At 37.6% G+C, this 72,089-nt stretch overlaps 2 protein-coding genes across 2 annotated transcripts; both read right to left on the minus strand.

The window, feature by feature from the left end:
* Window positions 1-9,624: 9,624 nt before the first annotated feature.
* On the minus strand, window positions 9,625-10,647 carry LOC114649474 (trace amine-associated receptor 4-like). Its single transcript, XM_028798963.1, has one exon. The coding sequence runs from the start codon at window positions 10,645-10,647 to the stop codon at window positions 9,625-9,627; it is 1,023 nt and encodes a 340-aa protein (XP_028654796.1).
* A 17,730-nt stretch (window positions 10,648-28,377) lies between these two features.
* Window positions 28,378-29,457, minus strand: LOC114647562 (trace amine-associated receptor 8a-like). Its single transcript, XM_028796182.2, has one exon. It carries the CDS (start codon window positions 29,410-29,412, stop codon window positions 28,378-28,380), a length of 1,035 nt encoding a protein of 344 aa, XP_028652015.1. The 5' UTR covers window positions 29,413-29,457.
* Window positions 29,458-72,089: the final 42,632 nt, after the last annotated feature.

Below are 72,089 nucleotides of genomic sequence, written 5' to 3' on the forward strand. Positions count from 1 at the left end.
TGCTCTGCTTAAATGCTAAGAAAAGAAAGAGTGAATACAATAGACTGGGAGATGAATCTTAGTCAAAAGTCAGAAATGGGTAAGTAATCAAAAAACACTACATTTTTTGCCAAAGCCAAAACAAAACCAAAAGAAGTATTTGAAGGGAAAAATGCAATATTTAAACATCAGAATTCAAAAAGAAACTTGCACAAAGCTCTTTGTTTTTACTCTTTCTCATGGATGATAAACAACCTGATGTGTGTGTATTTAATGCATCACATTTACGATTGCAGATGAAGCCATGTTCAAAATCAAACACCCCCAGTAATCGAGAACAGTGCCCTGACAACAAGATACACAAAATAGTGTTGCCTGAAAACAAAAGTATATTTCTTCATGACATTGAAAAATAATGTTCCTTGATATCAAAACCCAATGAATACACATGTAAATTTCAATTCCAAAATTTTTTGAAGTCAAAATATTTTTTTAAAGTTTAAGACTTGTACATGAAGAGTAATAGACACAAACAGATTTTCTCAGTTAATAAGGCAAAGGGTCGGTTTACATCCCTAACCTCACTTTTGGTCAAAAACTGTGTGTAGTAATAGAAAGAACTAGATCACGAGTACAAGTTGGCAGAAATGAGTTTTATTTTGCAGGTTGTCTGGGTTCAGCCTTAGAGATAGGGTGAGTAGCTTAAAGTAGAGCTACTGCTTCTCTGCATTGAAAGGAGTCAGTTGATGTGGTTCAGGCATTTGATTATTAGGATGATTCCTGGACACCGCTTGAGGGAGTAGTTTTCGGGCATGTCCAACTAGGGGAGGCCTTGGGGCAGACACAGGACATGCTGGAGAGATTATATCACTTGGCTGACTTGGGTGCACCTTAATATTCCCCAGGTGGAGTTGGAGGAAGTGGCAGAGAAAAGTATTTTTGCTTAGACTGCTGAACCCACAACCTGGAACCCAAATAAGCGGCAGAAAATGGATGGCAACTTAAGGACAATAAAATCTTAAAGAAAAAAGAATGTCAAAATGTTTCCAAAACAACCACTTAAAAATATATTTTATTTGCTTAGATGCACAATTTTATATTAACTATTAAGTAGAATTAAACATACCATTTTTTATCATGTGATGTTCTTACTACTATATAGTAAAAAAGAGTATTCAGACCATTACCCAACATATTGCAAGTCATTGGGTTAAAGATGTTGATGCATAAAATATTGATGAAGAGTGTGGAATTCAGTTGTATATACTGTATTTTCATAGAATATTTATCTACAGTATTGCTGCCATATCTACAGCCACATATTTTATAGTTTTATCCTGTAATAATCCTTGAATGGCTTGAAAGGCACACATGCATTATTATTACTAGCTTTATTTTATACAAAAGAAATTTACTTTGAAATGTTTCTGTGAAGATGTAAGCCTGAAGAATGAACATGACATTAACACACTACAGAATAATAGTAGTTTAAGACCAAGAAAAGTATAAACAGTGTTGTGCTTTAATTTCTTAATTGAAGAAAAAGATATCACTGAGTATTGGCTGGGGTTTGAACAACAAAAGTAATACTCATGAAATAAGATGCCCTGAATTACATTTATTAACCTTATCTTCTTGTGTAGATAGTCAAATAATTGCCTGGGATTGGTAAAAATGAATACAAGGATTAATTAAAAGACCCTAGACCATAACTTGATGGGAAACTTAATGATACATTTTAACATTGGCCATGCCTGTTAAATACATTTATATAAAGGAATAATGTGCAATTTAAATTATTTTTTTTATTTACTTTTCATGTATCCATTCATTTTCTAATCTCATTTATCAAGTAATTGGCTATATTCAGGCACTAGCCAGAAGTGGGCAAGTAGCACATCAGTTGTGCTTTTTACATAATGTAGATTAAGAAATTATTAGGCGAGTCAGAAATAATATGACAAAAGTGATAATAAAATAAACAGCCCTGTTTATTTATTATAGAAATGATTGTTACATATTTTTAATAATCATGCTTAATTCATATACAGATTAAGTTTTTAATAAAATCAAGGAGAACAAGCCCATAATAAAATAACTAGAAAAGAAGATATGTATAGCATTAAAAATTGCTTAGTACTGATAATTAAAATACCAATACATAATTAATTAAACAAACAAACAAACAAAAAAGCCTCATCACTGAATATTACTGTACACAGAGGACACATGTTAGAATTCACAATAAACTAATCACTGAAGAAGCAGGACTAAATATTTTAAAACTCAGTATTATTTTAAGTGCTTTTCTGAACCAGGGGTAAAAAAAAGCATAAATAATTGGATTAACTCCAAAGTTCACTTCACTTATCAATATGAATACATTCCTTATGTGAATAATGGCAAAAGAATTAAAATTAACACAAAGATTAAATAAAGTAATAGGTAACCAGCACATCATAAAGATGGCCACTACTAGTCCAAGGGTTTTTGCAGCTTTTGTTTCTGAGGGTTTAGGTGTGTTTGAATCATTGCTCTCTACCGATTGCATTTTTTCAATCATACATTTAATAGCTCTAGAATGCCTTTTGGCAACTATAAATATTCTTGTATAAGAACATATCATTACTGAATATGGCATTATAAAAGTAAGTATTAAAAGTGCTATATTTGTAAAGTCATTTGTATAAAGTATACATGTTTGCTCACATATCCCAGTTTCAATATAATTAAAATAAAAAATCATCACTGTAAGTATAAATGAATAAAACCATATCACTAGAATACTGAACTTTATGGGTGTTAAAGTTATTTTAGAACTGTAAAAGAACGGATTGCAAACAGCAATATAACGATCAATTGATATAAACACCAAATTCCAAATAATGACTAAACTGAAAAAATTGGCAAGTGCCTGATAGACATAACAGTAAATAACACCAAAATACCAGCATGTTTCAATCTGTATTATCAAAGAAATTGGCATTACAAACAACCCTACCAAGAAATAAGCTGCTGCAAGTGAAAGGATAAGAAAATTAGTTGGTGTATGAAGCTGCAAGAAATGAGAGATCGAAATGATCACACAGAGATTGCTGCAGATAGTGACTGAAATCAGTATAGTAGAGAAAATATAAAAAAATACGTAGATTTCTGTCTCATAAAATAATTTAAGGCAAGATGCATTATTATTAGGATAGCAATAACCAATGTATTGTTTTCTAACTTCCATTTTTCCTTTTTCTTCAATAATTGCACATTTACCCTCTTGCATGACAAGACGTTTTCAACCTGACTGAAGGAAATATGAGGTGCTATTTATATAGTCTGCAGAAGCAGTCAGAGCAGCCTTTCTCAATATCACATTAGCATGACGCATCAGTTTTCGGTCTTTCAAAACCTCAGCTGTGCGGTGTAATTATTTGTATTAAAACAAATAACAGGTTATCAATGACAAGCAGGGACAATGCTGCAATATGATCCAAACTATTCTAAAAAAAAGTTTTTTTTCTCAAGGATTTAAGCATAAATCAAAAGTAATAATGGAAACCACCAATTTGCTTTATATATTCCCGAGAGTACTCTATTACCTCTTCCACTTTTTCTTTGCTTTAGTGATAATTCACTTTGATCTCCACCTTTGATATTGCTTCTTGCAGTTTGACTGTCAAATACTTGAAGATATTTAATACATTTGGGGTCAGTGGTTATTATATAAAATTTTAAAGCCATTCATTTCCTTTCCTATTTATTTTCTACAGACAACAGCTAATTTTAAAGCTTATATCCATCTCTGGGACCAGGAAATTGAACTGAAGTTTCTTGGTACATATCGACTGAGTTTGATTGTTTCAGTAACTATGGAACTTGAAAGTGTCAATAAAGTCTTTTAAGATATATCAATTTATTTTAAGATACCTTTAAATAATTTTATATACCTTTAATTTCTTTTGCAGACATGAATGAATTATATAAACCTTTCACCCACTTTCGTATATTTAGATACCAGAAATCTTTTATATAAATTACACATAGTTTTATATTACTTTCGCTTTTTTAGGATGAATTATTGATGGTCAGAAATCTACTTAGTAACTTAACACAAGAATTCCTAAAGCCTACAAAAAAACTCGTAATCCCGGCCGACCTTAAATCCGTTCGCACCTCTCCATTGTACATCTTTTGTGAATGTGTCGATAAGCACCAGCAGCAAGCAGCCTGCTATCCCATCCCCACCCCGCTGCAGTAAAGGCAAAAAGTTCTCTCAGCTCAAGCTTTGATTATCTTGGAGTGAGGTAGCTGGAGCTGTACAGGGTAAATAATATATCGTTATTTGGACAGCAAAGTACACTAACCCAACTTCTTTTTCTTCAGTTATAGTCTTGAATAAAAGCACACTTCTTTTGTTATATTTGTACACACATCATATACTTCATGTCAAAATATTGTTAGTACTAAAACATGAAAATTTTGTCTTTTAGGTATGTGTTCATGTGATATCCCGTGTAGTGGGAAGTGGCTCCAGCCTACACTCTGGACATCTGATAGTTTATGAACCGAACAGGATCAGTGGAGAGATGAGACACAGACAAAAATTGAAGGGTGAATGGTGCAAGTTTATTTACAAAAGTGCTGTACAACCAAAAATGCAGTAGTGTCAGATGGGCTTTGAGACACAGTCATTCAGCACTGACACTTCTTCAGAAATAAATAAAAACAAAAAAAAAGGAAAAATATGGTGTATTTACAAAAACAGTGCACTCTTACAAAAACTACACACTCATTCCAATAATGAAGGTTGTCTTCTTTTATCTCTGGCTCAAGAAGCTCCTCCAGTAGGAAAGAAAAAATGCACAAAAACAAGTGTGTGAATATACAAAAAGAACTGCACCAAAATCAAAATTATCCCAGCACCAAATAAGTATATATACCTCCACCAAAATGATCACTAGGAGATATATAACTCTATATACAAAAGAATATTTACAAAGTCGCCAAAATCACAACTGGTACTCCTATAGCTCAGCAGTGCTTACTCCTACCTCACCTTTAGGTCCATTGACGACCCCTGTTGTCCGGTAACTCCTTAAATATAACCGGCAAGACTGTCCAGCCAATCTACCACCCTGTCTACCTCACGCACATATCCAGGTAGACGCTAGCGCGTTCATGGAATGCGCTGCGACACGCCCCGAGCAACTATGTATTTAAAATTGAATCCCTGTCGGTCGCGCTCGTAAGCCCCCCTGGATGGCCAACGGTTATGTTGAGCTCAATCACACCAGCTGCTGACTCACCAGTAAGCAAACTTATTCCCAATCTTGGACTCAATCCCGTTTATACAAACAAATGCCGGCTTTTTCTTTCAGGCACGCCGCACCTTAAACCGCCTGTGCTGGGCAGGCTGCAAGGACACCGGCATGTAAAAATGAACACATGCGGAGGAGCCTGTACTGGCCATTGTACCGGCTCCATTTGTGTCCAGACACACAACGCCTCACAGCACTCACCCGCTAGACAGCCCCGCGTTCCAGCAGTAGCGCCTTCAACACACAAATGGTAAGCTCACTTCTTTACAAGTTTAAGGCTTCTTCAACTTAAATTTGGTAATACGCAGGGTCGCACATTACCACAGTGCAACATTTCTTGCATTTCCTGTCATCCTACACTTACATAGATCTTTGTAGACACAGTTGTGGAGCCCGGGAGATCGACACTTCCACCACACCTGGGAAGGTGGAGGAAGGGCCTTCCAGGGACACCCGGAGTGCTTCCGGGTGCAAGGGCAGCACTTCCGCCACACCAGAAAGTGCTGCCGGAAGGTCATCAGCAAGCACCTGGAGTACATCCGGGTGGAAATAAAAGGGGCTGCCTCATTCCAATCAGGGAGCTAGAGTCGGGAGCGGGAACAGGACGAAGCTCGCGTGAGGAGAGGAAAGGCGGCCCACGGACACTGAGAGAGAAGCCCGTATGGAGGGTGATTGGTGCTGAAAGCACTGTGTGTTGAGCGGACTTTATTTTGAAAATAAACGTGTGTATTTGTAAAGTGCTGGTGTTAGTCTGATGGTGTTCGGACCCATGCTTACAGTATGCTTTCAGGAATTCTAGTGTTAAATGTTGTTATTCAAGTAATAAAAATAGAATTTGGATAATGAATGTACTCTAGTTGTTTCCTAAACAAGCTGACCATGTTTAAATTTGTAGGTCGTAACAGCCACTGACACCGCTGGAAAAAAATACATAATTTTCTGTAGTGAGAAACTGCTGCTTATATTTTTCAATAAAAAGCTGGCAATTTGCTTCAGACTCTCTGCAATAATACAGTTTGTGCAGTGAGACTTTTACCCAGTGAGGACCAGGTGAAACAATGCCTGATTTTATTACTTTAAAAAGACCTTAATTCAAAGATTAGGGCCACACTTCAGTTTTCCGTATTGCCAAGACTCTCACCAGAAGCAAGAGAGGGGGCTATTGTCATGCAGCAGGAAGAATTAATGACACTATGGATTAAGCTACTCCACTGTATCCTGATTGCAGGCAAAGCTTCAGCAGATTGGCAAAACAAACAACCACCCAAGATGTGTTTACCCTAGAGTGACCACTCCATGTCAGCTTCCTCTTAAACCCCAAACATTTAGTAGCAAACAAGCACATACTGTTGTAAAATGCCAATATTGAAAACATAATATTTTACTTCCTAAAGAGTAAGGGAAGCTAAAATTGAGTCAAAGGTTTAAGGAAACAAGGGGCCACTGGTAGAACTGCCCCTTACCCTGAAAGTAATTTCAGAGCTTGGCTGGAAGTGATGCAGTATAAGTACTTAAGGGCCTGGTTACAGAGAGAGGGAAAATGGACAAGTCACCCTACCAGAGGAACACAATACCTGTTTAAATAACCTCTACAGGATGCAAGATTTCATTTTTATTTAAACCTCCCTTTTATTTAGTAAATTGTCTATTGTGTTTATCTTGGCCTATTTGGCATTATTCCTGGTATGACAGCAGCTGCCATGCCAAGGCCTGACACTTTTACTTTAGGATTACCTTAGTGAATTCTTGCCAGGATCTGGACAATTTTCATTCTCAAAAAATATAGATTTTTTTTTATTTGAGATAATACAGAACAACAATTTTTGTTTGGACTGGGATTATTCCAGTGTATCTCTTGTATATTAGACAAGGCGTGATAACTGATTTTTCAGAACTGTTTAAATACCCCTGAAAAATTAATATAAAGATCACTTTAAACACCACTTTGATACAAAACATCAAATATAATGTAACAGGACGGTCCTTCCTCCATCTGACTTTAGCTTGAAAAATCATTTTGTCAAAGTGAAGATTTCCTTCACCTCTTTAGATCAATTTCAGACTCAGCTGTAACATCATTTATCTATAAGCTAAAATGGTGCTGCTTTACAAAGGCATCTCTACAGAGATATAAAGTAGGCGGTTGCATGACACTACTAAAATAATTCTGAGTTCTATTACTGGGCTGAAAATATGCATATAATAAAATATTGGAAATTAGCAGGTGCCCACAAATATATACCTGCATTTCTAGCAATGGAAAGCAAATCCTTTTCAAAATCTTCTTTTTTTACTGTTTTGTGTGTGCCTGCCAACAACAATTATCATTGACTTACCAGCATCCCAATAGTTCACAACTTATTAAGGCAGAAAATCTCATATATGTTGTTGATACTTACATGATAATAACCTATTTCAGCCTTCTTTATCCTGTGCAGTATATAAAATGAAAGACTCTAGATTGTGAGATTTAAAAATTCCTGTATTGATGATGTATTTGTACTTTTTTAACTATTAGCTTCCAAATTTTATTTTCCAGGCCGTCCATATTCAAACTTTGTTAAATACAATCTGTCCAAATTCATCTTTCATTTATATCTTCCCCTGAGGTGATGGCTCCTTTTTCTAACCACTGAAATAGTATAAAGTTTTTTGAAGAGATATAACTAAACATAATATTTAATACACTCTTTCTTTTTTTCCTTTTACTTAGTAATAACAATAAGGAGTAGGATCAAGTTGGAAGAAGGAAAGTTTTGATTTTGAACTTAATTTAACGGTGCACAAATTATCAGTAGTGGCAAAATCAGTCCACAAAGGCTCACAAACTCTAGGAAAGTTGTCATGGAAAAGTGAAAGCACCAGATTGAAGAGAAGCGCAGAAAGATGTTGATAACTCTGTCCCCAAAAAAGTATGGAGACCTTGACATTGTTCTGCAGAACTAGGACATTTTCTTATAATGGCGTTTAAGCTAATGACTAGTTGTTTTCAAAACCCTAAGCTCTGGTGTACACTGTGGACCCGAATAAGCAGTGTGTACTGTACCTGTATGGTTTTTAAGGGGGTAAAATAATTAAGTGTATTAGAACAGATTATATTGAGAAACCATGTCATCTGGCTGGAACAGATCAAAAAAGTCTAAGAAGAGGTTTGTATTGACAGGCAAATTGCAAACAGATACCTAATATTATGAAAGGATATAGTAGTTTTCTCCCAGGTTTTAGGAAAGAACAAACAAAAGTCACATTATGCATGTTCATGATCAATTTAATCTTTGACAAGACTTAAGGTTGATGTGCACATCAGTAAAGAGCATGAAATGTTGTCAAGCTAACAGTGAAATGTTAGGTACAACTATGCATAGAAGTGGAACAGTAAAGTAGAAGACTGGCATGGATTTATTCAGAAAAAAAGAAACCCATATGACTTGAGAGTCATTCAAAATGATAGTGTGAGTAGATGGAGATCACAAAAAGATGGTAAGTCCTTTCAAAGTGAAGTGTTCACAAGAGGTGCTTAAAAATATGACCAGAAAATCATTGGAGAGTGATAGAACCATAAATTAAATTCCCAAGTCTTAGCTGGTGGTGGAAAAAGTGTCCCCTGTGGAACAGGTGAGATTCCATTATGTAATATGGAGAGAAGGTATTCTAAATGTTTCAATGGGTGGCTGACAATTTAGTTGTGTTTAGGAAGTTAGATTTATATGGATACCTGAAGCAGGATCCAAAGACTTTACTGAAATTTCAGGTATACAGCATATTGCACATTGGTTATACGTATATTTTCAGTAAACTTTAAAGTAACAAGGTTAGATGAAAAGGACAAAACAAAGAAAATAATACAAAATAAAATAAGTAACACTTTACTTTTAGTACTGTCAAAATGCATCTATTCCTCATATACTGTTATAACAAGACATTAACAAAGGCTTCTTTTGGTCTTAATAAAAATTTCTAAGCATCATTAAAGTGCTTTTTATCTCTGTACTGTGCTTTACTAAAATAACTTCACTTTGGAATAATCAGAGGAGGGTTAAACGAGGCAAATTTCTTTATATATTGCATACTTCAGTGTAAGATGTGCGACCCCTTGATAGTCACAAGAAATTTTACCAGCGTATCAAACTCTCTTCACATGCCACATTGTGTATAGATGAAACAACTTTGTAGTTGAATAAAGACCAAAGGAAGCCTTTGTTAAGGTTTTGTTCATAATAGTATTTGAGTAATACAGTAGATGTACTATCATAAAATATTTCCCATTTGTTTTCTTCATTTCTTAAATTTAACATACAAATCTAAAATATACATTCACTGAAGACAATTTCACATTTCAGTCACTATACAATTGAATATTAGATGAATTAGAACAAAATATTTTGCATGTAATTATAAGTTTTAGTGCCTTTCGAAACCAAGGGTAGAAGAAAGCATATATTAACGGATTAAATGCAGAATTAATATACCCTAACCAGATTAGACTATCAAATACAGTAGACGGAGTTGAAAAATTGACATAAGCATCCACAGCTGTGTCAGTAAAGTAAGGTAACCAACATAATAAAAAAACTCCCATAACTATTCCAAGTGTTTTAGCAGCTTTTTGTTCTCTGTTTCTTTTAGATTCTTTGCTTTTATGTTCTTCCAAAGAGTTTATTTTCTCCTCCATAAGCTGTATTTTACTGGCCTGTTTTTTAGCAACTTTGAAAATGTGAACATATATTGCTATCATTACAAAACAAGGCCCAAAAAATACTATTGCATCAAGCAAAGCCCATAATTTGTTAAACAGAAGTAAGCAACCACCTTCACATGACAAAATGTCCACCAAATCTTTAAGACCTTCATCATTAGATTTGGTGTAAATTAAACTTAAACTATAGATAGCTGGTATGATCCATGCTGATGCAATGAACAGAGAAATTACATTATTGCTGATTTTGCTGGCATAATGAAGTGGATCACAGACTGCATAGTAACGATCAATTGAAATAAAACATAAATGAAAAATTGAAGTTGTACTAAGAAGCATGTCTATACAGGTATGTAATCTACACAAGAAGGGGCCCAAATACCAACAGGTTTCCACCATTCGTACCATACTAATGGGAAGTACAATTAATCCAAGCAGAAGGTCAGCAGTTGCTAAAGAAAGAACAAGAAAATTATTTGGTGAATGCAGCTGTTTAAAGTGAGAGATAGAAATAATTACAATGAGGTTTCCACAAATTGTGATCAGTACAGTTGAAACAAAAACAAAATATAAAACTACTCTAAGGCCAAGAGATCTGGAGACCTTAATGCAAGACTTGTTCACATTTTCAAAGCAATATTCCAGAGCTTCCATGATCACCATGGTTGAGTTCATTCTTTCATACAGCTTCCAGATGTTTTAGGGTATTATTCCCACTCTAATTCTATAAAAAAAAATGCACATTAATAATATATTTCTTATTTACTGATCCACTGATATTTCTTTTCTGTTAAGAAGGAAAACCATCCATTGCAATACTTAAGACATTTTATAATAAAAGTAAATTGTTATTTAATTTGCATTCTCCTGCTGTTAGTTACAACATAATAAAACTCCTATAGTTTTGGGTACTTTTTCCAAAATGTGTTTAAAAAAACTGTATTATCTATGTACTGTATGCACCGTATATATTGTTAATGGATATGTTATCCATCTTCTCCATTGTCATTGCTCCTTAGTCAGACAGTGTCTAAAGGAATTAAGCTGTCAACAAGAACATCACAAGTCATTGCCAGTTGTTCTCTTTGTCATATTTAAGAGATTTTTTTACACAACTATAAAGCACCATGAGATTGTTTTCACCGATAAAGGGTGCTGTAAAAAATAAAGTTAGTTTGATTTTTATTATAATTTTAAGGAATATTTAGCTATTGCTAAAAGAAAATTATAATTCTTTTGCAATTCATAATGTAATAATAATTCAAATGTAAAACATTACATTGAACATTATATGCTGTTTTAAACCATTTAATCCTTGAAGTTTAATTGGTTTTAATGATAATGTGCAGGGGTTAGTTCTATTTTGTCATGAATTCAGCATTCTACTTTCAAATTTCATGATTGGTCTTCCTCTGTGTGACTCTCCTCCATGTCAGTGTGGAGCTTTTATTTATGTACTTCGCTTTTTCTCCTGCATCCCTAATGGCTTTTGTATTAAACTATTCCCAGTATGGAAGCACATGTGTGAGTGAACCCTGGGTTGGACTCGCACCCTGCTTTGCACTCAGTGCTGCTGGAATAGGCATTGGTTGCTCACAACTTTGCATTAGTTTAAGTAAATTTGAGAATATTATGTCATTTATATGATAAATACACTTAAGTAAATAAGTCACAGTTAACAGCTGCTATTAAACAGAAGCCTTTTTAAAGTTGCCTTTATGCCCTATGCTCATTCCTAGCCTCAAATTACATTTAAGTGGGCTGAGTGTGCGGGTGAGTATATATTATTTTCCCCATGTTATTCTTCCTGCAATAATTTGTCCCTCAGTATAAAGGGCAAACCAATTCCTTTGAAAAATCAGCTAAGGTAATTTTCGGTACTTCCAGCTTGAAATAAAAATTAAAGTGGACTCAAAGACAAAGCTTAAATAAACCAGTTTTAAATTTCACCATAAGCAATTTGAACAGTGAACAGTTTGGATAAAATTCTTGTCACAATTCCATAATGGAAGAGAAAATGAAATATTTAAATAACAATGATAATAATACCCTTTAGTTATGCAGTATGGCACATTTACACATTTGAAAGACTCAAAGCACTTAAATGTTTGGTCAGTAATGTAAAGCAGAGTCACACATGCATATAGTAGCCTAAAACCAGAACATTTTTCCAGTTATCATTATGTTTCGTCAAGTTTTTTTTCCATAGAACTGAAGTCCATATATTCATTATTCGCCATATTTAATCCCATTGAGACTGTCAGAAGCTGCAACCTTTCTCAGTGACATGGAGCGTGAGGTAAAATCACAATGGATGGGGCAGCAGCCCATTAGAAGTATCACTTGTATGGCATCAATATAATATTTCACATTAACCTAATATTTGTGCCTGTTGTTCAGAAAGTATAGTTATTCATAATTATTACTGATCTATTATTATCCAATAACATGTTAACATATACAGAAAGTATTTTTCTTTGATGTTTGACCAGCTGTGCTGTGCTCAGTCCCCAGTGACTCCCTGATTTCTGCCTTTATCAAGAAATAAATAAATAAGTCTATTTCCTAACATGAATAAAAGTTGTGGTTAGAAAGTGTTAATTATAACTATTCATCAAATTATAGAAATCTGTAAAACAGATTAAAGATTGTGCTACATTTTTTGGTAAATAAACACACAGTACTGTTAATTTCACTATTGTTTCAGGCCATATACAATGTATTTTAAAAAATAATGAAGCATGCTTTCTTTTATTCTTGAAGTCCTAACCAATATGTATTTATCAACTAGATTTGTAACAATAGCTACATCTGGATTTGGTGATACTTCAGTTTAGGTACTGCAAAAACGCATCTGTTACTCACACACCTATTTGTTATTATCTTTTTAAGTTTTAAACTATAGGATAGTTTCTTTGCAGCAAAATACATAATGTTTGTAAATAAAGTTGTATTAATAAAAAATGTGAATACCTACTAAAATAAAACTAATGTATTTTTGAGCTTAGATGTAACATTTGTTAAAAATGACATAAATCTGATGTAACTGCTATGTTATGAAATGCATTAAATATTCTGTTTAGTACAAGTAAGTTAGTGCTAAACGGTTTCCTATTCAAAAACATGTCTTGGAGTAGTAGAGGTCATCTGAGGTTTTGTTCCCATGTCATGGCTTTTATTAATTTTTGCATTTTGACCATTCTCTGTAAACTTGCTCATAATTTGAGACCTCAGTGTAACACAAATTAATAGGTGTAGCAGCATTCCACTCCTTTATCCCAAAATTTAAGGTTTATATTTGAACTTACTTTTACACAAACATTAATTTTAGATAAAAGCATGTGTCTTTTAATGCATTAGCATTCCCAATTGTTTTAATAAAAAAAACTTGCAAGTGAGATTCTGAAAATTTGTGTTAACCAACTAAACTATGCCATGTTTACAGCTGTAATTCTGAGCAACAATATCTTTAGAAACAGAAGGGTAAAATCTGGGACTTAGCACAGAATTAACACAAAATTATATTTGAAGATGACCCTACACTCATATTACTAACTTATTAGGAACATTAATAAATATACTGTATTCATTTTGAAACTATTATTGCAACTTTCATTTACTGTTTGCTAATACAATGAATAAGTAATTTTCAACCAAAATACTTTATCACATTGTAGTAAATTTTGAGTCTTTCCTTTTACTGTTGCTTTACTGATTATTGTGCTACTTTGGCTAGGAGAGGCAAATTTACCAAATCATAATCAGAAACATATATGTTATGACGTTATTATTTAAAAGTATCACCAAAAACAGAACACAATTAAATAATTAGAATAAAAAAATGGGTTTCCTTTACTTTGAAATTTTTTAAATTTAGAACAAAAACATGAAAAATAACCTTAAATATTTAACTTTAGGTTTTGCTTTCTGCTTTAAATACAAAGTTCTCACCTGTTTTCCTTGTTGGTTTTGTACAAATCTCTGTATGTAAGCAAGGATGTATCTGAAAGTACATTAATACATTAAACTAACAGCAGTCTATTATATGAATAACACCTGAGCAATAAGGGAATTCTTTAAAAATGATTGGTCAGATACATATGTGGGAAATTTTAATGAAGTACCTTGAGATTTTTTTGGCAAGACATAGTAAATTCTAATATATCTTTCCAATAGAGTTTATAAACAATTTTTATTCATATGCATTTTAATCTAATATCAGTGAAGCATTTTTCATTTTACTTGAAAAGAAAGACTTTGAGACACTATGCCTACAGACAATTATAATTTCCATTTTTTAAACTTTCACTGCATCTCTGTCTTTTTGAAAGAATATACTGTACAGTACACCCCCAAAATTCATGGGAGTTACGTTCCCAGAGCACCCGCGAATTGTGAAAAGCCGAGAATTTTGGATGTGGTTAAAAAAATGCCTATTTTTACAGTTTAAACCCTAAATATGCCCCAAAACACTTTGATTTAATTTCAAACTCAGCTTAATACATTACCTAAAAAAAAGAATGTAAAGGTAAACCTGTATACTGTACTGCTATGTCTCCCGCAGTGCTAGAATGTAAAATACCGATGTTATTGCTATATGTACTGTAGTTCATGCAAGCACGTTTTCATTGCCAGAAGCCTTAGAAGGTGCAGGGCGTTTCAACGGCATCTTGGGGCTTTAACCCTTAAACTGCCACATACTTGGGGGGTAATGCATCCCTGGATGCCAAATACGTTTTTGCTGCACTTTAAGTAAACGTAACAATTCACAAAGAAAAAGTGAAATTTTGATATTTTTCCATTCAAAGACCATCACAATTACTGCAACACTGATTATTTTTCACACTGCTAATGAACTGTAAAAGCTATTTAAAAAACTACTGGAACACTATGTACAAAGTGCAACTGACGCCATGGTTAAGTAAATCATCGAGCCAACTGCACTTGAAATGGCAGCACGCAAACACACAGAGGTAAACAATGATGCTGTCTCAATCCCAGAGACAGTGAAGCTGCAGTGTGTCACGCTTGGGTCAAAGAATTGCACAGAAACACAGGAGATTGTAGAGACGGGAACTTTATTAAAACAAACAAACGTCTCTTTCAGAAGTAAAACGTGCTCTGTATGCAGTTAGTTATCGATTAAACAATAGACAAACATCATAGGGGAGCACAACCCCCAACAGGACCAGAGGATGTCTGGGGCAGGAGAGAGAAACAAAGCAATCACCCAAAAAGGACAGGTGCTGTTCAGGCTTTTAAGTCAGCTCCTGCGTGCTCGCAAATGGCACTGGGAAACGACTATAGCTGGTTGTGGCAGTTTAAGGGTTCACAGGAACAAAACGGAAAACACAAGAACACTCAGCTGGAGATGCATCACAGTCAATCAGCAGCAAGGAGAAATGAATAACGCTGTAGCAGTCCGGTGCTGATAAGATTCACACCGTCGAGAAGACGGCGATTTATTTATTTTTATGGTGGGGATTCCAGGGACGCACCCAGCCTTGACCCGATCCGCACGCACTCACAAACAGAGACAAAAACAAAGCAATCTGGTAATAAATGAAAACAATGATACCACCCCTGTTCCCCTTACAGCGATTACACATTAAATACAACAAAGCACCAACAAAACACACACAGTAAATCATGAAAAACAGCAATGGATGAAATGTAATGATGAAAATAGATAGTCCACAGATCCGCACGTTGAATGGGGATGTAAAGATAGTCCTACCACTAGTTCCTGAAAAAGCGAAGACGGGTTCAGGAGCGCTTCTTTCTTTGCAGGATGGCCATGAATCCACTTATAGTCCTCATGTACACAAGCAGACAGCTGACAATGCAGACACCAAACACGAAACAATCCAGGACAAAATGAATAAGTACAGGTAACCCAACAGAAGGCAGGCAGAGAGACAGGAACTTTAAACACAAATTACAAAAACATTTTTTTTTGCTTTTGGTCACCGGCCCCCTTTGTAAAAGCCACGCTGACATCCTTTGACCCCAATAGCCCCAGCACCCTCAGCAGAAGACCAGTCAGAGCCAAATTCTATTGGCTACTTTCACCATCCCAAGCCGCGTTCCCACTACAGTTGCTTCCTGTTCTCTCTACATTACAGTATTGCCAAGAAAATAGCCATAAAAATTGCAGAGGATATTTGCGGTTTCCGCAAATAATTATTAGATGGGTTCTAAGGAAAAATCCGTGAATGACTGAGGCCTCGAAGTCCGAACCGCGACTTTGTGGGGGTCTACTGTAGTAGCATTTGGTTTATTATTAGCACTTAATTATATATTAAAAACAATCCTAAATCACAAATCAAACCTGTGCTCCTCCAAGAATATTTATTGCTTAGAAGGGCTTTCCTTCTCCAGCCACTCTGGAGTGGAAAAAGACAAACGTACAAAATCAATGAATAGGCACTGAAGATGAAATGATTTCTCCCTGCTGATTATCAAAAATTTAGGTTAAAACAGCTCAATGTTGTTCAGTGAAAAGGATGTTTAGAGTCAACAGCTTTCAATCTTTAATGAAATTGCTAAAAATAGTATAACCGAAGTAAACAAGAATCCAAGGAATCACACATTGCAATATCTTCAGTGAACAGAAATATTATTATGCTTTCATTTTAATCGTACTTTAAAAGCATTTTACAACCTACAAAATCCATCCATCCATCCATTTTCTAACCTGCTGAATCCGAACACAGGGTCACGGGGGTCTGCTGGAGCCAATCCCAGCCAACACAGGGCACAAGGCAGGAAACAATCCTGGGCAGGGTGCCAACCCACCGCAGGACACACACAAACACACCCACACACCAAGCACACACTAGGGCCAATTTAGAATTGCCAATCCACCTAACCTGCATGTCTTTGGACTGTGGGAGGAAACCGGAGTGCCCGGAGGAAACCCACACAGACACGGGGATAACATGCAAACTCCATGCAGGGAGGACCTGGGAAGCGAACCCAGGTCTCCTAACTGCGAGGCAGCAGCGCTACCACTGCGCCACCGTGCCACCACCTACAAAAGTAAAATCATAAAAATGTGTTAACAGAATGAATACACTGACATATATTTCTGTAAACTTTACTTGATGTCCTTCGTGGCTTAAAACATCAGCAACCACAAACATTGGGCCAATTCAGCCTATATATAGATAAGAAATTTGGCAGATAAGTTATGCATTCCATCCTAACTCTAGCTAAGACTGTATATGGGAAGTATTAATTAATTTACAATAAAATACATTTCCAAGGACCTACAGAATGAGTATGCTGGAGATTTCATCTATGTCCTTAAATCTCTGATTTATTTTAAATGCAAAAATTCCTACACTTCTATAACCTGTTCAAGTTTCTTTTTACAAATGGGTGATGAAAAACAGTTTGAATAGCACTTGCTTTATTGTCTCAGGCATCTTTACAGTGAAGACTACATATTTAGGTGCGAGTCTGGATGATCTTTGACTTTAGTAAGGCAACCCAGCCGGGACACCCTGAAGGACCGGAGGAGGGCTTACACCTCCCTCAGACCATGTGGGGGCAACCATCCTGGTGGCTATGGGGACCACGGGTACAGAGCTTTGAAGCTCAACCCTGTAGGGGCCAATGGTCACCACCAGGGGGTGCCCCAATGCCTTGGGAGCCCTGGACCTCAGCACTTCCGCCACACCCGGAAGTGCTGGGGAGAAGAGGATCAGGGACACCCGGAGTACTTCCGGGTGCAGAGCCGGTACTTCCGCAACACTGGGGAGTGCCGGCGGAAGCTCATCGGAAGACACCTGGAGCACATCCGGGTGTGGATAAAAGGGGCTGCCTCCCTCCATTCAGGGGCTGAAGTTGGGAGTGAAGAGAGGACAAGGTCTGGGAGGAGAGACGAGGAGGCAGCCTGAAGAAAGTAGGGCAATGTTGTTGGCCAGGACTTTGGGGTTGTGTGGCACTTGTTAAATAATAGTATGAAGAATAAACGTGTGTTGGGTGACTTAGACATGTCTGCCTGTCTGTGTTCGGGTCATCTTCCACAATATATATATATATATATATATATATATATATATATATATTGTCACAAAGTCGACACATAGTCATATAAATGTTTGGGGCAGTCATCCGTGTCATTGTTTTCCTGGCTGCAAAAGTTGCTTTCAAATGAAATAGTGCATTGATGTACATACAACCAAGTCCAAGACGGAACTGAGGGAATAGGGAAAAGGTGCAGGCTTTTAAAGGGGAAGACAGGAATTAAGGTCTTAGGGATCGGGCTCATGTTCTTCAGCCACTGGTTCAAGCCCGGACGTGACAATCATAGGGACCGGAGCTGGCAAGGTTTCCTTCCATAGGCTCGGTCCCGGAAGTGACGTCAAGAGAGCCAGGTGGAATCTCCCGTAAATGGTCTACAGCAGTGCTCCGCAACCGGTGTGCCACGGCACACTGGTGTGCCTTGAGCCGATACAGGTGTGCCGCGGTCAAATAAGACAATTTTCTAACTAAATAATATTTCAACGGTCCTCCTTAGAAACACAATAACGAGAATACGTGCAATGAAATATTTGCGTAAATAGCCTTTTAAAGGTTTCATAATTTTATGTGTCATTTCTCTGAAATAATAAATCCCATCGCCTGGCGCCTACGACGTACGCCCAACGTAGTCGCCAGACAACTGCGTAGTATGCTTTGATAGGCAGAGCGCTCCGTGCCCTCACCTAGATTCAATTCAAGCCAACGTATTAGTCGTGCTACGTCGCATTCACTCGTCTTGCGACAGTAGTTATCATTCATTACTATTAGTTGTATTGCTGAATTGTGTATGGTTAACGTTCTTCATGTGATTCATATTTAGTTTTATACCCCTTTAAATATGGATAAATTTTTACATGGAAAAGATTCGTCTTCACGTACAGATGATGAAGAACCCAGCACAAGTGTTGCAAAAAAAACAAAGAAGATTGTGAAAAGGAAGTACAACGAAGACTACATTCGATATGGATTCTAGTGGTGTGGTGACGAAACGGCTCCAAAGCCACAATGCATCATTTGCGGCGATCAGCTATCAAACGAGGCAATGGCACCCAGCAAACTAAATCGCCATCTAAATTCAAACCATCCCAGTTACGCCAAAAAAGACAAACAATATTTTCAGGGGCGCTTAGAACAAAATCAAAAACAGAAGCAATTTATGAAATCGGCCGTTACGGTTTCTGAATAGGCCTTAGAAGCTAGCTACCATGTTGCAAAATTAATTGCACGTCAGAAAAGACCACATACTATCGGCGAAACACTTATTAAACCAGCATGCATGGAAATTGTTCGACTTATGCTTGGGCCCAATGAAGTTAAGGAAGTGAATAAAGTTTCGTTGTCTGCCGATACTGTTAAAAGACGTATTTACGACATGTCAAGCGATATTTTAGGAACACTGATTAGAAAACTGATATTGGCTGAAAAATTTGCGCTTCAAATCGACGAATCAACCGATATTAAAAATAAAGCACAACTGATAGCTATTGTACGTTTCGTTGACGAGGACTTTATTAAAGAACATTATTTATTTTGTAAGGAGGTTCCAGAGCGAACTACCGGTGAAGAAATTTTCCGAGTAACCGATGATTTCTTCAAAATATATAATATTCAATGGAGCAATTGCATTGCTATTTGCACGGATGGCGCTGTGGCAATGACGGGTAGTAAAAAAGGTTTTGTCTCTTGTGTACAACAAAAAAATCCGATAATACAAATTACACTGCTGCATACATCGAGAAGCATTGATGGTCAAGAATTTGCCAGAGGAACTTTTGAACACGATGAATGAATGCATTAAAATCATAAACATAATTAAATCGAGAGCCCTAAATTCGCGAATCTTTGGAATACTCTGTGCAGAAATGGGAGCCGAATATGAATCCTTATTGTTTTATACTGAAGTTCGTTGGCTATCCCGAGGCAAAGTTTTGGCTAGATTGTTTGAGCTTCGCTACGAGGTGCATGAGTTTCTTTTAGATCAAAATATGCCCGAACTATACCAGCGCCTCCATGATGATTACTGGATAGCCAAACTTGCATACATGGCTGATATATTCGAGCATCTGAATGAACTTAATAAAAAAATGCAAGGACGGAATGAGAATATATTGACGTGCTCCGATAAATTACAGGGGTTCAAAAAAAAACTTGAACTTTGGCAGGAAGCGTTGCAAAAAGGATGTTTAGAAATGTACCAAAGGACCAACCATAGTACGACTGAAAACAAGCAATTAATTGTGGATTTGGCCCAACAACATTTAAGTATGCTTCAGCAGAAATTTGATCACTATTTTTATTCTATTAATACGGAACAATACGATTGGATTCGAAATCCTTTTGCAACCAATGCAATAAATTCTACGGAAGCTCTGTCACTGCAAATTCGAGAGGAATTTATAGAATTAAGTAATGACGGGACGTTAAAACTTCATTTCACCGAAGTTCCATTAGATGTTTTCTGGATTTCCGTTAAGAAAGAATATCCTCGTATTTCCGACAAGGCCATCCTAACACTACTTCCATTTTCGACGACATATTCATGTGAGCAAAGTTTTTCAACTCTTGTGTTAATTAAAAATGATAAGCGGTCATGCTTAAAAGATCTTGACCAAGAACTTCGGGTTGCGCTGTCAAATATTGAGCCGAATATAAAACTTTTGTGTTCGTTGAAACAAGCGCAGGTATCACATTAATCAGTCATTATGTTATAATAATTATTAAGATTGCATAAAAGTAAATATAGTATAGTTTTTATGTATGTATACTTATAATAAAAAATGAAAATTTATTGTAAAATTTGTGTATTAAATTAATATCTATATATCAGTGGCGTAGCTGGAGATCATGTTGCCCTAAAGCTGAAAAACAAATTGGAGTTCATGCTGTTGCCCCTAAATAGCTGGCGCTCGGAGAGAGAGAGAGAGAGGGGGGGGGGGGGGTTTGGGGGGGGTGTTGAAAAGAGATGTTTGGGGCACCTCAGTTTTTTTTCATCAGTTATATGACTACTATCCTAATAAACCTGATGCATGCGTTTGGAGCTCACACATTTTAAATGAGGACTCTATAATGAATTAGAACTTTTCTGAATATAATCTAATTGCTTTAATATTTTTAATATGGTACAAGAAGACCTTCTCTAATCTGGCATCAATGAAGCCTAACATTAGTGAAAATGGTAGATCACAGAAGGTTCACCTCTAAACAGTAGCTAAACACCTCATCACACCTTGAAAATATTATGTAAATCAGAACAAGTTGAATAATAAATGAAATAGAAACATTAAATGAAAGAGCAAGTGACTTTAAGTAATGTGCTATACTGTACAGGCATAGATAATATATGTATGATGCATACAGTTAAACAATAGCTAACCACCTCATCTCAACTTTAAAGTATCAGATAAATAAGTACAAGTTTAATATACCTGCTATTTATAGAAACAAAACATGAAAGGTAAGTGAAATTTTAATGAAGTAGCTAATCCACCATACATGCACAGGTAAGATTACAATGGGAGGATTATCTTACTCAGTAATAATGACAACTATCGAATAGCCATATCTTGTATTGGGTGTGTTGTGTAGTAGCAGCATCATGTAGTGCTGCGAAACGCAGTCTGGCTCTTCTTTGTCATTCCGCTGTGTAAATCGTGTTACACAAACATATAACTAGGGAATCCATTCCCGGGAATTCGGGAATACCGCATTTCATTCCCAGGAATCCCGGGGATGACACAGTGCATGGGCATCTCACATGTGAATGGTTTTAGAACGACCTACACTTACTTTTAATAAAACTACTGCAATATATTGACACAAATAAAAGACTAACCTTATCTACAAGCAGTTCATGCTGTCATATAAGTACATGTATCGTAGTTGCGGTAATAAGAGCGTAGAAAGCACAACGTCCTCTAAGGTGGCGCAGTGGTAGCGCTGCTGCTTTGCAGTAAGTAGACTGTGGAAGATTGTGGATTGTGGGTTGTGGACAGTTCCTCCCTGTGTGGATAGCGCTTTGAGTACTGAGAAAAGTGCTATATAAATGTAATGAATTATTATTATTATTAATATGTCTAGCGTGCGGTCATCCAGGGAAGAGCGCACCTTTGTGCAGAAATATGCCAGTCGCTGAGAAAGCACACTCTGCCTCCACTGAAGTAGGTGGCACAATCATCAGATACTGATACACTTGTTCTAAACAACGCCCGCGCTTGCCGTTGCTCTGAAACACCGCCAATTCAGCTTTTACTGATGAATCCAGTTTCTTGTCATCATTCTGTGATGGCAAGTTTCTTGGCACAGATAATGCGGGTGCAACAGACTGACGCATTGCAATTTCAAGTTGCTATTCAAAGCTGTTGTCTGATGAAGTGCAAGCTGCAGCAGTGGCACCACCTTAATTATTTTCAACTATACCTGTGTTATTTCTTGATCGATTTTTACACTTTTACACGCTATATATATGCGAGCTAAACACTAATTCCTGTTTTCCCGGGAATTACAGCAGTTTCAAAAATGTCCAGGAATCCCGGGCTCCAGGAATGGATTCCCTACATATAACTAGATTAAAGAAGAGAAACTTGGGACCCATATTGGATATAGAAAACTTACTTATGAACAGGATAAAATGCTAGGCCTATAAATGAATCCCCTTCAGCACTAAGGCTACTGCGGCAAAGGCACTTTGCCTATTTGAAATGTTAAAAGAAAAAGCTGCACCTAAATACAGTATGATGTGCACATTGCTGATAGCTCAAGATAGTTTAAGCACTTTAGGAAGCATTTGGAATTGCATAGTGTGAAAATGAGTAGTGTGACTGAAAGTGCGGATGCTAAGGCACCTGAAGAATTTGTTGAAAAACTGGACAAACTCACTAGTGATGAAGGATATTTGCCTGAATTAAATAGGCCTGCTTAATGATGTGAATTGCTTTAAAACTGTGTGCTCTGAGCCACATGTGGTCATTAAATGGTGCATACCTTTAAATGTATGAAAAAAAGAAGGTGGCACTTGCCTGTGTTTACAGGAGTGTGCCCACCAAAACATGTAGCGCAAACAAAGCAGAGTGTAATACGTGTGTGTGGTAGCCCATGAGTTTTGAAATTACTGTGGCCTGGGAAATTTTAAATCTATATTGGATTAGCGAAAGACCTGGATTATTGGGATGTGGATTAGTGAAGGTCTACCTGTATTAATAGTATTTCCTAACACTTCGCAGAAGCCACCCAAAGTTTCTGGATATCATAAATGGCCTGTACACTCTTATTGTGAGTGCTGTGCATAATGGAGGCACAACCTCTGCATTTTTCCCAGTTGATTCTGGGGTTCGTCAGGGATGTGTACTTGCTCTTTCTCTGTTCAATGCTTCCATGGACTGGGTATGGGTCAGGGTTGCAGGATCCAGAGGTAAAGAAAGTTCACTGATTTTAACTTTGCTGACGATGCTGAAATATTCGCAGAGTCAATGGAGGCTCTTATTGGGGCTATTGACAGACTGAGTGAGGAGTCTGAGTGTCTGGACTTGCGAATGTCCTGGATAAAAACCAAGATCTGGGCCTTTAATGACCTCTTGGACACAACCATCAGCAGTGTGTCTGTCTGCAAAGAGAATATCAACCTCGTTGAGGGGTTTATTTACCTCGGTAGCGTCATTCATGTCTCTGGTGAGTCTTCCTATGAAGTCAGTGGATACATTAGGAGAACAATGGGGTCATGAGATCGCTGGAAAGGTGTGTGTAGTGCTGCCAATATCTTTGAAAAGGATGAAGGTCCAAGTCTTTGGAGTCATGGTGCTTCCTGTTTTGCTATATGATTGCGAGACATGGACGCTATCCAGTGAGCCGAAACAAAGGCCTGACTCCTTTTGGTATTGTGTCTCTTCGGAGAATCCTTGGTTATCACTAGTCTGACTTTGTGCCAAATGTGCGGTTGATCATGGAGTCCCGAATGAAGCACATTACCTGCATTGTGAGGCAGCGTCAGTTATGACACTATGGCCATGTGGTGTGATCCCCTGAGGATGATCACAGGATCCTCATTGTTGAGGACCCGAGTGGATGGACCAGGCCAAGGGGACGCCTATGGAACACTTGTCTGCGGCAGATAGGTGGTCATTTCCTGGGGCCCGTGTGTATACCTGGGGGGATACCAACCAGGATCCCAAGCTATTTGTGGTGGGTGCAGCAAAGTGCCGTACCAGTGCTTCCCAACATGACCTGATATTTTGTGTCTTTTTTCCTCTTTTTTATGCTTGTGGCTCTATTTTGAAGAACAGCTTTGCTGTTACACACATGACTAGCATTGTGTTGCATTGTAATTGTATTGAAGACGGTGGCTTACATACCTCTGTTTTTAGACACACAACAACAACAACAAAAACATCTATTTATATAGCATATTTTCATGCAAACAATGTAGTGCTTTGCAAAATCAAATGTTTGATCTTTTCCTCTGTCCCTCTCTTGTTTTGTGGACTGTTTTTTCACCAAGCTCTTTTAAACCCTAATCTCTTGTCAAAATATTTTATTTTTATTTAGTTTTTGACCTTACCTTTCCCATCCAAGGTCACTATTTCGTACTTGGAAAAGCACATAAAAGTTTCAGTGGTATTTTTAAAATATTTTTCTGAAAATAAAGGATGCTTTCACCTCTTTATCAATATTAAAACACTCTTGAATTAGAAGTAGATTTCTCCATTATTGGGTTTAGAGCAATGCACTAATAACCTTCACCACTACTTTAAAAAAAAAATTTCCTTGAACAAAACTATGATGTAGATGTAGGAGATTGAAAAATATTCACCAATTTGCTTTAGAAACACTGAGAAATTAGCTTGAGGGTAATAAGTATCCATTTATCATTTATACTATTGCCATGGATTTATTTTAAATAAAGATAAGAAACAACTTTGAAAGAGTATTTAATCATCCTATAGACTCTGAAAAAGTAGGGAAACATAAGGTAAACAACTTAATGCATGGTCAGATATTCGTCATGTTTTAGGCAAGGCTGGCAGTGGTCCTTTGTTATGTATTAGCAATATATATATATATAGATAAACATATTTAAAATGTATCAAAAACTATATAAAAATTAATTTTAAAAATCCTTCACAAAGATTATTCAAATTTACTTTGTTCTAAAACAGCCAGGCACATACAGTACATTTCTAAATACTGCTAAAGGGATGTTTCTTTTTAAATGTTTTTGTGGTTTTAAAACAAGAGTTTTTGAATTTGAACTTTCATTATCATTGGTACCAAGCCTTTCTACATGTTAAACAATGGTAGTAGAATAACAGAACCTGTTTACTGCTGTAGCTTTTACCAAAATGTTGGTGGATCATAAATGCAAAGTTGCTTTTGACCGTAAGTAAGGGAATAAGGTGTGGCTGTCAATGAGAAATCTGTCTAAATGTTACTTTTCATCAAGCAGAGCAAACTGTATGGGTTATATTTAAACCTAATAAGCTGATTAATGTCAGGTGAAATGCCTTATCCCAGGGGTGGGCAAAGTCATTCCTGGAGGGCTGCAGTGGCCGCGGGTTTTTGTTCCAACCCAGTTGCTTAATTAGAAAACAATCCTTGCCAATAATTACATTTCATGGCTTGTTAGTGCTTTAACTCTGCTATGTCAAGTCATTCTCATATCCTAGTTTTTTTTTCCATTCTAAGGATATCATCCAAATACTTTGAAGTGTAAAATGGATGAGTAATTCTCAATCCTTCACTTTTTTCTCTTCTCTTTCCTTCCAAGTATTTAATTAAACCAAATAATGCACGATAAATACACACAGGTGTAAAGGGTAACAAGCAAAATGGATAACTGCTGGTTTCTTTTGTCATTTGCGTCTTATTGCTAATAAGTAGCAATTAAAAAATGAGAATGCAGCTGTTTCAGACTTAAATAAGCAATAAGGGTTCAAAATCTTAATGAGGGAGACAACTAAAATGAAGCAGAAGTGTTTCTAGAGCAATAAGTGCTTCTTATTAAGCAATTGGTTTGGAACAAAAACCTGCAGCCACTGCGGCCCTCCAGGAATGACTTTGCCCACCCTTGCCTTACCCTAAAGTCCTGTCAAGCACAGCAGGAATGTCATGTATTTATTTAAAGCTGAAAGGTGAAGCCAGGTTGAGTGTTTTGCATAGTTAAGAATATGGTCTGAAAAAAGGTAAAAGGGCATTGATTTGACACCACTTGATAAAACTTAAAAAGCAATTGATTAGCACTCCGTAAAATTTACATATAGAATTGTTATAAGAAATCTGTTTCAGTTTATGTATAAAGTGCATTATGGCATTTTTTTAATATATTTATTTGGAAATTACAATAGAACACAACCTAAAAAAGTGAAAATAACATAGCAAGTACTTCAAAGTATTCTTCACAAGTATCAGAATGTTATGATTGAGAAGAGTATTTGTTTTATTTCTCTTCTGATTCTGTATGGTACCAAATCTCCTAGTTTTTTTTTCCTTTTGATTTGGTTTTGACTTCCATTTTTATGCATGCCATTTTGTGAATTTTTTCAATAGTTAGAGTACTGCTATACATACATTTCACTGAGTGCTAATCAATTTCCTTTATTAACTAATTATTATAAGGAAATATAAAGAATTCTTTAAAGACAACTCATAATTGAAAACATCAAACAAGACTTTTGCAGATAATCTGTCCTCTATCTTACTTTAACTGGAAAAATAATATTGAGAACATGAACAATCTATAACGATCCTATACCCCTTTTTAGAGCAATTAGATGTAACTATAACTTGATTTACAAGAAGGTCAAAAATGAACACCCTTTTAAAAATTGACTCTTCAGAGACTAAAGCAGAAGGTGGCATTACAGTACATAAATTTTAGTTCTGTTACTGTGCTGTACAATAAAATGTTGCAAATCAACAGAAGTACACAAATTTAACTGCTGTTAGTTAAAGATAGGAAAAACTGATCTTAATTTTGTGTTCACTCTTTTTTTAATTTAACAGAAACCCAAAAATTGAAATAATAATAATAAAGATCTTGAACCATCGTAGGACGCTTAAGGCAGAGAAACTCAAATCTCTTGTCCCTATCCATGAAGAAGACTGATTTCAACCTTCTCTAACTATGTAGTATTTAATCTATAGAAGAACGGACTGTAGAAATCTCTATATTGATAAAGCACTTTCACACTTTAATTCCAAATGTTATCTTCCAATGACTTCTTTTTTCTTCTTTATTCTTAAAGGCATCCTCTCCTACTTCCCTTGTCTTTGACTTATATCTATCCCTGATGTGATGACTCACTTTACTTATCATTGAACTAGCACAGAGTTACATAAATAAATGCAGTATATTTTACAGCTCTTCTCACAAGAGCTTATCAGCAGAGATACTTCAGAAAAAATAGGCATAACAGCATCCCTATTTGATGACACTCTTTTTCTTTTGTTTTGTTTTCTTTTACTTAGAAGAAACGGAGGTCCTGGGTTGCCATCTAGGCAAAACCTATGCTTATTTGAGTCAGACACAATCACAGCAATGTTCTAAATGGATTAAAAAGGGAAAGTTTGGTGACTTGTACAAAGCACTAAATTCTGAAAGAGAACCAAACACAACATTTTGTAATGCACAATACAAAATTAGTTTATCTAAGAATCACAACATTACAGAATTATATTTTTTATTAGTTTAATATTAGTAGTGACTTGCTACTTGAACTTTCCAAATACAACTGAAAAAGATTCTGTCAAGCTTTTACAAACCCCATTTCTTGAATATTAGCTTTGACAGGACAAAGGGTGTGGTATGTTGCTCAGCTAGAAATGTAGAATGTTGGACGCAAAAATGCATTGAAGTGGAACTGGCACTGGTTATTCTGAAAAACATTTTAACAAATTTGAGAATCATTCATATTGACAGATTGGGTACATGGAGTCCCCAAGAAGAAGATAAGTTATTTAAATGAGAAGTGTGAACAAGAAAGGGTTACAAATGCATGTGGAAACTATCAGGAATTTTAAGTGAAATTCTCCAAGCTAGCCAGTGGTGGCAAAGTGTTACAATGGCACATGTGACATTCTGCTACTGTATGTGACATTGAGAGAGGTGAATGGATGGCCCATCATTTAGTTGTCTTTAGGAAGGTATATGTATATTAATACCTAAGGCCAGACTTGAGGGATAGAAATAATTTAATAAAATATTGGGTAAGCAGCATATTGTGTACTTCTGGCAAATATATTTTTAATAAACTTTAAAGTGACATGCTAGAAATAAAACACACAAATATTACAACATGAAGTGTTCCCATTTCTTATTTTCATTTTTTTATTTATATAAACATCTTAAATATATATTAAATGGAATCACAAATTTCAATCACTATACAACTGAATATTAGATGAATTGGAAGAAAATATTTTGCATGTAACTATAAGTTTTAGTGCCTTTCGAAACCAAGGATAGAAGAAAGCATATATTAACGGATTAAATGCAGAATTAATATAACCTAACCAGATTAGACCATCAAATACAACTGATGGAGTTGAAAAACTGACATAGGCATCCACAGCGGTGTCAGTAAAGTAAGGTACCCAACATATTAAAAAAACTCCCATAACTATTCCAAGTGTTTTAGCAGCTTTTTGTTCTCTGTTTCTTTTAGATTCTTTGCTTTTACATTCTTCCAAAGAGTTTATTTTCTCCTCCATACGCTGTATTTTACAGGCCTGTTTTTTAGCAACTTTGAAAATGTATGCATATATTGCTATCATTACAAAACAAGGTCCAAAAAATGTCACTGCATCAAGCAAAGCCCATAATTTATTAAACAGGAGTAGGCAACCACCTTCACATGACAAAATGTTCACCAAATCTTCGAGACCTTGGTCATTAGATTTGGTGTAAATTAAACTTAAACTATAAATAGCTGGTAAGATCCACGCTAATGCAATGAACAGACAAATGACATTAGTGTTGATTTTGTTGGCATAATGAAGTGGATCACAGACTGCATAGTAACGATCAATTGAAATAAAACATAAATGAAATATTGAAGCTGTACAAAGAAGCATATCTATACAAGTGTGTAATCTACAAAAGAAGGGACCCAGATACCAACAGGTTTCCACCATTCGTACCATACTAAAGGGAAGTACAATTAATCCAAGCAGAAGGTCAGCAGTTGCTAAAGAAAGAACAAGAAAATTATTTGGTGAATGTAGCTGTTTAAAGTGAGAGATGGAAATAATTACAATGAGGTTTCCACAAATTGTGATCAGTACAGTTGAAACAAAAACAAAATATAAAATTACTCTAAGGCCAAGAGATCTGGAGGCTTTAATGCAAGACTTGTTCACATTTTCGAAGCAATATTCCAGAGCTTCCATGATTATCATGGTTGAGTTCATTCTTTCATACAGCTTCCAGATGTTTTAGGGTATTAATCCCACTCTAATTCTATAAGAAAAAAATGATATATTTCTTATTTAATGATCCACTGATCGTTCTTCTCTGTTAAGAATGGTAACCAGCCAGTCTTGTCTTTGCCATTTTGCAATAAAAGTACATTTTTATTTCTTTCTTTATAATTTGGCTTCTCCTCCTGCAAGTCACAACATACTAAAATGCCAATACTTTATGAAATTTTTTCAACAAAAAATGCATTATATATATGTATGTACTGTATATATTATGAATAGATGTTTTATCTATCTTCTCTCATAAGATCTAAAACCTAATCCCTCTAGGCACTACCAACAAGAAAGATAATTTAGTATAACCATTTGAGCAGGTGGTGCAATGGTAGTGCTGCTGCCTCACATTAAGGAGATCATGGGTTTGTGTACCGGCTCCTCCCTGCACAGTGCACAAAGCGCATCGAGTAGTGAGAAAAGCACTCTATAAATGTAAAGAATTATTATTATGTTTAATTGTGAAAGAAATTTGATGTATCGACTAAACTGACAGTTTGCAAATGTAAGTCTTTAACCTCAGTCTTTACCAGTCATTCACCGACTCACACTAACTTTGGAGTTGCGTTTACCGTTGAAGGCTGCTATTAGTTTTTTATTATGATGTTAAGGAATATTTCCCTATTACTTCCAGAAAGTTATATTTTTCTTTATTTGTAATTACTTGTTTTCTTGTTCTAACTTGGTTTGAACATAAAAGGTTTTAGTCATAATGTATGTAGTGAGAAGTGAAGCACAATTATACCTTTAATTGGCTAACTGAACAGTTTACGATATTTAAGCTTTTGAGGCAGCTCAGGCCCTTTCTTACTTCACCTTGCCTACTAATACAATCATAATACAGTAATGATTCAAATATCACACATTACATTAACAGTTGTATATTGTTTGAAATATATTTTTCAGTATTGAGGTTTAATTTATTATTTTGACAGTTTAGGGGTTAGTGCTGTTTTTTCATGAATTCTGCATTCTGGGCTTGATTATGATGCCTGGTCATCCTCTACGACTGTTCTCTCCATGTCTTTATGGGGATTTTGTTCACATACTCTCATTTTTCTCAAACATAGCTAAGGGTACATGTGTTAGGTTAACTCTATACATTTTTCCCAGTGTAGTATCGTTTGTTGTGTATCACAAATACAAATTGTAGATGAAACCTAATTTTTTTCCTATTATCATTACTTATTGTCAGATTTTACTTATAGAACCTAAATCTACATATCCATTTGACCCTGTTTAATTCAATTAGGCATGTTTGAGGCTGCAGCCTTCCTCAGCAATACTGAGCACAGAGTTAAAATAACCTGGATGTGGTAATAGCCCTTCACAAGGGCCACTTTTATGGCATCAGTTTAAAGTTCAACAATAACCTACAATTCATGTCTATTCTTCAGAATGGATATTTATTAACACTTATTTTTGATTTCCTCATATTGTTTAATGATATGGCACCATGTATAGAAATCTGATACTGGTTTGAGAAAATAAGTGACTTTTGGTGTTTCTTTTGTTTGACCAGCTCTACATATACTGTTCAATTCATTGTGACAATTTATTTCTGTTGATTCAACAAAACAAAAATAGTAATATATTTTCCACTCCACTGGTTTGATAGTGTTAATTACAAGTAATTTATCAAATAAAAGAAATTAATAGAAATGATGTTTGGAAGAAAAATTGTGCCAGTAAATGCACAGTATCTTAATTTTACATATGTTTCACCCTGTACATTTAAAAAAATAATGTAATTAATTATGATTTTATTCAAATATAGAACTCTTCATTCAATATGTATCTATCAGTGTCATGGGTAACAAGGCTAAATATGGATTTTTTACACATTAGTATTGTTAGTTTTCAAATTAAGTAGCAAATTGTGATGCACATAACATGGTTCAGTATTTTGTCCAACTTTTGATTTTATGAAAAACAGATTTGAGGTATTGTGGTGGGCTGGCGCCCTGCCCAGGGTTTGTTTCCTGCCTTGCGCCCTGTGTTGGCTGGGATTGGCTCCAGCAGAACCCTGTGACCCTGTAATTAGGATATAGCGGGTAGGACAATGGATGGATGGATGGATTTGAGGTATCTATACTTATACATCATCTTATTTTCTAAATATATTTCCTATTTCTTTTAAAAAGAAAACGCTTTAAACTATATAATAATTATTTGTAGTTTGTTTTTGCTTTTACTTTCATAGTAATTGGTACAGTATGTATATCTTGTTTGGCTAATGTAAAATACACAATATTGTAATGGTATAATAATTTATTATGTCATATCTATTCAAAGAGTTGGATTTTTTGTTAACAATGTTAATACCTACCAGTTTAACACAAATTTAATTATTTTTCACTATTCATTTTATATTTGCTGTAGATGAGAAAATTAAAATACTACAGATCTGTTTCACATACTACATAATCAAATGCAGTAAATAACATTTTTTGTACAAACAAATCAGTGATAAACTGTTTCTCATTCAAATAATAATATTAGAATAGTAAAGGTTATTTGAGGTTTTGTTCAAATGTCATAATTATTGTTAATTTTTGACCATTTTTCATAAACTTGCAACAATTTAAGATGCTTTCAGTTCTCGGTGCAACACACTTCAGCCCCAGCTACACTGCCCTTTATTACAAAAAGTAAGGTTTCATGTTTGCATTTACTTAAACATACTATAGATAAAATCAGCTGTCTATTATTAAATTTGAATTCCCTATTACTGCAAATAAAAGTGGAATGCTGAGGACTTGTTACAACAAACTAAAAAGTGCCATGTTTACAGAGATAATTTGGACTAAACTTTTTTTAGAAACAGAAAGGTAAGAATTTAAGACTTATCAGCTGAGTGCTACTTTCCACTTTTAAATCATTTTTCAATATGTATCTTCATCCATAACATCAGAACCTGCAGTCCTACTAGTAGCTCATTTTAAACAGTAATGCATACGTTTTAAAACTGTTATTGCAAGTTATTTATTTTGTGCTAACAAAATGAGCAATTGTCAACCAAAACACTTTAAGTTGTCACATTGTAATGTATTTTAGGATATTCTTTTCTGTTGCTTTACTCATGATTGAGCTGTTTTGGCTACTTCATGCACATTGACCAAATCATGATCAGAAACATATGCATTATGATTCTACATAAAGCTAATTGTATATAGCATATACTTAGATTATTTTTTGTTAAAAAACAGAACACATAAAATTAGTTGGAATTAAAAATACTTTTTGTTTGATTTTGAAAGAAGCATAATTTGATACAAAAACACAAAACATATCTTAAATATATAACTTTAGACTCTAATTTACATTTTAAATTCTCACCTGTTTTCTTTGCTGGTTTTGTTCAAATCTCTTTATGTGGCAGGGATGTATCTACAAGTACTGTACTTTAAACTAACAGCAGTCTATTATATAAATAACACCTACGTAGCAAGGGAATTATGCTAAAGCCATTGATTGCATCCATGCACAAGACATTTTAATCAACTACCAGGAGATTTTTTTGACAGAAACATTAAAGGCTAATATATTTTATACCAGTGAATCATTTTTGTTTATTTCTTTGAAAAATATGTAACAGAAATACGATTTTAAAGAGAAATTTTAAAATACTTTTTTGCATGCACTAAGCACTCTCCCAGTTTTCTGTCAACTCTCTCCTCTCTCTGGTCACAATTCATTCTTGTCGTGTTGACTCCTTTCCCAAACTAATATACTGACTTGAAGCTCATCAAGTCAATGAAAACGAGGTAGCTTTACTTCATAATTCAGAGGCTAGTTCTGGATAAATTCCTACATCCCCTTCCAGCTTCAGGGAAAGCCCCAGAATGTCATTAGCTCCCTTTGACAGCCTTATTTATTTCTGCATCACTGCGCCCCAATAAAACTGCAGTATGCTTGGAGGCTTAATAGCTACCAGACATTCAGCTGAATCCCACACTACCATGTGACGGGTTCCTGGTTTAAACAAGTGGTCTGAGAAATCTATCAAGTGCTAGATGGGCAATAAATGAGGGTGGTGTAACAAAGGACTACTGTATCTGTAGTGTGTTCAGGGCTTATAGTGTTCACTCCGGAGTGTCGATCAGGACACTGGCAAATGATACAGAGAATTCCACACAGCAGCTTAGAATGAAATTGAATTAATTTATTTTGAAGATATACACCTGTATTTGAATAGGTATATAGGTGTATGTGTGTGGTCTACAATAAAAAAAGAATACATAAAACTTATTGGTAAATTACACAAAGTCCACTAGATGGCAGTATTACTCAAATTAGGCACTAGCTTACCGGCAGTATAGAATCCAAATCAATAATGTAATCAGTACATAGTATTAACAAACTTATAGTAAAGTACATTGATGTAATACCAGAACTATTATTAATTATATTGCTGCATGTAACTAACATTAAGGCACATTCCCAACATATAAATACTAAACAGTACACTTAAACAATAAGGCATCCGGTCGCTGCTCTGTAGCAGACCTCTCAGTGCATCTCTCCGTGTTTTGTACCTGTTTTTTTGTTCTTAAATTGTGTAAAATTGTTTTCTTTTTATTTTCTTTTTCTTTTTACTAGTCTGCAAGTAGTTATTTCTTTAAAATGCTTAACAACATTTGCGAAAGTTTCTTATTTTTGATCGTTGTCACCTTTGGAATCCAACGAGACACTAACGCACTACCTGTGCAGGAAATCCCAGGTGTGTGGCCGGCGCTGTTCATTTACAGCCGGGATGCGTTGCTATCTATGAGACCAGCTACCAGTTACTCCCCGTGTATTACTAATATACCGGACGAATTAAAATCTTTGAAACCCAGAAAGCAAGGAAAAAGAGGTGGACTACGAGTACGTCTGAGACGGAGAAGTTTTAAAACACCTTTGCCAACCATTATCATGAGCAACGCACAGTCCTTGCGAAATAAACTGGACGAGCTGAGAGCATCTGCGCGATACCTCCACGAGTACCGTGAAAGCTGTCTGATGTGCTTTACGGAGACCTGGTTTAAGAATACAGACTCGGATACAGCAGTCGAAGTAGATGGATTTGTTTGCGTACGGCAAGACAGAAATCCAGCTTCTGGTAAGCAGACAGGTGGTGGGGTCTGCCTTTACATTAACAAAAGGTGGTGCAGGAATATCACTGAAAAAGAGCGCATCTGCACGCCAAATATTGAATTACTCACCGTCGGACTTCGTCCATACTATCTACCACGGGAGTTTAATCAGTTATTTGTGACAGTCGTTTACATTCCGCCGCATGCTGATGTGGGAGCTGCAGCTGAATCAATTCTTGAAACTGCTCATAAACTAGAAACCAAATCACCTGGTTCTTTTAAGATTGTGATGGGTGATTTTAATTTATGCAGTCTGGAGTCAGTATTACCAAATTATCATCAATATGTGAATATTAACACTAGAGGGGACAAAACTCTAGACAAGTGCTATGGAAATGTCTCTAACGCCTACATATCGCATCACAGAGCAGCCCTGGGTGCGTCTGACCACGTCGTTGTTCATCTTCTCCCGAAGTACAAACAGAAACTGAAACAAGAAAAACCAGCCATACGAACAACGCAAAACTGGTGCAAGGAAAGTGTAGAGGAACTGCAGGAATGCTTCTCCAGTACAAATTGGGATCTGCTGACATCCTCACAGTCACTGAATGAGGCCACCTATACTGTCAGCGAATATATTCAATTCTGTGAGTCTATGATCATTAAGGAAAAATCTGTCAAGGTGTACCCAAACAGTAAGCCATGGATCACTAAAGAGGTTAAAGCATTACTATTGCAAAAGCAACATGCACATCAAGAAAATAAGTTAGAAGATAAGCGAATTTTACAGCAAAGGATTAACAGGTTAATTAAACAAAATAAAAAGATGTATGGGGAAAAAATCAAGAGGTGGTTCAATGATAACAATCCAAAGCAGGTCTGGAAGGGACTAAAAACAATTACAGGACTGGGCCCTAAAAAGAATGTGGATTTTCCAGCTGACAAAGACCACAAGCTTTTAGCTGATGAACTGATTAACTTTTATGCCAGATTTGAAACAAGTGATTTCAGCACCCAAAATACAGAAATAAAGGAAACGCTTTATAAAAACACCAGGTATTCTGCTATGATTGGGTTCAGTTTAACTGAAGTGGAAAAAGGCTTGCGGCAGGCCAAAACAAACAGTGCAGTGGGACCAGACAGCATATCAGGTCGGCTCTTAAAGTCTTGCTCTAAGCAGCTCTCCCCAGTTTTTCACTTGCTTTTTAACTGGTCTCTGACCTGTGGTATTGTACCTAATCTGTGGAAACAATCAATCATTACCCCTGTATCTAAGGTTTCTAGGCCAAGCTGTTTAAGTGATTACAGACCAGTGGCACTTACATCTACTCCAATGAAATGCTTTGAACACTTGGTGAAAAACATTTTAATGACAGAGACAAAGTCTTTTCAAGACAACAATCAATTTGCTTATTGTGCAAACAGAAGTGTGGAAGATGCTCTGCTTGTTATCTTACATCAAATCTATACCTTTCTTGATCAGCCTGGTTCATATGTCAGAGCACTATTTTTGGATTTTTCTTCAGCGTTCAATACTATACAGCCTCATATACTGATTGGGAAATTAAACAGTATGAATGTAAACCCATTTATCATACTATGGATTCAGAACTTTCTCTTAAATCGTTCACAGACAGTTAAAGTTCAGGACACTTTTTCAAAAGCTCTTCATTCCAACACAGGAAGTCCACAGGGGTGTGTCTTATCACCATTACTGTTTACTCTGTACACACGTGACCTGAGACAGAACAATGACCACTGCTCCATTATTAAGTATGCGGATGACACCATGATCATAGGACGCATATCTGGGGAGGATGAAAGTCACTATCTAAATCAAGTGGACTGTATGGTAAAATGGTGCAATAAAAACTCTCTCACTCTGAATGTAAAAAAGACCAAAGAAATGATATTTGATTTTAAGAGACAGAAATCTGTATGTTCACCTATTGTAGTTCTGGGAGAGGAGGTAGAAATAGTGAATGAATATAAATACTTAGGAACTTACCTAGATAACAATCTTAACAGGAATACAAATACAAAAAAAATATTTTCTAAATGCAACCAGCGCTTATTTCTCCTCCATAAACTCAAATTATTTAAAGTAGACAAGGACCTCATGTTGTCCTTCTATCGTAGTATGATCCAGTCCGTGATCACTTTCAGTTTCATTGCCTGGTTTAATTGTCTGACAAACCAAAACTCAAAAAAGCTCCAGCAGATTACGAAGTATGCAGCTAAAGTTATTGGGGCTGATGTAGATGATTTGACTAGTGTGTGTCAGAGGGCAATGCTAAAGAAACTGGAAATCATCTCAACTGATGACAGACATCCATTACATGTTGAACTTAACTTCAGTAAATCAGGAAGGATAGTTGCTTTGAAAACCCACACAAATCGCTCCAGAAACTCCTTTCTTCCTAGTGCCATACGACTTTTCAATAAGAAATATCGGAGATAAGGTTTTTATATATATCCTGTAACCTTTTTTTTTTTTTTTTTGGTATAAATATGTTTTATCTAACTGCCTTACCTAAACCTTTCTTATTTCTATTTGTCTGTTTTATTTCATTCCGTCTGTTACCTGTTATTAGATGCAACTGAGAAGGCAAATTTCATGTTTTCCTGTGTAAACATGACTAAATAAAGAAACCTAACCTAAACCTAACCTAACCTAACCTATTGCATCTTAACATATAAAAACATACAATACAAGTAAAATGCAAACGAATCCACCTCTAGTCATTAACGCACACTTCTTATTAATTCAGGACACTACTGACTCTTACTCTTACAAACAAATGTTTCTCTACGCAGAAATGACTACTGCAGCACACGTGCATCTCCTTCACTTTTTTAACATCCCATAATATGCGCTCTCGTGCATGCTGGGAGGTGCACCTTGAAATGTGAGCCGTGTCTCTTTATTATTGATATCTCTCTAACAGGTGGATATAACATTTTTTTAAGAAAGGTAAAAAAATGAGAAGGGTGAAATACTACCTTTAGACATATTCAGGAATGGAGGAGAAATAAATGAAATGTCACATTTCCAGATGGAGTGTAATGGCTAAGTTCTTTTGACTGCTTATAACAAGACATTATACAGACCTTTGGTCAACATTGTATGGAAAGATGAGTAACAAGAAATACCAAAAACTTGATGGAAGGAAAGGGAGGAAATACTACAACTTCACATTTATGGGTCGACTTCAGCAAGATGAAAAGTGGAGGTTTTGTAGGGAGGAGTTGGACTAAATTAGAGTTTTGCACAGGTGTGGTCTTGAATGCACTATGTATGTATTTTGTGAGGTTCCCATGAGCAAAAAAAAAAAGATGTCCACAGACTGTGGGTACATGTCAAAGGATATTGCATAACTTGCTGGCAATACGTGGCTTTAGAGAAAAGTACTGTGGTTGTTGATATAAATATAAAAAGATGGATATTTCAAAGAAATTTGTACCAAGTATCCCTAAATGACATAAGTGGGACATCCAAATGCATATAATCAAGTCTGGATTTGGAATGATGTTTTAGAGTGGTTGCAACGATCACCTTCTTCACTTTAACTAAAGTCATAATTATGAAATGAGATGAATATAGTAAAATTTTTTAGCCGTATATGAATAGAATCTGGACCAAATAATTGAAGCAGTGTCTGGGATTGGTATAAACACCCATAAATGTATTAACCATAACTTCATAGATAAAGTCAATTTTGATGATAAAATCTATATTGGCCTTAGCTGCTAAATTATTTTATGTTAATAAATACCATTTCAGTATTGAATAGCTGAATCCACTCTTCAACTAAATTGTTGTGTGGAGTCAAACTCCCTTCTGGCAATACTGGGCACCAGGCAGACCATCAATAACCGGTTTGTGCAAGTAGCACATTCTCAGTGATTGTCACCTTAAAGATCTCATTCCTAATTTGATAACTCATAAAATTATAATGGCTGGGGACTTTAATTGTGTTTTAAATACAGACCTAGATAGGTCTCCTGTCACAGGTGTGAGGACATCTAACACAGCAAAGACAATTACACAGTTTGTAACTGATCAAAACTTAGCAGACCCTTGCAGATTTCTAAACCCAAACTCAAGAGCATATTCCTTCTACTCACCAGTACATCATTGCTAATCAAGAATTGATTATTTCTTTGTAGATAACAATTTCTTGCCTACGATTAAATCTTGCAAGTACAACGCTATTGTTATTTCTGACCCTTTGATCTTGGAGCTAAAATCATTATGCCCCACATACTCATCTCACAGATGGCGTCTTAACCCACTTTTATTAGCAGACGAAAACTGTACAGAATTTTCCAAACAAATCAGTTTTTTTCTAGAGACTAATACATCCTCAGAGTTCTCTGCAGTTATACTTTGGGAAACCCTGAAGGCCTTCTTAAGAGGTCAGATTATTTCATATCTTTTCCACAGAAATTATTTGGAAACCAACAAGGTATCAGAGCTAATCAACGAAATTACTAGAATAGACCAGAAACATGCCATTTGTCCAAGTGAGGCTCTTCATAGGAAAAGGCAGGCTCTGCATTCAGACCTTAACCTCTTGACAACTAAAGAAACTGAACAACTCATTTCTAAATCAAGACATCATTACTATGAACATGGAGAGAAAGCTAATAAGATCTTAGCTCAACAAATCCACAAGCAAGCAGTTCGCAATGCAATCCCAGCAATCACCAACACAAACGGAGGCAAAATCATTGACCATAAAAATATAATGCACACATTTAGAGACTACTATAAATCCTTATATTCTACTAAGTTTACAGAAGACAAGACACAATCTAATGCATTTCTGGATGCATTACAGATACCACAAATAAATACTCTTAGTGCAGAGAAATTGGATAAACCTCTGGTGCTATCAGAATTACTAGATGCTATAAAGTCACTTCAGAGTGGGAAAGCAGCTGGCCCCAATGGCTACCCTGCTGAATTTTATAAGAAATTCTCCACTCAGCTAGCTCCCCTCTTATTAGCAACATTTACAGAAGCTAGAGACAATAAAATTCTACCTCACACTTTTCGCCAAGCATTAATCACCATTTTTCCTAAACAAAATAAGGACTTATTACAATGTGCATCATACAGACCAATTTCATTTCTGAATAGATAGATAGATAGATAGATAGATAGATAGATAGATAGATACTTTATTAATGATGTTAAGATACTCTCCAAAGTCCTAGCTAGAAGGATGTAGAAAGTGCTGCCTTCGATAATATCACAAGATCAAACAGGATTTATTAAAGGCCAACACTTAGCTTCCAATCTTTGACGCCTGTTTGCAAAGTCAAACACCCCAGAGATATTATTATCGTTGGATGCAGAAAAAGCATTTGATATGATTGAATGGAACTACCTTTTCACTACATTGGAAAATTTCGGTTTGGCGCAAACATTTGTGCATGGATCAAACTACTGTATACCAATCCAGTAGCTTCAGTTTGTATTAACAACATTAATTCAGACTACTTTAAACTAGAACGTGGTACCAGACAAGGATGTCCCTTGTCACCACTGATTTTTGCAATCAACATTGAGCCACTGGCAGTTCACTGTAGAAATGCTTATGAGATAAAGGGAATTATTAGAGAAGAACTTAAAAGAAAATTTCTCTATACGCATATGATATGACTGTGCCTGCAGTCCTAACAGCACTTACAGAATTTCAAAAGATTTCTAGTCTCAGAATTAATTGGAATAAAAGTGTGCTCTTTCCAGTGAATTCTCAAGCACACAATATTAGATTGGACACCTTCCCTTTTATCATCACAGATCAGTTTAAATACCTAGGGGTAAACATTACAAGTAGGCATAAAGCTCTCTATCAACAAAATTTTGCTGTCTGTATGGAAAAAATTAAGCAAGACTTGCATAGATGGTCAACCCTTCATCACAATTTAGCTGGAAGAATTAACATTGTTAAGATGAATATCCTTCCTAAGCTTCTCTTTTTATTTCAAAACATTCCAATATACATCAATATATAATTTTTTAAGGAATTAGATTCAACCATAACCTCATTTATTTGGAATTCAAAACATCCACATATCCAAAGAGCGACCCTACAAAGACCTAAGGCAGAAGGTGGCATGGCTCTACCTAACTTTCAATTTTATTACCTGGCAGAAAATATACAAGCTATAAAAACATGGACATGGACACAAATAGATGAACATACAAAAGTTTGGTCAGCAATAGAAATAAAATCCTGCAGTACTTCTTTATATTCCCTGCTTTGTACCCCAATAAATGCAAGTTATTACCAATATACTAACAACCCAATTGTGCTTCACTCACTCAAAATATAGAACCAATGTAGAAAGCATTTTAAGATAAAGAAGCTTTTAACTGTGGCATCTCTGCACGAGAATCACCTTTTTCCACCCTCTCAAACATATGCAGTTTTTAATGTCTGGAAAACATTTGGGATTAAATCACTTAGAGATCTGTACATAAACAACATCTTTGCATTCTATGAACAATTACATTCCAAATTTAACTTCCCAGCAACACACTTCTTTCACTACCTTCGAATCAGAAACTTTGTTAAACAGAACCTGCCCAATTTTCCTCACCTCCAACCGACCTCTATGCCAGAAAAAATATTGATCAGTCTTGAGGACTCAGACAGCATTTCTGTAATATATGAGGGGAAGTCAAAAAGTAAAGGGATTTTTTTAATTTCTCTTTTCAGAGTTTGGTAACACTGTTCGTATCCAGCGCTGAATGAGTGTAGTCGGCAACACTTCTATACAACGTGTAACTATTATTCCCGCGTTATTCGTTGGAGTGTAGCAGACCGTTAAACATGACAGCTCCATTGTCGATCTGCACCAAGGAGGAAATGAGGGCAGTGATTCGCTTTTTGTTTGCGGAAGGTGTTAAACCTGCGGACATTATTCGTCGAATGCAAGCACAGTATGGTGACAACTGTTTATCACGAAGTAAGATCTATGAATGGATAGAGCGCTTCAAACAGGGAAGAACTTCTTTATGTGACGAAGAAAGATCGGGCAGGCCATCAACGTCAACCACTGAGGACAATGTGATAGTCGTTGAGGCTATGGTGAAGGAAAACAGAAGAATCACAGTGGACGAAATCGCCAATACTTTACATATCAGTCATGGTTCAGCGTATTCCATCGTACACGACAGGCTAAATTTTCGTAAAGTGTGTGCAAGGTGGGTCCCGAAAGAATTGTCAGCACAGCATAAGGCGCAAAGGTTGGACATCGCTCGTAAACATTTGACCCGTTAACGTGGCGAGGGAGATGGATTTTTACAGCAAATCGTTACTGTAGATGAAAAGTGCATTGAAGTCCAGGGAGGTTATGTAGAAAAATAAGGTAAGTTTCACATTTCTATCATTAGAATAAATGCCCCTTTTCTCAAATGTCCCTTTACTTTTTGACTTCCCCCCTCCCTTTCAAAGTTCCATGAGGACAGTGGGAAAAGGATCTCTCACTCAATATTTCAGAAAAGGAGTGGAAAGTAGCAATGCAGAGAATCCACTCACGCTCCATATGCGCAAAGCATACAATTATTCAACTCAAAATTATATATCAAAAACATTTGCCTTGTTAAAAACTGTCCAAAATGTTTCCAGGGCAAGATCCAACCTGCAAACGTTGCAATCAAGTTCCAGCCTCACTGGGCCACTTGTTCTGGACCTGCACCAAATTTACATTATTCTGGACCAAAATCTTTAAATGCCTGTCAGACAGCCTTGGTGTCTCACTCCCTCCTAACCCATTAACAGCTGTGTTCGATGTACTCCCAGATGGGCTTAAAGTGGAGAAGGACAAACAAACTGTAATTGTCTTTACTACACTATTGGCATGTAGACTTATCTTGCTCAACTGGAACAATCCTAACTCTCCTATTATAAGTCAGTGGGTAACTGATGTTATATATTATTTGAAACTGGACAAAATCAAATTCTCACTTAGAGGATCTGTGCAGAACTTTTTCAAAACCTGGCAGGATCTAATCAATAACATTTTAGAATAAGGTTTTAAAGTAATGAGGAAGCAGATTCTCTCCCCTTTTTTCCTTTTTTTGCTCCATTTATCATTATTCGCTTATTAATTCATCTACTTACTTACTTTTTTTAACTTGCTTTAAGTTTTACTCTGCTGGCTTAGCCCTCTTTCTCAGGGGTGGGGGTTGATTTCTTTTCAATCTTATGTTTGTAAAAACTGATTTATTTGTATGGAATGATGTGTGATTTTAATAAAATTAACAAACTAAATGAAATATTGAACAAGACACAGAGGTAAAAAGATACATCCTACAGATGCGCTGGGACGCATCATCAGTGATGTTTCCTGCATTCATAGGGTGTTTCGGGTCTCACAACATGATACACCCTCACCCAGGTGACTCAGCCATGGTTGATCAAGCCCCGACACCTGTCCTAGCAGCATTAAGCCATGGTTCACCCCTCTTAGTCCACAGCCAGCTGGAAGGTCTTTCTGCTGCCTCTGTTGTAGTCCTGATGGCTGTCCTTCTTTGTGGTCCACTCTGTAGAGAAAACGGATGGTGAAGCCTCTGTATCCTAATTCCCCTGGATAGCAGTGTGCTCCTCACCCGTCTCCAGCAATACTCCAGAAGCCCCTGGCTAGTTTCCTCTCAAAAGCCTCTTCTATATGATCTTCCTAGAGCACACATTTGTAATAATATGACAAAAATGCTAATAATTAAATTAAATATTTTGACAATCAAACTAAGTATTTTTAACACTAGAATTCCAAAGCCTATGAAAAAACTCATAAACTCTGCCCACTTTAAAACTGCTTGCACCTCTCCGTCAGTGTCTTTTGTGTTGTAAATGTGTTGATAAGCACAAACTGCAAGCAGCCTGCTATCCCATCCCCCACCAACCACTGCAGGAAAGGCAAAAAGCTCTCCCAGCTCAATCCTTGTTTATCTGGGAGTGAGGTACCAGGAGCTGCATAGGATAAATAATACATCGTGTAAATGAAAAGAATTCGACTTCCAGTCATTTCAAGAGTTGGGGAATTTCCCCGTATATTGTCCAGTGGACAGGTCAAAATGAAATGAATGAAAGGAAATAAGAGGAAATAACGTCATCATAGCGGGACTGTCAGTGACATTGTTGGGAGGGAGACGGAAGTGATGGTGGGAGTCGGCTATGATGAGCCCTGGAAATAGGGTAGGGTGTGTTTATTTTCTGTCTTTGCTTCTGAAGAAAAAGAGAGAGACGTTAGTATTCCTTCATAACCCCTTATCTCATGAGTATTTACTTACCTTGGGGTTTGTTGGCTGCCTCCTATTCGTGCATTTGTGACATGACCCACCCCTCAGCCCAGCCCCAAGAGGTCGTGGATATGAGAAAGAGCATCAGCGTTGGCCTACAAAGAACCTTTGCGATAAACGACGGTGAATCTGTATGGTTGAGGATCCAAAAACCACCTAGTGACATGGGGGTTGGACTCCCGGTGCACGGCCATCCACTGTAAGGCGGCATGGTCGGTGACCAGGGTAAACTCCCGTCCCAGCAGGTAGTACCTCAAGTGAGTCACTGCTCATTTAATTGCCAGGGCTTCACATTCCACCGCTGCATACCTGGTCTGCTGATCCACCAGTTTCTGGCTCAGATACATCACGGGGTGTTCAGCACGGTCAATGCATTGGCTCAACACAGCACTCAGTCCTGTGTCCAATGCATCGGTCTGGAGGATAAACGGAAAAACAAAGTTAGGCGTCCTTAAAACAGGTGCTGAGGTCAGGGCCTTTTTTAAGTCACAAAATGAGGTTTCAGCCTTGTCATCCCAAACCACTTTTAGGGGTGCCCTTTTCATCGTCAAGTTAGTTAAAGGCACATCCATTTTGGAGAATTGCGGCACAAGGCGGCGATAATAACTCGCTAATCCCAAAAATGCCTGCACTTGCCTTTTATGCGTTGGATGGGGCCACTTGAGAATGGCTTCAATCTTGGAACACTGTGGTTTAAACGGGCCCCCTCCCACTAGATAGCCTAAATACTTGGCTTCTTTCAAGCCGAAGAAACATTTCTTTGGGTTGACGCGCAGCCTGACATGTGCTGGTATAGACAGTACAGTTTTAACCCACAGTACATGTTCCTCCCACATGTCAGAATAGACAACCACGTCATCCAAGTAGGTGGCACTATAAGCGTTGTGGGGCCATAACAGAGTGTCCACCAGACATTGGAAAGTTACTGGTGTATACTGCCAGTGTCCACTGGGGCTACTAAAGGTGTTTTTTTCTTTAGCGGAGGCCGTTAAGGGAATTTGCCAGTACCCTTTGGTCATGTTAAGAGTAGTTAGATATTGTGCATTCCGAGTCTCTCCAATAGATCATCTATCTAGGGCATCGGGTAGGCATCAAACTTGGAGACCTGATTGCGTTTCCGGAAGTCATTGCAAAATCTCCAGGACCCATCAGGCTTAGGAACCGGTACAATTGGACTGTACCATGGGCTGTGGCTCGGTTCGATCATGCCCATTTCCAACATCTTCCAACTCCACTTCAGCTTTCTTCACCTCGGGAAGTTGGTAAGGTCTTTCCCGGACAACCACTCCTGGGTCTGTGACTATATCTAAAATTATATCTATATATAAAATTTGTGAATTTCCCCTTGGGATTAATAAAGTATCTATCTATCTATCTATCTATCTATCTATCTATCTATCTATCTATCTATCTATCTATCTATCTATCTATCTATCTATCTCGTGCTCAACCAGCACAGTGTATTCTGGTTACTTGTTCACTATTCCCATGATGGACAGGATTGCTGTCTCCTGTCTTTGTTTCGAAGTAAGTTCGGAATCGAAGTTAAGGACTTGGTGCTGTGCGAGAAGGGAGTGTGGCTGTCCAGAGGCAGGCCCGTAGTCCCGATCCTTCCATGGTTTTAGCAAGTTTATGGTACACACGCTTGCTCGGCCGACGATTTAGCTGTTTTACCAAGTAGTCGAAGAGCCCCTTTCATTCTTTAACTTCATAAGGGCCCTGCCTATGGGCTAACAGTTTGGAATCTGATGAGGGAACAAGCACCATGACTTGATCCCCCGAATGAAATTCGTGGAGGGTCATGTCCCTGTTATAATATCGCACCTGCGCTGCCTGAGCACACTCCATATGTTCTTTGAGTACTGGTCTAATTTTTTCCAATCTATTGTGTAACTGTGTGATATATTCTAAAATATTAGAGGAGAGTAGGACCTCCTCTTCCCAACCCTCTTTTAGCATATCCAATAGACCCCGGGGCTGTCTACCGTATAACAGTTCAAAAGGGGAAAACCCAGTGGAGGACTGTGGAACTTCCTGATAGGCGAAGAGTACGAGAGGGAGTAACTGATCCCAGTTTCTCCCATCCTCATTAACTACCTTGTGTAGCATCATTTTAAATGTGCGAAGCGCTGTGTGAGGAGGAGGAGGAGAAGCAGCAGTTAATTGAGCAAAGAGGAAGTAAAAAACTGTATTTGCTTCCCGTTGTATCACCATTTAAGAGGAGGTTTTGGATGAGCCACGCGTCTTCTAGGAGTACATTCAGCATAGTTCAACATAGTTGCAAATAATGTTTTCTCACAACTGTCAGCCTCAAGAGGCACCTGCCAGTAACCTTTCGTAAGATCCAGTGTGGAGATATAGGACGATTGACCCAGTTTTTCCAACAACTCGTCAACACGGCATTGGATAAGCATCAGATTTGGAGACCTTATTCAAACACCTGAAATCAATAGATAACCGAATCGAACCTTCCGGTTTTGGGACTAATGCAACCTGACTGTACCAGTCACTTTTACTTTCACCAATAACAACCAATGCCAGTATTTGTTTGACTTCTTTGGGCACAATATTCTGTTGCACTTCCAGGATCCAAAATGTGTACATCAGATCCCTAACATTTGGTTCCGTAGTGATTTTATGTTGTGCAAGGTGAGTCAAGCCCTGCAGGGCATAAAAAAACATCAGTGTTCCGTTCAATCAAAGATAACAACTCTGTCTTTCACAAGTCAGTCAAGTTGTCACCAATGGTAACATCTGTCTGAGAGACATCGGTCTGAGGGTCACGCCACTCCTTCAAGAGATTAACATGTAAAATCTGGAATGGTTTATGCCGGCCTGGTATTCTGACCTTGTAATTCACCGGCCCCATACGCTCCTCAATAATGACAGAACTCTGCCATTTTGCTAGGAACTTATGTGGGTCAGATGGAATCAGAATCAAAACACGATCATCAGGTTTAAATTCACAGAGCTTACAGGTCTATCTTACAGACGCTTCTGGGTTTCTTGTTTATGTTGCTGATGTTCCACAGCGATAAAAGAAAGTTTAGAAATCCTGTCTTGCAGCGAAATTACACGATCCGCAAAGCTCAGTCCATGAGCTTTTGTCTGGATCCCTGTCCATTCCTCACGAACAAAATCCAAAACGCCTCGCGGGCGCCTACCAAACAACAACTCGAAAGGACTCAAATCAGTGGACGCCTGCAGTGATTCCTGTATCGCAAACATAAGGAAAGGCAGGACAGAGTCCCAAGATATCAGGTCATCATGAGCAACTTTCCTGATCATCTGTTTTAAAGTCTTGTTAAATCGCTCAGTCAGTCAATTCATCTGTGGATGGCAAACAGTTGTACTTAATTTCTTAATGGCAAGGTTGTCACATAATTGTTTCATCACACGAGAAGTAAAAGGTGTGCCCTGATCAGATAAAATTTCACTAGGGATGCCAATACGAGTAAAAATCTCACACACAGCTTTGCCAACAGCGGAGGAATAGGCTTTTCTCAGAGCAACCACTTCATGATATCGCGTTGCATAGTCAACCAGCACAAGAATATATTGATACCCATTTTTACTCTTAGGAAGAGGGCCAACAATATCTAGTCCAACCTGATGAACAGGAATATCTAAAATAGGCATAGGAGAAAGGGGAGCCCTAGGAGGTTTATGAACAGAGACGATCTGACAGTCAGGACACGACCTACAGAATCATTCAACATTTTTGCCCATATTCAGCCAATAAAATTGCTTTGATAATCGATCTTTACTCTTATCAGCCCCAAGGTGTCCACCCAGGACATGAGAATGGGCCAACTGCAAAAGAATGATCCTATGTACTTCAGGTATGACTAATTGTTCAATAAATTCACCCCTAAATGATCCAAAATCGCTCTAAAAAGGCAGCTGACTTTCTCGAGAAAGTGTACGGTTTTCAATCCCGTGGACTCACGCTCCTGGTAGTAGGAGTCACTAGCAGAGCTAGTAATGAGCTAGTAATGAGCTATCGGCACGCTACAAGTGCACAAAATCCGTCTGCTCGCTAGAGCTCGGTTTGCACTCATTGGCTGGTGCAGGTTGAGAAGTTGAAGATGGGCCAGCCAGCTGCTCTAGAAAATTGGAGGAGTCTCTCCCAATCTCACTGGAGAGATTGAGTTCAATGTCCAGTCGGGGCTTGAGGTCTTCTCCGACAGCCACCAGTTCCTCCTCTTTGTTCGTGATGACAGGGAGCTCTAGGGCTGGTGCCCTAAACTCGGCTAAGAGCCTAGGGAATAGGGTGTTCCTCCAGCCGATCAGCAAGGGCCATGGGCAGGAATCCGAAATGCCAGTCCAAACATTAAAGTTCCGACCCTTATATTTTAAAGGAAGCAGCACTGTCTCATAATCCTTAACATCCCATTGTACACAGCATATGTTCACAGTCTCAGTGCCACACAGGGGGGCGTACTGCTGAGGCAGTCACATCTAACAACACAAAGGTCACTACCTGAGTCCAACAAGGCAGGGATCTAGCAGCCCACTGACAATATGGAGATCATTAAGTGGTCCTTTTTTAGTGAAGTAGAAGGAACATGGGAGCAACACACTTCGGTTAAGCTGATTTCCAAGGACCAAATAGGGGAGAAGTGACATTCTCTGGCGAAGTGGCCGACCTGATCACGTGGGAAACATCTAAACTCGGCACCAATGCCGAAATATGCACAGCTGTGTCTACGACCAGGAGCCTCTCCAGATGTGGTCACATCAGTAACAATGGGAGCCCATAATGGCCTTTCCAAGGAAAATGGATGTTCAGGGTCCTGAGCCCGCTGTTCAGTGCGACGATCTCGGGCAGGTTGAGAGTGTGCCCTTGGAGGAGCAAATTTACCCATCCTGTCTCCAAGCAGCCTGGGAGTCTTCCAATTGTTTGTCCAAGGTGTGGAACGAGTCAACATCGTGACGAAAAAACTCGTCCTGGAGAACTTCAGGAATCCCTTCCAGTACCACATCACTGGCTACTTTTCCCACAATCCGCTCAATTGTGTTCCCCTCAAACCAGCTGTGAACAAGATTAATTAAATCCTGCAACTGAGTACAAACAGGGTGATCCAGGTCCAGTTTCCTTTGGCAAAGCACAGAGCCCTTAGCCAGGAAGCTTGTAGTTTTATATTGAATATAAGTTGTTGCTTCAAGAAATCATAATCACCAAGCTTATCGAGAGGGGCAGAACATTCTCATCGTCCTGAGGATCCATCTGTGCAACCACTTCTGGTACTACTTGTCAGGCTTGGGTCACACAATTGCACAGATTCATTAAGTTTTTCAAGAAACATAAACTTTTATTTGTATACAACATAATAAAGCAGGAGATGTATGGGGGAGAAGAGAGACAAGGCAAAATGACAAAAGGTTAGATGCTGTACAGGCTTTTAAATGTTTGAAGTGCTGCGCGAGGAGGAGGAGCAGCAGCAGCAGCAGCAAGCCCATAGATAATCGAGCAAAGAGGATGTTAAAAACTGTATTTGTTTCCCATTGTATCACCGTTTAAGAGGGGGTTTTGGAGCAGTGACCATGTTATCATAGTTGCAAATGCTGTTTTCTCACAACTGTCAGCCTCAATAAGAAAAACATTTATATGTTAGTTATATAAAAGCCAGATCGAATGTTATTTACCTTGATTTATTTGTATATCTTCCTACAGCGTAAAGTCACAAGTAAACTGCAGAGTTTCCTGTGTTTGATCGACACGGGCATGCAGACACAGTACATGTGTATTGAAGAGACTTTAGCTGCAGGTGGAAGCTCCACGCAACTGTTGTTATGATTTTGCCTTTGTCCAGAAATGGTTTCATAAGCTTGACCTTAGTCTCGGACAGTCTTTCTCCCGTGGGGCAACTGGGTTCTTTTCCTGAATAAGATCAAATACAGTTGTGTAGGGTGCAACAGGAGTCAGGATGGTCCAGCCACTTTGGATCAGTGACTGGGATCGGGTGATCCTGGAAGTGGGTGGACAAACAGATGCGTTGTGAGGCAGGGCTGCGGATTCATAGTTGTCTTAGTGAGGCAGTGAACTTGCCGTTGTTGATAAACATCCTTCGACAGATGCGTCACCTGCATTTTGGCATGGGATTTCTTAACAGGTCTTACTAACCCAACCCTGTGAATTGAAGTGGTAGCTACTGTTTCAATAAATACACTTGCTGTTCCTGTTTAGTTTTGAAACAAAGCTTATTTTTCTGAATCCCATGGACTCAGCCTCGTTTTTCGGGTTCAAAACAGCGACTCATTCGTCACAATGTGTGAGTGTATATATATATATATATATATATATATATATGTATGTGTATATATATATATATATATATATATATATATATATATATATATATATATATATATATATAAATTTGTGTGAGGAATACAGACAGTTAAAGATGTTAGTAGACTTTTAGAACTAACTAGCGTTTTCATCATTCTAGGTTGCTACCAGTCAATGCAAGAGGAAACACTGTAATGTTTGTGGACCCAAGAAAGACAGAAAGACCCAGTTTACATGCTTCATGTGCAAAAATATATTTGCGAGGAACACACTTTGAAAGTTTGCCTTTCTTGTGGTGCATAGATGCTATAAATTTTAGTTCAATCAGGCTAATTGTATTATTTCAATATAACCATGTATGTTCTTTCAATTTGTTCAGTTCAAAACAATAAACATCAATAGCTCTGTAAACCTGGTCTCATTTATATTTGTTCAATATTAATGATATATTCCACTTATATCTTAACTAGCTGCGTGTAGTCTTCGGGACAAAAAACAACCAGAAGACTCCCTAGCGGTTTTACTATATTTGTGAACTTGAAGAGGCATCAGTTATCTCTTAAGAATTAACCATGGTAAATAACGTGGACCCACCTGTGCTTGCTGCCTCAAAGACTTTTGTAAGAAGATACTGGTGATACCATATCTTAACCATATCACTGGCATATGAGTCCTATTAATCTTTGTCTCAAGAAAATACTTCCAGATATACAATGTTTTTAGTAGTACTAGGGTGTTGTACCATGTTAGCCATTATGAATGTAGAGAAAAGCCAAGCAAAATGACACCTTTTATTGGCTAACTAAAAAGATTATAATATGCAAGCTTTCGAGGCAACTCATGCCCCTTCTTCAGGCAAGATGTATTACATCTTGCCTGAAGAAGTACATCTTGCCTGAAGAAGGGGTCTGAGTTGCCTCGAAAGCTTGCATATTGAAATATTTTTAGTGAAAGCTTCAAGACTTGCCCTCCATTGCTGAGGTGTTTCACTTGCATGTTTTTGAGCTGCGGTGTTTGCTTTGTTTCGACATTTTCTCTTCATCTGTGCCATTACCACAACGTCATTTTTGAGTGGCGTCAAGCAAACGCTGAAAAGATTTAAAAGTGCATGCATCCACCATCTCGTGGCTATAGTTGAGCATGAGCAGAGCGGACTACTCCATACAAACAAGCAGGACTTTCATTTATATATGTCTAATTATTATTGCTTTCTACACAAAAATCAATTTTTATAACAAGAATTGAACAGCACTTTCATTGAGAAATGTGACCTAGCAGAGCCTAATAGTAAATATTAAACATATTTACTGACTGCATTGTTTATAAGTGAGAAAAAGTAAACATCTGTTAAGTATTTTGACATATAACCTTTTGTTTTTATTATTTTAAAACCCCAGAACACTGTGAATGTACTGGATTTATGAATGCCAGCTGAGTAAAAAAACATAAATACCACACAAGGGTTAATGAGAATACATTCACCTTTGCAGTCATCTTAAAAATGAGGCCACCAAGCCAGTCAGGCAGTTATGAGGCACCATCTCCACCTTGAAAAGGTAACTTAATCAAAACACTCACTCAGTGTTAAAGGCATTTATTATTAGAAGACAGATTTCATCCATCCGTTATATCAGTTTTAATCACATCAATGACCTCATCCACATCCACTGCTTTTGGAACTGCCTTCACTGGGAGGGAACATAGGGTTTAGAAGTTCTTTTCATTTCTTAATGATATTCATGGCTAAGATCAACTGTTACTTACTCTTGCTGAGAATAGCCTTGGTGATGTTGTTCTTATTCTTTCTGAATCATCATAATGTTTGCAATGTGGCAAGCCGCTGGGTGTGGCACCCAGCCGGGATGCCCGGAAGGACCGGAGGGGGGATTACGCCTCCTCCAGACCATGAGGGGGTGACCACCCTGGTGGCTTTGAGGGCCATGGGAACGGAGCTTAGAAGCTCAACCCTATAGGGACCCGTGGTCACTGCCAGGGGGTGCCCCAATGCCTGAGGAGCCCTGGCCCTCAGCACTTCCATCACACCCGGAAGTGCTGGGGGGAAGAAGACCAGGGACACCTGGAGTGCTTCCGGGTGTGTGGCCGGTACTTCCACCACACTTGGGAGTTTCCACAGCAAGAACTTCTTGATAATATGAGAAAGTCAGTTTGCACATCTGCTGCCTTTTTAGCCTGCTGGTACTTCTTGTTGAAATCTAAAGATTCTCCTGCTTAAACTGAACAGAGGGACTTTATGTTCGTCTTGACACCCACTATCTCTTGTACCCTTTCCTCAAACTAGTGTGTCATGTATCCATGAGTGTTTATTTCTTAATTCCTCAAATATTGTAAATAAGAATGTTTAATACATCCTCTGTGAAACATAAGCATAATTCTGTTCTTTTCACTGTTGTACATGGAAAATATTAAACATAAGAACTGTTTTCAGCCTGATTTGTGAAGGCCACTGTAGCTGCTGCAATTTGCTTCATTTTTTCTATACAAGGCTAATTTTGATTTAATCTAATCTTATTTGATATGCTCATTTAACATCTATTTAACTATCAAATGTAAAAAATTCAGAAGGATGTGTACTACGGAAAGAAGCTGTTAATTCACAGCCTGCTTATAAGCCAGGTTTCTGCTTTATAAATTTTTATTTTAAAATAAGAGGTTCTGATTTAGCAGTTTTGACAATGTTGCTATATAAATGTATATTTACATTAGTATTACAAGTTATTAATACTACAACCTACTAGTGTTAATAATTATTATTATTATTTCCAATCTCTTAGTAATTCTGCACAGCTTTCTCAGTCTCTCTAGCGTGTTATGCAAGAATGCATTGAATTAGACTTTACATCAATAGATTAATTTCTGCTCGGGATTCAGTGTAACAATAAAATATACCATTAAGAGTTTTATTGTTGTTCCCAAGGGTTCTTAATCTATTGACCCAATTTCTGAATGTAGGTATTTTTTTTTTTTTTTACAGCAAAATATTTAAAACTTTCAAATGGGGCTGTATAAAGGTAGACAAATAAGTTAGTAATATTGCTTTTCAGGTTTTTAACCTCATATCAAACTGAAGAAGATTTTGTCCAATAAAAAAAAAATTACCATATGAAAAAAAATGTGAAATATAAATTTCTAAAGCAGTGGGATACACCTAGAGGTACATCAGAGAAAATCAATTAAAAGTTACAGAAATACTATTTTATTTACAAATTCAATAATTACAGCTAAATGTGTGAAATATTATAATATACAATTACTTAAATTTCTAAATTTAATTTATTGTAAAGCTTTTTTTTCTAAGACCAAAGTAATATGCTTTCATTTATAATATACTTTTGGCAATTTGGAAAGATACACTAATTTGATAACCTTTGCTGATATTGTTGAAATAAAAACATCAAAGGGCATTAATTTAACAGCGTAGTGAAATACTTATTTATTCAAATTTTTCAAAAAGTTGTTTTCCCCTCACAAATAACAACAAGACTTCTTGCATAATTATACCCAATAATAATAACTTTATAATTATAGATTATTAGATATGCCATGATGGTCTTACTGTAAAAAAAATGATAACATTTATACTTAATAAAAGTAAAAGACGACTTGGAAATCAGTAAAATCACAGCAGGAGATTTTTCATAAGCAAAGTTTGATTTGTCTGCTCAGGGAGACACTTAACTACAAGAGCTCCCTTTCAATATGTTTAGTATAAACTGCCTGAGCTGTTACCAACAGGCAAGAAGTTAGGTGTGATTCTGAATTTGTTATCAAATACCACAAATATATTCCTTGCATCCTTATGTTTTTGTATTTACAGTACTTCGTTTTAGTGGAAGTCATTAGGAAATAAATTCATAATTGAAGTTCCTGGACTAAATATTTTCAAACATAGTATAATTTTAAGTGATTTTCTAAACCAAGGATAAAACAATGCATAAATTATAGGATTTAAACCAGAATTTATTAGGCTTAGCAAGCCAAATACACAATATATATCATAAATAATATTACTTGTTAAAGTCAAATATTCATAGAAAACACTCATCAGAAGTGATGGAAGCCAGCATAACATGAATGTAGCCACTACTATTCCTAACGTCTTGGCAGCTTTTCTGTCCGACTTGGATATTTTGCTGTTTTTGCTTTGTTTTGTTTTGTCATCTTTTTGTATTACAGAATTGATAGCTCTAGCATGTCTACGAGCTACCATGATTATCCTTGTGTATAAACAAGTCATGACTGAGAAAGGCAGAAAAAAAGTACATAAAAGGTCTGCTAAGCCCCATGTTGCAGTGTAAACAAACACACAGTCACCTACACAGTCTCTTCTAATGTAATTTCCTTCACTATGCATATAAGCTAAAATATACCAAAGAGATAAAAGCCAACTTAGTAACACATAAAATAAAGTTCTAGATTCTGTTACTCTAGCATTATAAAAGAAAGGGTTACAGACAGCAAGATAGCGATCTACTGAAATGCAAACCAGGTTGCTAACAGACGCTGAGGTTAAGAATAGATAAAATCCATTAAAACAAGTGCACATTGTATCACCAAAATACCAACAGTATTCAATGGTACTGGAAAACTTAAAAGGCATTACAGTCAACCCAATTAAAAAATCAATAACTGCCAATGCAACTACATTGATGTTTGTTGGAGTTTGAAGCTGTCTGAAGTGACAGATAGAAATGATCACAAATAGATTTCCAGATACTGTGAGCACAGTAATAAGACCCGACAAGATATAAAGTCCAAAGTAGTATTTAGTCTCCAGAAAACCTTTAAGGCAAGAAGCATTGTTGTTTGGATAACAAAGACTATCATGCTTCATTATTTCAATTTTACATTTGTTGTCTTGTAGAACATCCTGATTTCTATAAGAAAGAACAAAGAGATGCTAGATATTTAAAGTATCGGCAGGGTGTTGTCCCTTTGGTTACAGTTTGCAGCAGACTGATCCCTTAAGATCCCTTGAGTAAAATTTGCAGAAGACATTCAGGTTAAATTAGATTGGGTGTAAACGTTGATGAATGTTCTGTTTATTTCAGAAAAGAAAAATTGTTCATCACCAAGACTCTGCTGCAGGATGATTTTACAAGAGATTTATTCTAATAGTGCAAAATTTTTTAATTAAAGGAATGTAGAATTAGTGGATGAATCCTGTGTGAATTCTGTTTATAACAAGAGTCTTCAGGAGCCCCTCTGTACCATGTCATTTTAAATAAATACATAAAAACCAAAATTTTTAACTTAATGTTATTAGGAGTAAGGCAAGGACAGGTCTAAAAACCAAAAAAAAAAAAAAAACAGGCAAAACACTCAAACAACTTTGTTGGGACAATTTTAATTTTTACAGTTTTTTGAGATGAGAGATTTGTTTGCAGTTTAGTTTCCCTGGCCCAATTTCTCTAGTACACTGAGAACAAGTTAGCACACTCCCAAATCTTCAACACTGGAATAACTGTTTTGTGTATGTATGTATGTATGTATGTATGTATGTATGCATGCATGCATGCATGTATGTATTTATTTATTTATTTACAAGAACAGGTAATTGTAATGTATACATTTTTCCTTGTTTTAGTCATTGTGTAATGTTGGACTCTTTCATCACTGATTGTGACAACATTTGGAATTAAAGCAGAAAATAAAACACTAATAAATCTTTTCCACTAGTTAATTTTTAACTTGTAGGTCATGACCCTAAACACCGTGATCACATAAGCTGCACAAAGCACTGTGAATTTATTGATTTCACAGACAGTATTCCATTTTTCTAAGTATTCAATGACTAAAACCTTGAAACCATTTCCTGCTGCATTAATCACGGCATTATAAATGGGTACAATAATATGGCACTTACTGATTCTGGCAGTCGCTCACCAATTAATTCATTTGCAACAGCTATTAAACAAACACCACTCTTAGCTGTATACCTTGAGATATTTGGGCAAGTCTGCTAGCAAATTGTGTCATTTTGTTTCATAGTGCAGATGTCTACCAGTGGTCGTTCATCCTGCTTCCACTATAGGCAATGATCATAGAACATGATTGTTATGATATTAGAGCTGAATGAAATACCTTATGTAAAATATAGGTTATCCAAACCCGCACAGGCATACTTTCTGGGTTAGGCTTAACACTAGAATCCCTGGAGCCTATGAAAAACGTTGTAATGCCAGGCCACCTTAAATTCCTTCACACCTCTTCATCAGCGTCTTTGTTTTTACAAGGCAAGAAATGTTGAATTAAAACAAACATTGCTTTTATATTATAGTACTAATGACAAAATGTTGACGTGAAGTGTATTATGTGTGAAGACTGAAGTCCAAATATCAAATATACCTTTACCTTTTTTGAAAGTGTTTAACAAAATAATTGTGCTTTTATTCAGTAATACAACCAAAGAAAAAAGCAATTGGGTTAGGGTACAACAGAGACTTGGCTGGTGCAGAGGTAATAATTGCTGCCTCAGAGTCAAGAGGTTGCAGGTTCGATCCCAGGTCCTTCCTGCCTTTAACATTTTGAGTAGTGAGCTGCTACTATTATTACTATTATAGAATAAAACGTGTCTCCTTGTTACTTTACCTTGTAGGAAGATAAGTAAATAAATAAGGTAAATAGGCAACTAGCATTCAATCTGGCTTTTGTATAAGTAACATATAAAGGTTTTTTAATATAAAGACCATCAAAAAACAATCATAAACTGATCTTTGCACGATACCTTGGCGAGCTCTGCAGGCCCTGCTGTTTCCCTGAAGGACATATGTTTGACAGATTCACACACATGTTAAAAAAGCTGGTTAGAGAACTGGAACTGTACTTGCGTTTCGTTTATTGTGAGGCTCCACAAGACTCCAGGGGCTCTTCAAGCTGTTGTATTGGAGACAGCCAAGGAGTATTTTGTATTTAGTCAAAGGCACATGGGAAAAACAAAATTATCAACCTGTAAATATTCTCGAACGGGGTCCTCAATCACAGTCCTGGAGGGCCGCAGTGGCTGCAGGTTTTTGTTCTAACCCGCTTGCTTAATTAGAAAGCAATTCTTGCCAATAATTTAATTTAATGGCACATTAGTGCTTTAACTCTGCTATGTCAGGTCATTCTCATATCCTAGATTTTCTTCCCTTTTCTAAGGATATCATCCAAAGGATATGAAGCCTAAAATGAATGAGTAATTCTCAGTCCTTCACTTTATTCTCTTCACTTTCCTTCCAAGTATTTATTTAAACCCAATAGTGCATGATAAATACACACAGGTGTAAATGGTAACAAGCTAAATGGATAAATGCTGGTCTTTTTTGTCATTTGCATGTTATTGCTAATTAGGAGCTATTAAAAACCAATTAAAAACCAAGAATACAGCTGTTTAAGACTAAAATAAGCAATGAGGGTTCAAAATCTTAACGAGCAAGACAACTAAAGTGAAGCAGAAGTGTTACTTGAGCAATAAGTGCTTCTTATTAAGCAACTGGGTTGGAACAAAAACCTGCAGCTACTACGGCCCTCCACCGTGATTGAAGACCCCTGTTCTAGAACATAGTGCGCAATTGTGAGATCATTTCTAATGTGTCCAGCCACTTGTACAAAACCACTCTTAGCTCTTTCTGAATTCTAGTCATGTCCAGCTGTTAGCTCCCACCTCACAATCCAAATTATTAGCACATTGTCATGGTCCCTTTGAGATTCAAGAACATAAGTGACTCATAGATTACATGATAAAACAAACATATTGGATACCCCCTGAAAGGGTTTACCATGTAAACCAGGCATATCAAACTCACTACTATTGGTGGGCCACTTCAACTGCTATACATGCATCAGCGGGCCGCACTGTAACAAATACTATTATACTATTATACAAAGTTACTGTAGCTTTCTTTCCAATACTGAAAACTTTAAAAAATGTAACACTTAAAGTTTAAAGAAAAGCAATTTATTTCCATACATTCGCCGTACAACAGCGTACTGTAGCTTTCTTTCCAATACTGAAAACTTTAAAAAATGTAACACTTAAAGTTTAAAGAAAAGCAATTTATTTCCATACAATCTCCGTACAACAGCATACAAATAGAGTCTTAGCCTCTTAGCTAGGTCCTTATATAGGAATCTTACAGTTTAAGATCTATTTCTTTTGTCCTGACACTTGGCATCTCTTGTTAGTAACCAGTTTGTCAATATCAGGTTTGAAATCTTGTGCAGCTGCAACTTTTATGAGGGATGAAAGGTGCTCGACAGTAAGTCTTGAGCGATGTGGGGTTTTGGTAGCTTTCATTAACGAAAACAATTGCTCACAAAGGTAAGTGCTTCCGAACACAGACAGTACTCTCAATGCCAACTTACGGATCTGCACATACAAAGGTGGCAGGTAAGCATACAAGCCTGGCACACCAACTTCGTTGTATTTTGCCTTCAGAATAGAATCTGACTCTAGTTCAATCAATTCCATTTGAATATTCTCAGGTGCATTCTCAACGTTGTAAGAGTATGGTGACGTAAAAAGCACAAAGTCCTTTTCGTGTGAACTGAAATCACAAAAATGCTTACTGAATTCATTGCTCAGTAATTCAAGTTGGAAAACAAATCCTCCAAAAATCAGATTTTACTTTACTAAGTTTACTTCAAAGTTTATATTGTAAAATACAGTGGAACCTCAGTTTGCGAGCATAATTCTTTCCGGAAACGTGCTCGCAATCCAAAGCACTCGTATATCAAAGCGAATTTCCCCATAACAAATAATGGAAACTCAGATGATTCATTCCTAAACTATTCATATAAAAATGATTACAGTAATCCCTCGCTATATCGCGCTTCGCCTTTCGCGGCTTCACTCCATCGCGGATTTTATATGTAAGCATATTTAAATATATATCGCGGATTTTTCGCTGCTTCGCGGGTTTCTGAGGACAATGGGTCTTTTAATTTCTGGTACATGCTTCCTCAGTTGGTTTGCCCAGTTGATTTCATACAAGGGACGCTATTGGCAGATGGCTGAGAAGCTACCCAGCTTACTTTTCTTTCTCTCTCTCTTGCGCTATCTGTGATCCTGACGTAGGGGGTGTGAGCAGGGGGGCTGTTCGCACACCTAGACGATACGGACGCTCGTCTGAAAATGCTGAAAGATTATCTTCACGTTGCTACCTTCTGTGTGCAGCTTTTAACTATGCTGCACGGTGCTTCGCATACTTAAAAGCTCAAAGGGCACGTATTGATTTTTTTATCAGGCTCTCTCTATCTCACTCTCACTCTCTCTCTGCTCCTGACGGAGGGGGTGTGAGCTGCCGCCTTCAACAGCTTTGTGCCGCGGTGCTTCGCATACTTACAAGCCAAACAGCCCTATTGATTTGTTTGCTCCTTTGAAGAGGAAGATATGTTTGCATTCTTTTAATTGTGAGACTGAACTGTCATCTCTGTCTTGTCATTGAGCACAGTTTAAACCTTTGAAAAAGAGAGAAATGTTTGTTTGCAGTGTTTGAATAACGTTCCTGTCTCTCTACAACATCATGTGTTTCTGCGCAAATCTGTGACCTAAGCATGACAATATAAAAATAACCATATAAACATATGGTTTCTACTTCGCGGATTTTCTTATTTCGCGGGTGGCTCTGGAACGCAACCCCCGCGATGGAGGAGGGATTACTGTAATACAAAATATAAAGTAAAAAATACATAAGACAAATTAACCTGCACTTTACCTTTGAAAAGACTCATGGCTGGTGTGAGTGAGTTTCTAAACTCTTGTGGGATTCCACCCAACAGGACAACACGCGGAAGAGCATCCTGAAGTAATTGCAGTCTCCCAGCGCGTAGCAGTTCGCCATGAAAGCGAATCTGAAAAGATCACAGACATGCTATAAGCGCCTGCCTTCGATGGATCATACAAGCAACAAGGAACATTATAAATGTGCAGGGCATAGTATTACTTGGCCACTAAGCTTGGCATGACCCTGCCTGACTGCTGTGTCTGTGTATAGCAGAGTGGTAGATCCCGCTACAATAAATAACCATGCTGTTCCTGTTTCAAGCTAAATAAAGCTGGTGTCGCTAAAGTACTGAGACTCAGCTTCGTGTTTTGGGGTGCAAGATGGGGACTCGCACGTCAAAGCACACACACACACACACACGTGGTCACAATGCCGTACTAAACAGTTTACGCTCATACAGATGTTGACTATATGAGTGAAGCACACCAACTGACGATTGCCAACAATCCCGCAGCGAGAGAGAGAAGAACCATCAGCTCAGTTGTGATCATGTGATTCTCAGCAGACAAAGCGTATATGTACTACTCGTATTGCAAGACCTTGCTCGTTTATCAAGTCAAAATTTATTAAAAATTTTAGCTCGTCTTGCAAAACACTCCTAAACCAAGTTACTCGCAATCCAAGGTTCCACTGTAAGCCGATAAGCAAAAAGCCCCTTGACCTACACTAATTTTACAAACTCAAAATCACAAAAATTTGTTAATAAACAACTCACCAACTTCTCGCGTCCACTTCAGATCTTCAGCTGTAGTCCGCACTAACTGTTCGTTACAATACTAGCATAAAATTACATAAAACTAGAGCAAAAAAATGTGAAAATTTGCGAGCTATTACTACTAGTGTAGCCTGCCAGGCTGCTGCTGCCTAACAGTTCAGTTGCAACGTCGCAGCTCATTAACTTTGGTCAAGGCTCATTGAAGGCAGTGTCATGCCTAGGGTATCAAGGAGCTGACGCCACAGCCGTAATGCCATGGGAAGACGCGTTTTTGTCAGAAGGCGAAAGTAAGAAAAGTCAATAAGTAACGCCGAAGATGTGGAATGATTCAATCACAAACGATTGTAATCATTTTGTACAAGTTTAGTGCTAACTAGGATCTGTCACGCGGGCCACACAGATTTCTGTTGAAGGCCATGTGTTTGACATACCTGATGTAAACCTACTTAAACCACAGAAGGACTGAGTAAATGTGACTCCTAACAGGGAAAATACTCTTGCACCTTTTATGGAAACACTCAATTCTGGGAACATGCTAAAATCTTACCTAAGAGCTCAGTTGTGATTGTTCAAATAAGTAATGTTGTCAAAACCAAACTGGGAAGAACCAACCTGAAGACTCATTGTACTCATACTCAAACCTGATGGGATGTGATGGTTCTGCAATGACTTCCAATGGATGAAGTAAGTTTCTTGTTTTGGTGCCTATTCGATGCCACAGGTAGACAATGTTATTGGAAAATTAGGCAATTTACTTATCCTCACAGCATTAAATATGACCAAGGAGCATTTAGCCCAAAGGGTAAGCCACAATACTGCCACTGACCAGTAAAGGTCTTCTCTCTGGTTTCAGGGACTAGAGGGATTTGCCAATGCTTCTTGGTCACAGTGATTTTCCAGTGTCTGGTGGATAGACTTCTACAGCCTCTTTATGGCTTTAGTGCTGCCTATCTTGGTGATGTTATCATCATTTGAAGCACCTGGGAAATGTGTTTACACCAAGTCAAACCCTAGAAGACCACATTAGTTACAATCCAAGCATAGCCCTGGCCAAAGACACAAAGACAAGTTTAAGCTTTTCTAGGGTTAACTGGGTACTTTCAGAGGTTTGTACCCAGTTTTTATGAATGAACTGCACTTTAAAATAATCTGAACTGAAACCCTCACATGGTCTGGAAACCTGCAGTACAAACAGCATTCAGTGACCTAAAGCTGTCTCATTTGTCAGTATCTGTACTTATTGCACCTAACTTCTCTGTTCTATTCCTTCTACAGATGGATGTTTCTAAAACCGCTCTTAGCGCTATGTTAAGGCCAAATGACAGTGGTGTTGAACATCCTGTATTGTACCCAAGCTGGAAAATGTTTTACAGTGAAACCAGGAATACAGTAATCCCTCGCTATATCGCGTTTCGACTTTCGCGGCTTCACTCTATCGCGGCTTCAGTCTATCGCAGATTTTATATGTAAGCATATTTAAATATATATCGCGGATTTTTTTTCTGGTTCGCGGATTTCTGCGGACAATGAGTCTTTTAATTTCTGGTACATGCTTCCTCAGTTGGTTTGCCCAGTTCATTTCATACAAGGGACGCTATTGGCAGATGGCTGAGAAGCTACCCAACTAGAGCGCGTATTACATATTAAATAAAACTCCTGACATATATTGTGAGCACAGGGGCTGTTCGCACCCCAAGAGGATACGGCTGCTCCTCAAAAAATGCTGAAAGACTACCTTCACATTGCTGCCATCTTTGCTGGGCTTACATATGGCTGCTTTGTCAAGCGTTATGCTTCCTGCACGGTGCTTCGCATACTTAAAAGATCAAACAGCACGTATTGATTTTTGATTGTTTACTTTTCTCTCTCTCTTGCTCTGACATTCTCTGCTCCTGACGGAGGGGGTGTGAGCAGGGGGGCTGTTTGCACCCCTAGACGATACAGACGCTTGTCTAAAAATGCTGAAAGATTATCTTCACATTGCTCCCTTCCGGCTTTGTCAAGCGACATGCTTCCCGCACGGTACTTCGCTTACTTCAAAGCTTGAACGGCACATATTGATTTTTGATTGTTTGTTTTTCTGTCTGTCTCTCTCTCTCTGACATTCTCTGCACCTGACGGAGGGGGTGTGAGCAGAGGGGCTGGCCTAGAGGATACGGACGCTCCTCTAAAAAATGCTGAAAGACTACTTTCACATTGCTCTCTTCCTTGCAGCTGCTTTATACGGTGGTGTTTCACATACTTAAAGCTAAACAGCCCTATTGATTTTTGATTGTTTGCTTTGTTTCTCTCTCTCTCTCTCTGACATTCTCTGCTCCTGACACGCACTCCTTTGAAGAGGAAGATATGTTTGCATTCTTTTAATTGTGAGATGGAACTGTCATGTCTGTCTTGTCATGGAGCACAGTTTAAACTTTTGAAAAAGAGACAAATGTTTGTTTGCAGTGTTTGAAAAAAGTTCTTGTCTCCCTACAACCTCCTGTGTTTCTGTGCAAATCTGTGACCCAAGCATGACAATATAAAAATAACCATACTGTATAAACATATGGTTTCTACTTCGTGGATTTTCACCTTTCGCGGGGGGTTCTGGAACGCAACCCCCACGATCGAGGAGGGATTACTGTACTTCAGTTGAGCAGGCCTTTGTAATTAAATAGGCTGTCATGAAACTGAGGTCTTATCTCTTGAGCCGGGAATTCTCTCTTATTACCAATCATGCTCCTCTACAAAGAATTGCTACTCATAACAAGAGTGACCCATGAATGATTTCACTGGTTGCTTGACTTACAGGGGTATTGTTTCAAGGTAATCATTCATAAGGTTTAAATCACACCAGTGCAGATGCGTTAAGTCAAGTGCACAGCCTCTCCACCTGGTCCACTTCTTCTGTGGGTAGTGAGCTAAATGGGGGCCTATGCCAAGCACATTAGCACTGGGTGTGCTACATGGTTTTGGTTTCATCTAAACAAACTATGGAAGGATTTAGATGTTGAAACTGCCTTTAACACGGTTTCCATTTGCCCTAGAGGAGAAAAGAATATTCCTGAAGATAACTGTTATCACTTCCCTTTTCAAGATGCCAACTCCTTCTCTTCTACTTTCTCTGCTACAGCTTCCATTGCCAAAGGAAGTCTGATGTCATTCAGGGCAAGAGAACTCACAGGAAGTGACTCTCTTTGACAGGCTGCAAGAAGCCTGTCAAATAGATAGATAGATAGATAGATAGATAGATAGATAGATAGATAGATAGATAGATAGATAGATAGATAGATAGATAGATAGATAGAAAATTATACATTAGCACAAATAGCATATATTAGCATAAATAGCCATAAAAGTAATTAACAGTGTCCTGTGGTGGGTTGGCACCCTGCCCAGGATTGGTTCCTGCCTTGTGCCCTGTGTTGGCTGGGATTGGCTCCAGCAGACCCCCGTGACCCTGTAGTTAGGAATATAGCGGGTTGGAAAATGGATGGATGGATGAAGTAATTAACAGCTTCTAAAGTATTAGATTTAGCATAATTTAGACATGACAAGCAAATAAGATATGTCAAGCAAATAGTTAAATAAAGACATTAGTTATATTGCATTTTCTAGTTAAAGCTTGAAGGAAAATTACCAATATTGGGAAAGTAAGGATAGAACAGGAAGAGAATGACATACAGAAAATACCCGAGGACAAGAGAAGGGGGAATAAGAACACCTGTTGTTAGAAGAACAGAAAGCAAGAAATGATACCAATAACGGAATACAGATAAATGGTCAGGGTAGGTACGTGAGAAACCAGCTGGAATAGTCAGTCATCAGAAACAACAAATGCATTGTTACAACAAGGTCAAGATGATGTAACATATGGAAAATAAAATTAGTGTATTCATGTATTAGCATAAATAAATATAGAGAAATATATAAGCATTAATCTTGGTGCAGATATTAATGCAAGTCAGGCCTGCCAAGCAAATGATTAAATAAAAGCACATGTCATATTTCTTTTTAATTAAAGCTCAGCTTTAAGCCATCAAGTATAAAATAGCTTGAAAGCCAAGGAAGAGGAAGTGATAAGATAAAGCCAAAAAATGGACTTCTGCCCAGCCGAGCCCAATAAAAATAAGCAAAACAGAAAATAAAGATGAACAATAGACAGTAAAAATACCAGAGGCCAACTGCAGGGGGAAGTCAGGAGATAATAATAGTTCAGATGAGAACTCGAGGTATCGGCTGGACAGGTGCAGAGGGGAGTCAGAGAAAACAGCAAATGAGCTAATTTTTGAGCGAGGTTGAAGAGAAATTACTATATAAGTTTTGAGTCCTGAACTGTTCAGGGCTCAGTCCGATTTGGCCGAATTGGGTTGAGTCCGTGTTGTTGTTTTATTGCAATAAAGCTATAAATTCTGTTTGCCTATCCTCTGAATCCTAATAGCCTTTATTTCAGGTAAAAGCCTTATGGTGACAATTTTTCACCACGACAATAGATAGATAGATAGATAGATAGATAGATAGATAGATAGATAGATAGATAGATAGATAGATAGATAGATAGATAGATACTTTATTAATCCCAAGGGGAAAGTCACATACTCCAGCAGCAGCATACTGATAAAGAAACAATATTAAATTAAAGAGTGATAAAAAATGCAGGTAAAACAGAGAATAACTTTGTATAATGTAAACGTTTACACCAGGGTGGAACCGAAGAGTCGCAATGTGTGGGGGAGGAATGATTTCCGCAGTCTGTCAGTGGAGCTGGACATTGACAGCAGTCTGTTGAAGCTGCTCCTCTGTCTGGAGATGATACTGTTTAGTGGATGCAGTGGATTCTGCATGATTGACAGGAGCCTGCTCAGTGTCCGTCGCCCTGCCACAGATGTCAAACTGTCCACCTCCATTCCTACAATAGAGCCTGCCTTCCTCACCAGTTTGTCCAGGCGTGAGGCGTCCTTCTTCTTTATGCTGCCTCCCCAGCACACCATTGCATAGAAGAGGGCGCTCACCACAACCGTCTGATAGAACATCTGCAGCATCTTATTGCAGATGTTGAAGGACGCCAGCCTTCTAAGGAAGTATAGTCGGCTCTGTCCTTTCTTGCACAGCGCATCAGTATTGGCAGTCCAGTCTAATTTATCATCTAGCTGCACTCCCAGATATTTATAGGTCTGCACCATCTGCACACAGTCATCTTTGATGATCACGGGGTCTATGAGGGGTCTGGGCCTCCTAAAATCCACCACCAACTCCTTGGTTTTGCTGGTGTTCAGGTGTAGTGATGCATCCAACGTTTCATTTTATTTGCATTTACCAAATATAATAACAGGGTTCCACAAGTTACCCTGTTGAATGGCTAACACTTCATTTATTTTTTTTCTCCTTATTTTACAATAGTTATTAAGATACAAGGTATATTAGCATTTTTGTGCTCACATTTCAGTAATGTGTGTTCATTTTTATATGATTAACTTAATTACTATGGTTTACTCTTTAAATTAGTGAAATTATTTTTTTCCACATAGCAAGAGTTGATAAAGGATATTCAAACAAATGTAAACACAATTTAATAATGCGAAATGTACCTGTTTGATTTGAAAATCACTTTGTAAGATATGCTTTTAGTGTTGTTAAATGCATGCAAATGACAGCATTCTTTCATTTTTTGGCATAAACCATGTCATACATTTTTCAAGCACATTGTATTGTACAATCACGCTCTGTTGATGAGAGAGCACTAGAATACCTCCATGAGGGATCTCTTAAAATTAACAATGCATCATTCTGTAGCTTTGTATTTGTATGTGATACCAACATAAACGAAAAAAGAACACAATTCCACTGCATGCTTGGATAGACTTTAAATGTTCTTTTTTAACTGTTATTTTAAATACATATGGTACATTTTGATGGAAGAATTTACTAAAACTAAAACCAGTAATCTAAATAAAACAAAATATAAATCACGTCCACAAACACCTATGTCAGTCAGTGATTTTCTAACCTGCTTTCTCCTGAACAGTGTTGCAGAGGTCTGCTGGAGCCTGCTGTTATACAAAAGACTGCTTGTAACATCTTGCAGCTTCCATTCAGTGGCCTCACAGAAGAGTTTGTGGTTGTGCGGACAAAAGAAACCCACCAGTACAGGGACTCCAGTGACCGGAAGGTGTCATCAGCGGGCATCGCGGTGAGGACAGGGTAAAAATGGAGGGCAGAGAAAGCAGTGGAGGTGGCAGAATCATGCCCAAGGTAAAAAGCGCTGGTGGTTGTAGGTTGGCAAGGCCCAGGGCAAGGAGAAACACCATCGTATCCAGGAAAGGTTCAATCAGATGAGGAGGAAGAGCAGGTGAGCAGGACAGTGGGAATCAGGCCACAGGAAGTATGGACGAGGTGGGAGAGTATGATTTAGTGCAGGATTACCTGGTGCAACATCAAGCGGGATAACTTCCTTGTGCAAGCTGTTTCCGATGCCCTAACCAGCTCAACAAACCTACACATCCCGGGCAAGAGTGAAACACCTTTCTGTTCTCTGTGCTCTGGAAGAGGATCCTTAGAACACCTCCGTTACAGCTGCCCTTGGGGAAGACCGCTACTGCTGACTGCATGGCCAGGTGTTTAGGGCAGTTGCTGAGTGTATTGCCACTGCCATCCGATCCAGGAGGTACCATCATGCTATATAGAAGATCTCCTTTGTGAAAGCTGGAGAGAAACCATGCCCAAAACCAAAAACGAGGATGGGCTTCCTCTCCCGCAACTTGCGGCTGCTTGTAGACCTGGACAAATGGCAGAAGTTTCTGCAACATATTCTTATGACATGACTCCAGTCAGACATGATCATCATCTCTGAGTTGACAGAACATCATCTGATTATGCTTGAACTCATTGCACCCTGGGAAGGACGTATGGTAGAAGCAAATAAGAAAAAATGTGCAAAGTACCAGGAACTGGTGGAGAAGTGTCAGGACAATGGCTGGAAGATGTTCTGTGACCCCATAGAGGTTGGCTGTAGAGGTTTTGCATGACGTTCACTCCGAAAAGATCTCAATCAACTGGGCATTACAGGGGAAGTGAGGAGGAGGGCCATTAAATCTGTGATTGAAGCCACAGAGAAAGCCATCATGTGGCTTTTGATTAAGAGGGATGATCTGTGGGTGACTGCTGCTGGTACGCAAGTCGGCAATATAGCAATCAATTGATATTAAAACCAGATTAAATATAACAGCTATGCTCAAAACAGTGGCAAAGAACTGATACACATAACAGTAAATAACCAAACAAAATACCAATATGTTTAAATCAGTGTAATCAATGAAATTGACATCATGAACAAAGTTACCAAAGCATCAGCTACTGCAAGTGAAAAGATAAGAAAATTAGTTAGTGTATGAAGCTGCAAGAAATGAGAGACAGACATAATGATAAAAAGATTTGCAATGATAGTGATTGAAATCAATACAGCATAGAAAATATAAAAAATATAAATGTCTGCTTCATAAACCAGTTTAATGCCAGAAGTATTATTGTTAGGATAGCAATAACTTATTTTCAGTTTACTCAATTCCATTTCTGTTTTCTGTCTGTTTTACCTTCCATCATAGGAGTCTTTCTGCCTGACTCGGTGCACGCATTACACTATTTGTTTTGGACAATGGTTAGGATCAGCAAATCCTCTGCTAGATTTATATTTACATGATACACCCCTTTTTAGTCTAGTGAGACATATAAAGTAGAGCTTACTGTAAGTACTGATTTAAGTAAGTGTTTATAAATATGAATTATGTTTCAAAACGGAGTCTGGCAGAGCCTCATTGGTTAGCGCTGCTGCTTCAAATTTCTAGAATTCTGTGTTCAAATTCTGGCTTAATCACTGTCTATGTGGGGTTGGTATTTTTGCAGAAATAATCTCCTTGACATGTTTTACTTCCACATTCTAAATACATGCATAAAAAAGTAATATTGGTCTGTATGTCAATTTTCCAGAGCAGTGGCATTTTTAGTTGGATCTGGGGGAAAGACTCTGTTAGAAGGTGCAGAGCAATCCTGAGAAGCCAAGCATGGATGTGTATGTGAGTGATAAAGAGAAAGAGACACAGAGAGAGACAGAAAGACAGAGGTAGATGATTAATTATGTAAAGTTTAGAGCTTAAAAGATCTTCTCCACTGCTTGAATCCATTGGCCTGGGTAAGTGCCCCCAGGTGATATCAGGAAGGATCCTCGTTTGCATACGTTGATGGCGGTTTGGAAAGCAAGGGCAAGTGGTGTTATCTCAGTCTCCAAGTGAAGGTATGAGATGGAGCCAGTGGCATGAATGGATGGGTATGCAGGGAATTTGCAATAAGAAAGATTACTGGAGCTGCATGGAAGAAACTGTGGAAGATGGAAATGGCAGCTGCAGTGTTGGAGGATTCCAAGAAAGAAAATGGCCTCCAGTAAACCTTGCATCACATAGCGGGGCAACAGACAAACATGAAGATCTATAAACTGTCATACAGTACATCTATCAAATGACTTCATTAAAAAAAAAAGATATTTCAACTTCATCATTAAATATTCGCATGGCACAGGGTAGCACTGTTGCCTCACAGTAAGGAGACCAGAGTTCATGTCCAAGGTCCTCCCACTTGGCATCTGCATGTTCCTCCCATATCTGTGTGGATTTTCTGTGGGTGCTCCCATTTCCTTTCACTGTCTAAAGGGTGAACTGGTGATGCTAAATTGGCCGCTAATGTGTTTGTGGTGTGTGTGTGTGTATGTGAGTGTGTTCATCACGCAATATACTAGTGCCCTTTTCAGGGTTTGTTCCTGCTTTGTGCTCCATACTAGCTGAAGAAAGTTTCCAGTATACCTGGTTTCAATGAAAAATGAAAATGACATGTCATTAAATACTCAAAAATAAAAGGAGAAATGTGAATAATTTTCATAAATAACTCATTTGGAAAACAAACCTAGTGTCACTTTACAGATGTACCTTACATTAATGGCAGGAATGGACTGGTCCTTGGTACTAACTATACAAGGTAATTCCTGTCAAAATAATGTATAAGATCAGCACTTTCTATTAGTTGGCATTGGCATTGTATACTCTGGCTCTTCTAATGTCAGAGCTCATTCAGGATTTGTTAAATAAAGGATGTCCACCTAAATCATTTTAGGAGTAATCTGAACTGTTATTTATAGGGAATTCCCGAAAATAAGCAAAAAACTGTCAGACAGAGTGACTGTGTGCACACCTTTAGCCAGCTGGAGGTCATTTTTTAGGGCTCTGGCAGAGGTCCTCCCATTCCTCACTTAAGGACTCTACCATTATTTTTACTTTTCAGTTTATTTGTATTGTATAAATTTATTTTTAAAATATTTTTATGTAAACTGCTCAAAAAAATTAAAGGAACACTTTGAAAACACATCACACATGGGAAAAAAAAATCATATCAACCTACAGAGGGCTGAATTCAAAGACACCCTGAAAATCAAAATTGAAAAAATGATGTGGCAGGCTAGTCCGTTTTGGAGAAATTTCATTGTAGCAACTCAAAATTGCACTCAGTAGTTTGTATGCCCCCACGTGCTTGTATCCATGCCTGACAATGTCGGGGCATGCTCCTAATGAGACAACAGATGGTTTCCTGGGGGATCTCTTCTCAGATCTGGACCACGGCATCACTGAGCCCCTGAACAGTCTGGGGTGCAACCTGGCGACATTGGATAGATCGAAACAAAATGTCCCAGAGGTGTTCTATTTGATTTAGGTCAGGTGAGCGTGGGGGCCAGTTAATGGTATCAATTCCTTCATCCTCCAGGAACTGCCTGCATACTCTCATCACATGAGGCGGGCATTGTTGTGCACCAGGAGAAACCCAGGACCCACTGCACCAGCATAGAGTCTGACAATGGGTCCAAGAATTTCATCCAGATACCTAATGGCAATCAAGGTGACGTTGTCTACCCTGTAGAGGTCTGTGCATCCCTCCATGGATATGCCTCCCCCAGACCATCACTGACCCAACACAAACTGGTGAACAATGTTACAGGCAGCATAACATTCTCCACAGCTTCTCCAGACCATTTCACATCTGTCATATGTGCTCAGGGTGAACCTGCTGTCATCTGTGAAAAGCACAGGGCACCAGTGGTGAACCTGCCAATTCTGGAGTTCTATGGCATGTGCCAATCGAGCTCCACAGTGCCGAGCAGTGAGCACAGGGCCCACTAGAGGACGCCAGGCCCTCAGGCCACCCTCATGAAGTCTGTTTCTGATTGTTTGGTCAGAGACATTCACACCAGTGGCCTGCTGGAGGTTATTTTGTAGGGCATTGGCACTGCTCATCCTGTTCCTCCTTGCCCAAAGGAAAAGATACCAATTCTGCTGATGGGTTACGGCCCTGTCCAGGTCTCCTAGAGTAACTGTCTGTCTCCTGGAATCTTCTCCAAGCCCTTGAGACTGTGCTGGGAGACACAGCAAACCTTCTGGCAATGGCACGTATTGGTGTGACATCCTGGAAAAGTTGGACTACTTGTGCAACCTCTGTAGGGTCCAGGTATCACCTCATGCTACCGGGAGTGACACTGACCGTAGCCAAATGCAAAATTAGTGAAAAACAGTCAGGAAAGATGATGAGGGAAAGATATCAGTGGCCTTCACTTGTTAAACCATTCCTGTTTTGGGGGTTGTCTCATTGTTGCCCCTCTAGTGCACCTGTTGTTAATTTCATTAACACCAAAGCAGCTGAAACTTATTAACAACCCCCTCTGCTACTTAACTGACCAGATCAGTATCCCAGAAGTTTCACTGACTTGATGCTACACTCTGATTAAAAAATGTTCCTTTAATTTTTTGAGCAGTATATTTATCATTTTTATATTTTTATTTTATTTATATATTTTTTTCATTATACTTAGCAATTATTATTTATTTGTTAACTCCTTGTAAAGCATTTTGATCCACATTTGTTGTATGAAAATTTACTAATGTTATATTGCACTACTTATTAAAACATTCTTCCTCCTCCTTGCTAAAATTGTCAGATATGGCACCTAACTTAAATTTTATTTATTTTTTATTACTGCAGATTACACATCTATTATTACTTTTTCCATTTGAAACTATGTTTTGTTTGTGTTACAGTATATTATTTTTGCCATTATAGCATCTATTTTATTTGATGATAATGGACGCCATCTTGCGCATCAATTGTTATGTCAGCTGTCGTGTTTCTAAAGGTGTGCCCTCAAAGGTCTTGGCCTCTGACTAATGATTCTGCAATGTTAAAAAGTCACTCAGTACAGTTACATATGGATTCAAACAACATTTTTGTCGCTCATGCTTTTGCTAAAAGAAAGGTAGAAGATAATGGGAAGTGGAAAACCATGGTTACTAATCTTCAGATCAAAGAAGGCACATATGTAAGAAGAAGTGATACATTGTCTCAATACACCATCCTT

Source organism: Erpetoichthys calabaricus, chromosome 3 (assembly GCF_900747795.2).
Source record: "Erpetoichthys calabaricus chromosome 3, fErpCal1.3, whole genome shotgun sequence".
In the NCBI taxonomy this organism is placed as follows: Eukaryota; Metazoa; Chordata; class Cladistia; order Polypteriformes; family Polypteridae; genus Erpetoichthys; species Erpetoichthys calabaricus.

Coding starts and splice junctions, on each gene's coding strand:
- LOC114649474 (XM_028798963.1), bottom strand. CDS start 10,647: ATGGTGATCATGGAAGCTCTGGAATATTGCTTTGAAAATGTGAACAAG.
- LOC114647562 (XM_028796182.2), bottom strand. CDS start 29,412: ATGAACTCAACCATGATAATCATGGAAGCTCTGGAATATTGCTTCGAA.